The sequence below is a fragment of the Petromyzon marinus genome, unplaced genomic scaffold, assembly GCF_048934315.1.
Source record: "Petromyzon marinus isolate PM22_M1 ecotype Great Lakes invasive population unplaced genomic scaffold, UKy_Petmar_22M1.pri1.0 PM_G_Scaffold_53, whole genome shotgun sequence".
In the NCBI taxonomy this organism is placed as follows: domain Eukaryota; kingdom Metazoa; phylum Chordata; class Hyperoartia; order Petromyzontiformes; family Petromyzontidae; genus Petromyzon; species Petromyzon marinus.
Window position 1 is genome coordinate 276269 of NW_027423006.1, and position 72089 is coordinate 348357.

Sequence of the window (72089 nt, forward strand, 5' to 3'; positions counted from 1 at the left end):
TCGGGTAACGGACCTTTATCGCACGGTGCACGACCGGCGAGAATCGATATCCGGTGAGCGTCTGTGGCATCGATTAAACGGGAATAGGCCGATTCTAAAGGAATCTACAACCTTCGATTCCTTTACTCTCGATTTAAAGAGTCGATTCTTGGCGCGCGAGCGTCACTATTCTACTCACGCAGCGCGGCTTGGTGGTGGAGGTTTTTATTTTTAAAAGTTTTAACTTTCACGTCTCGTTAAGTTGCTTTAGGAGTCTGTAGTTGTACGAAGTATACCGCAAGGCGTACAGGCCGCAACAATCGAGGCGACTCCTGCGCCTACAATCGCCGGCGGATCAAAGCATCGCGAAGGTTGATTTGGGCCTAACTCTATCATCATCTGTGCCAGACGTCACGATCATCATCATCATTACAGAGAGATTGTTCACGATCATCATTACAGAGAGAGATTGTTCACGATCATCATCATTACAGAGAGAGATTGTTCACGATCATCATCATTACAGAGAGAGATTGTTCACGATCATCATCATCATTACAGAGAGAGATTGTTCACGATCATCATCATTACAGAGAGAGATTGTTCACGATCATCATTACAGAGAGAGAGATTGTTCACGATCATCATCATTATGGAGAGAGAGATTGTTCACGATCAGCATTATTACAGAGAGAGATTGTTCACGATCATCATCATTACAGAGAGACATTGTTCACGATCATCATCATCATTACAGAGAGAGATTGTTCACGATCATCATCATCATTACAGAGAGACATTGTTCACGATCATCATCATCATCATTACAGAGAGAGATTGTTGAGTGATTCACTTGGGGCCTTGACAATGCGTCTAGCTTAATGGTCTAATCACCACACCTTGGTGTTGTTGTTGAGTGATTCACTTGGGGCCTTGACAATGCGTCTAGCTTAGTGGTCTAATCACCACACCTTGGTGTTGTTGTTGAGTGATTCACTTGGGGCCTTGACAATGTGTCTAGCTTAGTGGTCTAATCACCACACCGTGGTGTTGTTGTTGTTGAGTGATTCACTTGGGGCCTTGACAATGCGTCTAGCTTAGTGGTCTAATCACCACACCGTGTTGGTGTTGTTGTTGAGTGATTCACTTGGGGCCTTGACAATGTGTCTAGCTTAGTGGTCTAATCACCACACCTTGGTGTTGTTGTTGAGTGATTCACTTGGGGCCTTGACAATGTGTCTAGCTTAGTGGTCTAATCACCACACCTTGGTGTTGTTGTTGTTGAGTGATTCACTTGGGGCCTTGACAATGTGTCTAGCTTAGTGGTCTAATCACCACACCGTGTTGTTGTTGAGTGATTCACTTGGGGCCTTGACAATGTGTCTAGCTTAGTGTTCTAATCACCACACTGTGTTGTTGTTGTTGTTGAGTGATTCACTTGGGGCCTTGACAATGTGTCTAGCTTAGTGGTCTAATCACCACACCTTGGTGTTGTTGTTGTTGAGTGATTCACTTGGGGCCTTGACAATGTGTCTAGCTTAGTGGTCTAATCACCACACCGTGGTGTTGTTGTTGTTGAGTGATTCACTTGGGGCCTTGACAATGCGTCTAGCTTAGTGGTCTAATCACCACACCGTGGTGTTGTTGTTGTTGAGTGATTCACTTGGGGCCTTGACAATGCGTCTAGCTTAATGGTCTAATCACCACACCTTGGTGTTGTTGTTGAGTGATTCACTTGGGGCCTTGACAATGCGTCTAGCTTAGTGGTCTAATCACCACACCTTGGTGTTGTTGTTGAGTGATTCACTTGGGGCCTTGACAATGTGTCTAGCTTAGTGGTCTAATCACCACACCTTGGTGTTGTTGTTGTTGTTGAGTGATTCACTTGGGGCCTTGACAATGTGTCTAGCTTAGTGGTCTAATCACCACACCTTGGTGTTGTTGTTGTTGAGTGATTCACTTGGGGCCTTGACAATGTGTCTAGCTTAGTGGTCTAATCACCACACAGTGTTGTTGTTGTTGTTGAGTGATTCACTTGGGGCCTTGACAATGTGTCTAGCTTAGTGGTCTAATCACCACACAGTGTTGTTGTTGTTGTTGAGTGATTCACTTGGGGCCTTGACAATGCGTCTAGCTTAGTGGTCTAATCACCACACCGTGGTGTTGTTGTTGTTGTTGGTGAGTAATTCACTTGGGGCCTTGACAATGTGTCTAGCTTAGTGGTCTAATCACCACACCGTGTTGTTGAGTGATTCACTTGGGGCCTTGACAATGTGTCTAGCTTAGTGGCCTAATCACCACACAGTGTTGTTGTTGTTGAGTGATTCACTTGGGGCCTTGACAATGTGTCTAGCTTAGTGGTCTAATCACCACACCTTGTTGTTGTTGAGTGATTCACTTGGGGCCTTGACAATGTGTCTAGCTTAGTGGTCTAATCACCACACCGTGGTGTTGTTGTTGAGTGATTCACTTGGGGCCTTGACAATGTGTCTAGCTTAGTGGTCTAATCACCACACAGTGTTGTTGTTGTTGAGTGATCCACTTGGGGCCTTGACAATGTGTCTAGCTTAGTGGTCTAATCACCACACCGTGGTGTTGTTGTTGTTGAGTGATTCACTTGGGGCCTTGACAATGTGACTAGCTTAGTGGTCTAATCACCACACCGTGTAGTTGTTGTTGAGTGATTCACTTGGGGCCTTGACAATGTGTCTAGCTTAGTGGTCTAATCACCACACCATGTTGTTGTTGAGTGATTCACTTGGGGCCTTGACAATGTGTCTAGCTTAGTGGTCTAATCACCACACCATGTTGTTGAGTGATTCACTTGGGGCCTTGACAATGTGTCTAGCTTAGTGGTCTAATCACCACACAGTGTTGTTGTTGTTGAGTGATTCACTTGGGGCCTTGACAATGTGTCTAGCTTAGTGGTCTAATCACCACACCGTGTTGTTGTTGTTGTTGAGTGATTCACTTGGGGCCTTGACAATGTGTCTAGCTTAGTGGTCTAATCACCACACTGTGTAGTTGTTGTTGAGTGATTCACTTGGGGCCTTGACAATGTGTCTAGCTTAGTGGTCTAATCACCACACCATGTTGTTGTTGAGTGATTCACTTGGGACCTTGACAATGTGTCTAGCTTAGTGGTCTAATCACCACACCGTGGTGTTGTTGTTGTTGAGTGATTCACTTGGGGCCTTGACAATGTGTCTAGCTTAGTGGTCTAATCACCAGACCGTGTTGTTGTTGTTGATTGATTCACTTGGGGCCTTGACAATGCGTCTAGCTTAGTGGTCTAATCACCACACCGTGGTGTTCTTGTTGTTGTTGAGTGATTCACTTGGGGCCTTGACAATGTGTCTAGCTTAGTGGTCTAATCACCACACCGTGGTGTTGTTGTTGAGTGATTCACTTGGGGCCTTGACAAGGTGTCTAGCTTAGTGGTCTAATCACCACACCGTGTTGTTTTGTTGTTGTTGAGTGATTCACTTGGGGCCTTGACAATGCGTCTAGCTTAGTGGTCTAATCACCACACCTTGGTGTTGTTGTTGTTGAGTGATTCACTAGGGGCCTTGACAATGCGTCTAGCTTAGTGGTCTAATCACCACACCTTGGTGTTGTTGTTGAGTGATTCACTTGGGGCCTTGACAATGTGTCTAGCTTAGTGGTTTAATCACCACACCTTGGTGTTGTTGTTGTTGAGTGATTCACTTGGGGCCTTGACAATGTGTCTAGCTTAGTGGTCTAATCACCACACCTTGGTGTTGTTGTTGTTGAGTGATTCACTTGGGGCCTTGACAATGCGTCTAGCTTAGTGGTCTAATCACCACACCGTGGTGTTGTTGTTGTTGGTGAGTAATTCACTTGGGGCCTTGACAATGTGTCTAGCTTAGTGGTCTAATCACCACACCGTGTTGTTGAGTGATTCACTTGGGGCCTTGACAATGTGTCTAGCTTAGTGGTCTAATCACCACACCTTGGTGTTGTTGTTGTTGAGTGATTCACTTGGGGCCTTGACAATGTGTCTAGCTTAGTGGTCTAATCACCACACCGTGTTGTTGTTGAGTGATTCACTTGGGGCCTTGACAATGTGTCTAGCTTAGTGTTCTAATCACCACACTGTGTTGTTGTTGTTGAGTGATTCACTTGGGGCCTTGACAATGTGTCTAGCTTAGTGGTCTAATCACCACACCTTGGTGTTGTTGTTGTTGAGTGATTCACTTGGGGCCTTGACAATGTGTCTAGCTTAGTGGTCTAATCACCACACCGTGGTGTTGTTGTTGTTGAGTGATTCACTTGGGGCCTTGACAATGCGTCTAGCTTAGTGGTCTAATCACCACACCGTGGTGTTGTTGTTGTTGAGTGATTCACTTGGGGCCTTGACAATGCGTCTAGCTTAATGGTCTAATCACCACACCTTGGTGTTGTTGTTGTTGAGTGATTCACTTGGGGCCTTGACAATGCGTCTAGCTTAGTGGTCTAATCACCACACCTTGGTGTTGTTGTTGAGTGATTCACTTGGGGCCTTGACAATGTGTCTAGCTTAGTGGTCTAATCACCACACCTTGGTGTTGTTGTTGTTGAGTGATTCACTTGGGGCCTTGACAATGTGTCTAGCTTAGTGGTCTAATCACCACACCTTGGTGTTGTTGTTGAGTGATTCACTTGGGGCCTTGACAATGTGTCTAGCTTAGTGGTCTAATCACCACACCTTGGTGTTGTTGTTGTTGAGTGATTCACTTGGGGCCTTGACAATGTGTCTAGCTTAGTGGTCTAATCACCACACAGTGTTGTTGTTGTTGAGTGATTCACTTGGGGCCTTGACAATGTGTCTAGCTTAGTGGTCTAATCACCACACAGTGTTGTTGTTGTTGTTGAGTGATTCACTTGGGGCCTTGACAATGCGTCTAGCTTAGTGGTCTAATCACCACACCGTGGTGTTGTTGTTGTTGGTGAGTTATTCACTTGGGGCCTTGACAATGTGTCTAGCTTAGTGGTCTAATCACCACACCGTGTTGTTGAGTGATTCACTTGGGGCCTTGACAATGTGTCTAGCTTAGTGGCCTAATCACCACACAGTGTTGTTGTTGTTGAGTGATTCACTTGGGGCCTTGACAATGTGTCTAGCTTAGTGGTCTAATCACCACACCTTGTTGTTGTTGAGTGATTCACTTGGGGCCTTGACAATGTGTCTAGCTTAGTGGTCTAATCACCACACCGTGGTGTTGTTGTTGAGTGATTCACTTGGGGCCTTGACAATGTGTCTAGCTTAGTGGTCTAATCACCACACAGTGTTGTTGTTGTTGAGTGATCCACTTGGGGCCTTGACAATGTGTCTAGCTTAGTGGTCTAATCACCACACCGTGGTGTTGTTGTTGTTGAGTGATTCACTTGGGGCCTTGACAATGTGACTAGCTTAGTGGTCTAATCACCACACCGTGTAGTTGTTGTTGAGTGATTCACTTGGGGCCTTGACAATGTGTCTAGCTTAGTGGTCTAATCACCACACCATGTTGTTGTTGAGTGATTCACTTGGGGCCTTGACAATGTGTCTAGCTTAGTGGTCTAATCACCACACCGTGTTGTTGAGTGATTCACTTGGGGCCTTGACAATGTGTCTAGCTTAGTGGTCTAATCACCACACAGTGTTGTTGTTGTTGAGTGATTCACTTGGGGCCTTGACAATGTGTCTAGCTTAGTGGTCTAATCACCACACCGTGTTGTTGTTGTTGAGTGATTCACTTGGGGCCTTGACAATGTGTCTAGCTTAGTGGTCTAATCACCACACTGTGTAGTTGTTGTTGAGTGATTCACTTGGTGCCTTGACAATGTGTCTAGCTTAGTGGTCTAATCACCACACCATGTTGTTGTTGAGTGATTCACTTGTGGCCTTGACAATGTGTCTAGCTTAGTGGTCTAATCACCACACTGTGTTGTTGTTGTTGAGTGATTCACTTGGGACCTTGACAATGTGTCTAGCTTAGTGGTCTAATCACCACACCATGGTGTTGTTGTTGTTGAGTGATTCACTTGGGGCCTTGACAATGTGTCTAGCTTAGTGGTCTAATCACCACACCTTGTTGTTTTGTTGTTGTTGAGTGATTCACTTGGGGCCTTGACAATGTGTCTAGCTTAGTGGTCTAATCACCACACCGTGGTGTTGTTGTTGTTGAGTGATTCACTTGGGGCCTTGACAATGTGTCTAGCTTAGTGGTCTAATCACCAGACCGTGTTGTTGTTGTTGATTGATTCACTTGGGGCCTTGACAATGCGTCTAGCTTAGTGGTCTAATCACCACACCGTGGTGTTCTTGTTGTTGTTGAGTGATTCACTTGGTGCCTTGACAATGTGTCTAGCTTAGTGGTCTAATCACCACACCGTGGTGTTGTTGTTGAGTGATTCACTTGGGGCCTTGACAATGTGTCTAGCTTAGTGGTCTAATCACCAATATTTAACAGGCGACGTTTCGGGTAACGGACCTTTATCGCACGGTGCACGACCGGCGAGAATCGATATCCGGTGAGCGTCTGTGGCATCGATTAAACGGGAATAGGCCGATTCTAAAGGAATCTACAACCTTCGATTCCTTTACTCTCGATTTAAAGAGTCGATTCTTGGCGCGCGAGCGTCACTATTCTACTCACGCAGCGCGGCTTGGTGGTGGAGGTTTTTATTTTTAAAAGTTTTAACTTTCACGTCTCGTTAAGTTGCTTTAGGAGTCTGTAGTTGTACGAAGTATACCGCAAGGCGTACAGGCCGCAACAATCGAGGCGACTCCTGCGCCTACAATCGCCGGCGGATCAAAGCATCGCGAAGGTTGATTTGGGCCTAACTCTATCATCATCTGTGCCAGACGTCACGATCATCATCATCATTACAGAGAGATTGTTCACGATCATCATTACAGAGAGAGATTGTTCACGATCATCATCATTACAGAGAGAGATTGTTCACGATCATCATCATTACAGAGAGAGATTGTTCACGATCATCATCATCATTACAGAGAGAGATTGTTCACGATCATCATCATTACAGAGAGAGATTGTTCACGATCATCATTACAGAGAGAGAGATTGTTCACGATCATCATCATTATGGAGAGAGAGATTGTTCACGATCAGCATTATTACAGAGAGAGATTGTTCACGATCATCATCATTACAGAGAGACATTGTTCACGATCATCATCATCATTACAGAGAGAGATTGTTCACGATCATCATCATCATTACAGAGAGACATTGTTCACGATCATCATCATCATCATTACAGAGAGAGATTGTTGAGTGATTCACTTGGGGCCTTGACAATGCGTCTAGCTTAATGGTCTAATCACCACACCTTGGTGTTGTTGTTGAGTGATTCACTTGGGGCCTTGACAATGCGTCTAGCTTAGTGGTCTAATCACCACACCTTGGTGTTGTTGTTGAGTGATTCACTTGGGGCCTTGACAATGTGTCTAGCTTAGTGGTCTAATCACCACACCGTGGTGTTGTTGTTGTTGAGTGATTCACTTGGGGCCTTGACAATGCGTCTAGCTTAGTGGTCTAATCACCACACCGTGTTGGTGTTGTTGTTGAGTGATTCACTTGGGGCCTTGACAATGTGTCTAGCTTAGTGGTCTAATCACCACACCTTGGTGTTGTTGTTGAGTGATTCACTTGGGGCCTTGACAATGTGTCTAGCTTAGTGGTCTAATCACCACACCTTGGTGTTGTTGTTGTTGAGTGATTCACTTGGGGCCTTGACAATGTGTCTAGCTTAGTGGTCTAATCACCACACCGTGTTGTTGTTGAGTGATTCACTTGGGGCCTTGACAATGTGTCTAGCTTAGTGTTCTAATCACCACACTGTGTTGTTGTTGTTGTTGAGTGATTCACTTGGGGCCTTGACAATGTGTCTAGCTTAGTGGTCTAATCACCACACCTTGGTGTTGTTGTTGTTGAGTGATTCACTTGGGGCCTTGACAATGTGTCTAGCTTAGTGGTCTAATCACCACACCGTGGTGTTGTTGTTGTTGAGTGATTCACTTGGGGCCTTGACAATGCGTCTAGCTTAGTGGTCTAATCACCACACCGTGGTGTTGTTGTTGTTGAGTGATTCACTTGGGGCCTTGACAATGCGTCTAGCTTAATGGTCTAATCACCACACCTTGGTGTTGTTGTTGAGTGATTCACTTGGGGCCTTGACAATGCGTCTAGCTTAGTGGTCTAATCACCACACCTTGGTGTTGTTGTTGAGTGATTCACTTGGGGCCTTGACAATGTGTCTAGCTTAGTGGTCTAATCACCACACCTTGGTGTTGTTGTTGTTGTTGAGTGATTCACTTGGGGCCTTGACAATGTGTCTAGCTTAGTGGTCTAATCACCACACCTTGGTGTTGTTGTTGTTGAGTGATTCACTTGGGGCCTTGACAATGTGTCTAGCTTAGTGGTCTAATCACCACACAGTGTTGTTGTTGTTGTTGAGTGATTCACTTGGGGCCTTGACAATGTGTCTAGCTTAGTGGTCTAATCACCACACAGTGTTGTTGTTGTTGTTGAGTGATTCACTTGGGGCCTTGACAATGCGTCTAGCTTAGTGGTCTAATCACCACACCGTGGTGTTGTTGTTGTTGTTGGTGAGTAATTCACTTGGGGCCTTGACAATGTGTCTAGCTTAGTGGTCTAATCACCACACCGTGTTGTTGAGTGATTCACTTGGGGCCTTGACAATGTGTCTAGCTTAGTGGCCTAATCACCACACAGTGTTGTTGTTGTTGAGTGATTCACTTGGGGCCTTGACAATGTGTCTAGCTTAGTGGTCTAATCACCACACCTTGTTGTTGTTGAGTGATTCACTTGGGGCCTTGACAATGTGTCTAGCTTAGTGGTCTAATCACCACACCGTGGTGTTGTTGTTGAGTGATTCACTTGGGGCCTTGACAATGTGTCTAGCTTAGTGGTCTAATCACCACACAGTGTTGTTGTTGTTGAGTGATCCACTTGGGGCCTTGACAATGTGTCTAGCTTAGTGGTCTAATCACCACACCGTGGTGTTGTTGTTGTTGAGTGATTCACTTGGGGCCTTGACAATGTGACTAGCTTAGTGGTCTAATCACCACACCGTGTAGTTGTTGTTGAGTGATTCACTTGGGGCCTTGACAATGTGTCTAGCTTAGTGGTCTAATCACCACACCATGTTGTTGTTGAGTGATTCACTTGGGGCCTTGACAATGTGTCTAGCTTAGTGGTCTAATCACCACACCATGTTGTTGAGTGATTCACTTGGGGCCTTGACAATGTGTCTAGCTTAGTGGTCTAATCACCACACAGTGTTGTTGTTGTTGAGTGATTCACTTGGGGCCTTGACAATGTGTCTAGCTTAGTGGTCTAATCACCACACCGTGTTGTTGTTGTTGTTGAGTGATTCACTTGGGGCCTTGACAATGTGTCTAGCTTAGTGGTCTAATCACCACACTGTGTAGTTGTTGTTGAGTGATTCACTTGGGGCCTTGACAATGTGTCTAGCTTAGTGGTCTAATCACCACACCATGTTGTTGTTGAGTGATTCACTTGGGACCTTGACAATGTGTCTAGCTTAGTGGTCTAATCACCACACCGTGGTGTTGTTGTTGTTGAGTGATTCACTTGGGGCCTTGACAATGTGTCTAGCTTAGTGGTCTAATCACCAGACCGTGTTGTTGTTGTTGATTGATTCACTTGGGGCCTTGACAATGCGTCTAGCTTAGTGGTCTAATCACCACACCGTGGTGTTCTTGTTGTTGTTGAGTGATTCACTTGGGGCCTTGACAATGTGTCTAGCTTAGTGGTCTAATCACCACACCGTGGTGTTGTTGTTGAGTGATTCACTTGGGGCCTTGACAAGGTGTCTAGCTTAGTGGTCTAATCACCACACCGTGTTGTTTTGTTGTTGTTGAGTGATTCACTTGGGGCCTTGACAATGCGTCTAGCTTAGTGGTCTAATCACCACACCTTGGTGTTGTTGTTGTTGAGTGATTCACTAGGGGCCTTGACAATGCGTCTAGCTTAGTGGTCTAATCACCACACCTTGGTGTTGTTGTTGAGTGATTCACTTGGGGCCTTGACAATGTGTCTAGCTTAGTGGTTTAATCACCACACCTTGGTGTTGTTGTTGTTGAGTGATTCACTTGGGGCCTTGACAATGTGTCTAGCTTAGTGGTCTAATCACCACACCTTGGTGTTGTTGTTGTTGAGTGATTCACTTGGGGCCTTGACAATGCGTCTAGCTTAGTGGTCTAATCACCACACCGTGGTGTTGTTGTTGTTGGTGAGTAATTCACTTGGGGCCTTGACAATGTGTCTAGCTTAGTGGTCTAATCACCACACCGTGTTGTTGAGTGATTCACTTGGGGCCTTGACAATGTGTCTAGCTTAGTGGCCTAATCACCACACAGTGTTGTTGTTGTTGTTGAGTGATTCACTTGGGGCCTTGACAATGTGTCTAGCTTAGTGGTCTAATCACCACACCTTGTTGTTGTTGAGTGATTCACTTGGGGCCTTGACAATGTGTCTAGCTTAGTGGTCTAATCACCACACCGTGGTGTTGTTGTTGAGTGATTCACTTGGGGCCTTGACAATGTGTCTAGCTTAGTGGTCTAATCACCACACAGTGTTGTTGTTGTTGAGTGATCCACTTGGGGCCTTGACAATGTGTCTAGCTTAGTGGTCTAATCACCACACCGTGGTGTTGTTGTTGTTGAGTGATTCACTTGGGGCCTTGACAATGTGTCTAGCTTAGTGGTCTAATCACCACACCGTGTAGTTGTTGTTGAGTGATTCACTTGGGGCCTTGACAATGTGTCTAGCTTAGTGGTCTAATCACCACACCATGTTGTTGTTGAGTGATTCACTTGGGGCCTTGACAATGTGTCTAGCTTAGTGGTCTAATCACCACACCGTGTTGTTGAGTGATTCACTTGGGGCCTTGACAATGTGTCTAGCTTAGTGGTCTAATCACCACACAGTGTTGTTGTTGTTGAGTGATTCACTTGGGGCCTTGACAATGTGTCTAGCTTAGTGGTCTAATCACCACACTGTGTTGTTGTTGTTGAGTGATTCACTTGGGGCCTTGACAATGTGTCTAGCTTAGTGGTCTAATCACCACACCATGTTGTTGTTGAGTGATTCACTTGGGACCTTGACAATGTGTCTAGCTTAGTGGTCTAATCACCACACCGTGGTGTTGTTGTTGTTGAGTGATTCACTTGGGGCCTTGACAATGTGTCTAGCTTAGTGGTCGAATCACCAGACCGTGTTGTTGTTGTTGATTGATTCACTTGGGGCCTTGACAATGCGTCTAGCTTAGTGGTCTAATCACCACACCGTGGTGTTCTTGTTGTTGTTGAGTGATTCACTTGGGGCCTTGACAATGTGTCTAGCTTAGTGGTCTAATCACCACACCGTGGTGTTGTTGTTGAGTGATTCACTTGGGGCCTTGACAATGTGTCTAGCTTAGTGGTCTAATCACCACACCGTGTTGTTTTGTTGTTGTTGAGTGATTCACTTGGGGCCTTGACAATGCGTCTAGCTTAGTGGTCTAATCACCACACCTTGGTGTTGTTGTTGTTGAGTGATTCACTAGGGGCCTTGACAATGCGTCTAGCTTAGTGGTCTAATCACCACACCTTGGTGTTGTTGTTGAGTGATTCACTTGGGGCCTTGACAATGTGTCTAGCTTAGTGGTTTAATCACCACACCTTGGTGTTGTTGTTGTTGAGTGATTCACTTGGGGCCTTGACAATGTGTCTAGCTTAGTGGTCTAATCACCACACCTTGGTGTTGTTGTTGTTGAGTGATTCACTTGGGGCCTTGACAATGCGTCTAGCTTAGTGGTCTAATCACCACACCGTGGTGTTGTTGTTGTTGGTGAGTAATTCACTTGGGGCCTTGACAATGTGTCTAGCTTAGTGGTCTAATCACCACACCGTGTTGTTGAGTGATTCACTTGGGGCCTTGACAATGTGTCTAGCTTAGTGGCCTAATCACCACACAGTGTTGTTGTTGTTGTTGAGTGATTCACTTGGGGCCTTGACAATGTGTCTAGCTTAGTGGTCTAATCACCACACCTTGTTGTTGTTGAGTGATTCACTTGGAGCCTTGACAATGTGTCTAGCTTAGTGGTCTAATCACCACACCGTGGTGTTGTTGTTGAGTGATTCACTTGGGGCCTTGACAATGTGTCTAGCTTAGTGGTCTAATCACCACACCTTGGTGTTGTTGTTGAGTGATTCACTTGGGGCCTTGACAATGTGTCTAGCTTAGTGGTTTAATCACCACACCTTGGTGTTGTTGTTGTTGAGTGATTCACTTGGGGCCTTGACAATGTGTCTAGCTTAGTGGTCTAATCACCACACCTTGGTGTTGTTGTTGTTGAGTGATTCACTTGGGGCCTTGACAATGCGTCTAGCTTAGTGGTCTAATCACCACACCGTGGTGTTGTTGTTGTTGGTGAGTAATTCACTTGGGGCCTTGACAATGTGTCTAGCTTAGTGGTCTAATCACCACACCGTGTTGTTGAGTGATTCACTTGGGGCCTTGACAATGTGTCTAGCTTAGTGGCCTAATCACCACACAGTGTTGTTGTTGTTGTTGAGTGATTCACTTGGGGCCTTGACAATGTGTCTAGCTTAGTGGTCTAATCACCACACCTTGTTGTTGTTGAGTGATTCACTTGGGGCCTTGACAATGTGTCTAGCTTAGTGGTCTAATCACCACACCGTGGTGTTGTTGTTGAGTGATTCACTTGGGGCCTTGACAATGTGTCTAGCTTAGTGGTCTAATCACCACACAGTGTTGTTGTTGTTGAGTGATCCACTTGGGGCCTTGACAATGTGTCTAGCTTAGTGGTCTAATCACCACACCGTGGTGTTGTTGTTGTTGAGTGATTCACTTGGGGCCTTGACAATGTGTCTAGCTTAGTGGTCTAATCACCACACCGTGTAGTTGTTGTTGAGTGATTCACTTGGGGCCTTGACAATGTGTCTAGCTTAGTGGTCTAATCACCACACCATGTTGTTGTTGAGTGATTCACTTGGGGCCTTGACAATGTGTCTAGCTTAGTGGTCTAATCACCACACCGTGTTGTTGAGTGATTCACTTGGGGCCTTGACAATGTGTCTAGCTTAGTGGTCTAATCACCACACAGTGTTGTTGTTGTTGAGTGATTCACTTGGGGCCTTGACAATGTGTCTAGCTTAGTGGTCTAATCACCACACTGTGTTGTTGTTGTTGAGTGATTCACTTGGGGCCTTGACAATGTGTCTAGCTTAGTGGTCTAATCACCACACCATGTTGTTGTTGAGTGATTCACTTGGGACCTTGACAATGTGTCTAGCTTAGTGGTCTAATCACCACACCGTGGTGTTGTTGTTGTTGAGTGATTCACTTGGGGCCTTGACAATGTGTCTAGCTTAGTGGTCTAATCACCAGACCGTGTTGTTGTTGTTGATTGATTCACTTGGGGCCTTGACAATGCGTCTAGCTTAGTGGTCTAATCACCACACCGTGGTGTTCTTGTTGTTGTTGAGTGATTCACTTGGGGCCTTGACAATGTGTCTAGCTTAGTGGTCTAATCACCACACCGTGGTGTTGTTGTTGAGTGATTCACTTGGGGCCTTGACAATGTGTCTAGCTTAGTGGTCTAATCACCACACCGTGTTGTTTTGTTGTTGTTGAGTGATTCACTTGGGGCCTTGACAATGCGTCTAGCTTAGTGGTCTAATCACCACACCTTGGTGTTGTTGTTGTTGAGTGATTCACTAGGGGCCTTGACAATGCGTCTAGCTTAGTGGTCTAATCACCACACCTTGGTGTTGTTGTTGAGTGATTCACTTGGGGCCTTGACAATGTGTCTAGCTTAGTGGTTTAATCACCACACCTTGGTGTTGTTGTTGTTGAGTGATTCACTTGGGGCCTTGACAATGTGTCTAGCTTAGTGGTCTAATCACCACACCTTGGTGTTGTTGTTGTTGAGTGATTCACTTGGGGCCTTGACAATGCGTCTAGCTTAGTGGTCTAATCACCACACCGTGGTGTTGTTGTTGTTGGTGAGTAATTCACTTGGGGCCTTGACAATGTGTCTAGCTTAGTGGTCTAATCACCACACCGTGTTGTTGAGTGATTCACTTGGGGCCTTGACAATGTGTCTAGCTTAGTGGCCTAATCACCACACAGTGTTGTTGTTGTTGAGTGATTCACTTGGGGCCTTGACAATGTGTCTAGCTTAGTGGTCTAATCACCACACCTTGTTGTTGTTGAGTGATTCACTTGGGGCCTTGACAATGTGTCTAGCTTAGTGGTCTAATCACCACACCGTGGTGTTGTTGTTGTTGAGTGATTCACTTGGGGCCTTGACAATGTGTCTAGCTTAGTGGTCTAATCACCACACCGTGTAGTTGTTGTTGAGTGATTCACTTGGGGCCTTGACAATGTGTCTAGCTTAGTGGTCTAATCACCACACCATGTTGTTGTTGAGTGATTCACTTGGGGCCTTGACAATGTGTCTAGCTTAGTGGTCTAATCACCACACCGTGTTGTTGAGTGATTCACTTGGGGCCTTGACAATGTGTCTAGCTTAGTGGTCTAATCACCACACAGTGTTGTTGTTGTTGAGTGATTCACTTGGGGCCTTGACAATGTGTCTAGCTTAGTGGTCTAATCACCACACCGTGTTGTTGTTGTTGTTGAGTGATTCACTTGGGGCCTTGACAATGTGTCTAGCTTAGTGGTCTAATCACCACACCGTGTAGTTGTTGTTGAGTGATTCACTTGGGGCCTTGACAATGTGTCTAGCTTAGTGGTCTAATCACCACACCATGTTGTTGTTGAGTGATTCACTTGTGGCCTTGACAATGTGTCTAGCTTAGTGGTCTAATCACCACACTGTGTTGTTGTTGTTGAGTGATTCACTTGGGACCTTGACAATGTGTCTAGCTTAGTGGTCTAATCACCACACCATGGTGTTGTTGTTGTTGAGTGATTCACTTGGGGCCTTGACAATGTGTCTAGCTTAGTGGTCTAATCACCACACCGTGTTGTTTTGTTGTTGTTGAGTGATTCACTTGGGGCCTTGACAATGTGTCTAGCTTAGTGGTCTAATCACCACACCGTGGTGTTGTTGTTGTTGTTGAGTGATTCACTTGGGGCCTTGACAATGTGTCTAGCTTAGTGGTCTAATCACCAGACCGTGTTGTTGTTGTTGATTGATTCACTTGGGGCCTTGACAATGCGTCTAGCTTAGTGGTCTAATCACCACACCGTGGTGTTCTTGTTGTTGTTGAGTGATTCACTTGGGGCCTTGACAATGTGTCTAGCTTAGTGGTCTAATCACCACACCGTGGTGTTGTTGTTGAGTGATTCACTTGGGGCCTTGACAATGTGTCTAGCTTAGTGGTCTAATCACCACACCGTGTTGTTGTTGTTGAGTGATTCACTTCGGGCCTTCCAACACCGCCGGCGATGATTATCTCAACCGGTTCTGGGACTCCCCTAGGTCGACTCAGCCTCAAATGAGTAGCTGGTGTAGCGGTGTGTAGTAGTAAAACATCGCTAGCACTGGGGAGACAAAGGCGGCCGGGCGTGGTGCTGGCCACCCACCCCCCTCGTGTGCCACAGTGCCGGTAGCCTTCATAGCTGCTGCTCGCTAACAGCACTTGCCCCTACAGCCTGTTACAGGCTACACGGTGTGGGATCTTTGTGTTATTGTTTGGTGTAAACATGTCAACATGTTGTGAAATTCTATTCCCGTGGGCGTCGAGGGGATGGCCATACCCTGGGCACGCCAGGTAAAGGCAGTGGCAGCAAGTATTCAAATCGCCATCACTTTCCATCTCTTTGGGGGGGGTTTGAGTGTTTCCCCCTCGCACGCCACGTGGAGTTTTCTCCCGGTGCTGCGATTTCCTCCCACACGTGTATAATAACAATAATAAGCACAACTGTTATTACATCTTAAAATAAAATAAAAACTAAATGCAGGACACTTAAGAAAAAAAAATTCACTCGATGTGGCTCTTGGATCAATAGGCACGTGTCAGCTAATTATAGCATTGTGTGGTCACAATGATCAGGAGCACGGGGTAGGCCTTACGTTGAGGGAACTCCATTTGAAGAACTTTGATGTTAAGCTAGATTCATCTTCTTTGGTTCTTTCGGTAAAGTCACCACCACGTAGAATGAGAATAAAATAATAAATTAATAAAATAAAATAACACGATAAAATTCTCACGACGTTTCGGCCACAACACAAGTGGCCTTCATCAGGTGAAGGGACAGCGCTCGCTCCAGCGCTGTCCTCTAGACAGTCTCGTCCCTTCATCTGATGAAGGCCACTTGTGTTGTGGCCGAAACGTCGTGAGAATTTTATTGTGTTATTTTATTTTATCAATTTATTATTTTATTCTCTTTCTATGTGATGGTGACTTTACCGAAAGAACCAAAGAAGATGAATCCTTGCAGTCACGAAAGCTTTAAATCGACAAATGAATCTAGATTCTCATTGTCAGTGCAGCAAAGCACAAAATCAATACAGTAACACCATGAAAATACAATTACCGATTGACGTATTGGGAAACTTGTTGCATTCGTATTTTTGAAAAATGTAAAAATTGCAGCAACAACGCTGTTTGCCCCCACCTCCATTAACGCTACAGCGTTAACAGACGGGCGGTGGCAATTAAAAAAAAAATGATTCCCATTTAAACTTGTAAGTTGCTTTGCCGAGAGATCTCGCTGGTGCCATCTGGATTGCTCTGCAGCAGTGGCGCTGTCTTAATAAATTCCACATTTGTTTTTTTTTCTTGCGTGCACGTACACGGTGTCTGTGCGTCATGCAGGAAGACGGCTATCGGAGGAGTGTGCAAAGAATACAACATGGAGGGGAACGACAATGAAACCTTCAGCCGAAATTTGGGCAGCAGTTTTTCCACGCTCCCCGACTTCAAAATACGGTGCATCTTGGGCAGTGTTTCAGAGAATGAACGAGGTCACCGTCAATCTAGGCAGGTCCGGGAGCCATCGAGCCGTGGCCAGAGTCAGCTAGGGCAAGGTCGCGGTCAAACGGGGCCATTCCAGGTGATGTTGGGTCACGGGTGGTGTCAGATGGGACAAGGTGAAGGTCAATCTGGTGGGCAAATCCAGGGGCCATCGGTTCAAGGTTGGGGTAATAAAGGGCAGGGTCAGCCGGGGGAAGGCGACGGAGTGGCAATTCAAGGCCACAATCAGCCAGGGCAGGGGCCTTCGATTCAAGGTTGGGGTAATAAAGGGCAGGGTCAGCCGGGGGAATGCGACGGAGTGGCAATTCAAGGCCACAATCAGCCAGGGCAGGGGCCATCGACTCAAGGTTGGGGTAATAAAGGGCAGGGTCAGCCGGGGGAAGGCGACGGAGTGGCAATTCAAGGCCACAATCAGCCAGGGCAGAGCCAATATCACGACGGGAAAAAAAAACCCCAATTGGGCCGAGGTCAGACTCAGCCAAAACAGGGTCAGCGTCAACCCGAGCAGGGCCAGGGACTGTCAGGGCACGCCCATGGTCTGCTGGGGCAAGGCCGAGGTCAACCTAATCAGGGCCTGAGTCAGCCAAGGCAATCTCATTGTCCACTGGGCCAAGTCCAGGAGCCATTGGGTCACGCTTGGGGTCAACTTGGACAAGGTCAAGTGGGTCGTGGTGAAACTGGACAGGTTCAACAAGGTCAAGCACAGAGGATGCTATTGCAAGGTCAGTCAACTTGGTCATGGTCAAGTGACACCGCCAAGGTCAAGGTATTCCTTTCAGCTGTAGATCATGGCCCCGTGTATCGCCTGGCTCCAATCTGTAAACCAATCGCGCCGCTTATTTTACTTAAAACGATCTCAATCCTCCGATGTCCACATTGATCGCCGAGCACGAATTCCGCTTGCGCTTTTCAACCGGCGTTTGACGTCAGAAGTACGGTGCGGTGCTCTGCTTAGTCATTGACGATAACGATGGTTAGGCAGCGCTTGCCCCAGGAACGCAAGAGGCGGTACGTCCGTCACGCCGCGATGAAAAGCGGCTCGGCCTAGGTGTGCGTGCCTAGGGCAGGTGGACCGCGTTGGCTAGGAGACGTTAACTACCTCGCCTGGTACGCAGGAGGGTCGTGGGTTCGATCCCGACCCCTGACGCCTGTTGCTGTGTATTTGGAGTTTGCGTGTCTCTCATCATCATCATCACGGTGGCTAGGAGACGTTAACTACCTCGCCCGGTACGCAGGAGGTCGTGGGTTCGATCCCGACCCCTGACGCCTGTTGCTGTGTATTTGGAGTTTGCGTGTCTCTCTCTCATCATCATCATCACGGTGGCTAGGAGATGTTAACTACCTCGCCCGGTACGCAGGAGGGTCGTGGGTTCGATCCCAACCCTGACGCCTGTTGCTGTGTATTTGGAGTTTGCGTGTCTCTCTCTCATCATCATCATCATCACGGTGGCTAGGAGATGTTAACTACCTCGCCCGGTACGCAGGAGGGGCATGGGTTCGATCCCGACCCCTGACGCCCGTGCGTTTGAAAGTTTGCGCGTTCTCCCCACGGCGGTGTTGATGTTGCTCCATGCCCTGCGTTGTTTCCCCGCGCATTTAGAAAAACGTGACGTTTAAGAGTAATGCGGCTGATATACATTGACACGTGGTGATGAACCACTTTGTTGAGCTTATCAACTGTGGCCAGGTCGCTTCTGAACAAGAGCTACGTATCCGAGCGGGCTCTTACGTGGTAAAATAACAAGTTTAGTTTCGTTTAGTTGATGGGTTCCTTTAATGCTGGCTTTTGTCTCCAAAGTTTTTTTGGGAAAAAACTTTTGGTCAGTTCGCCGATTTTTCTACAGGGCAAGCACTTTATATCAGAACGCAATTTTACTGAAGATTTATTCATATTTATGATGCTCATCATAACCTCTCATTGCCGACAGACACCCCGACTGAGCTGAGCACTAAACCTCAGTTGGAAAGTTCTAAAAAGCGATACGTGTGTCAACGTGTACCAATGTACATCTCGTGCGGTGCTATTATGAACGATGTACTTTAATACTCTTTGGTTCTATTGGGTAAAGTCACGTAGGTGAAAATAAACCCAATAGAACCAATAGAACCAAAGAGTATGGATCCTAGCAGTCACGAAAGCTTTAAATCTAGGATGTACTTTAACTTAATTGTGCGCAATTTTTGTTCGCAGCTCAAGCAAACATCACTGAGCAGCATCAACCTCGGCAGAGCACGCCACCGCCGCCGCCGCTGCCGCTTGATGGGCAAGAGGCAAGATGACTCGCTGATCACATTGAAACGTGTCCACAGATGTGCATCGTTATTTCACATTAATAATACGGTCATTCTAAGAAAATACCGATTCATCTAGTTTCATATTCTCGGTTCTTTCGGTAAAGTCACCACGTAGAAGGGAAACGATACAATAATAAAAATATAAAACAATAAAATTCTCGCGACGTTTCAAACATCTGAACAAGCTGCCAAATCGCTCTCCGTGGTACTGACGTTTAAAAAAAACTTTTTTCAAATTTTCTTGCTGTGGTTTTCACACCTGACGATGATCGCTGCTTGTGTTGCAGTCGAAACGTCGTGATAATTTTATTGTTTCCCTTTCTACGTGGCGGTGACTTTACCGAAAGAACCGAGAATGTGAATCACTGCAGTCGTGAAAGCTTCAAGTGTAAATTTATTTAGTTTCACGAAGCTTGGGGCTGCTGCCACGGTGCGCAATGGTTCAGCACGCTGCACTTGCGGTCCACAAGGTCGTGATGTCCAGGCGTGCCAGGTTTAATAGGCACGTGTCTACAATGTCCCACCTCTGTCCACTCTGCAGTATATATTGGTACACCGCAGTTGAATGGCAGGCCGCATGTGGTGGGGTAAAGTGTGGGTACTACCATCACTTCCAAGACGTCTCCCCAGCGTGGAGGAGTTCAGCCCCTAGTGAGGGTTTCTCTACCAAGACGTCTTGAACAGCGTGGAAGAGTTCAGCCCCTAGTGAGGGTGTCTTTACCAAGACGTCTTGAACAGCGTGGAAGAGTTCAGCCCCTAGTGAGGGCTTCTCTACCAAGACATCTTGAACAGCGTGGAAGAGTTCAGTCTCTAGTGAGGGTTTCTCTTCCAAGACATCTTGAACAGCGTGGAAGAGTTCAGCCCCTAGTGAGGGTTTCTCTTCCAAGACGTCTTGAACAGCGTGGAAGAGTTCAGCCCCTAGTGAGGGTTTCTCTTCCAAGACGTCTTGAACAGCGTGGAAGAGTTCAGCCCCTAGTGAGGGTTTCTCTTCCAAGATGTCTTGAACAGCGTGGAAGAGTTCATCCCCTAGTGAGGGTTTCTCTACCAAGACGTCTTGAACAGCGTGGAAGAGTTCAGCCCCTAGTGAGGGTTCCTCTACCAAGACGTCTTGAACGGCGTGGAAGAGTTCAGCCCCTAGTGAGGGTTTCACTTCCAAGACGTCTTGAACAGCGTGGAAGAGTTCAGCCCCTAGTGAGGGTTTCTCTACCAAGACGTCTTGAACGGCGTGGAAGAGTTCAGCCCCTAGTGAGGGTTCCTCTACCAAGACGTCTTGAACAGCGTGGAAGAGTTCAGCCCCTAGTGAGGGTTTCTCTTCCTTTAAGACGTCTTGAACAGCGTGGAAGAGTTCAGCCCCTAGTGAGGGTTTCTCTTCCAAGACGTCTTGAACAGCGTGGAAGAGTTCAGCCCCTAGTGAGGGTTTCTCTACCAAGACATCTTGAACAGCGTGGAAGAGTTCAGCCCCTAGTGAGGGTTTCTCTTCCAAGACGTCTTGAACAGCGTGGAAGAGTTCAGCCCCTAGTGAGGGTTCCTCTACCAAGACGTCTTGAACAGCGTGGAAGAGTTCAGCCCCTAGTGAGGGTTTCTCTACCAAGACGTCTTGAACAGCGTGGAAGAGTTCAGCCCCTAGTGAGGGTTTCTCTTCCAAGACGTCTTGAACAGCGTGGAAGAGTTCAGCCCCTAGTGAGGGTTTCTCTTCCAAGATGTCTTGAACAGCGTGGAAGAGTTCAGCCCCTAGTGAAGGTTTCTCTACCAAGACGTCTTGAACAGCGTGGAAGAGTTCAGCCCCTAGTGAGGGTTCCTCTACCAAGACGTCTTGAACGGCGTGGAAGAGTTCAGCCCCTAGTGAGGGTTTCACTTCCAAGGCGTCTTGAACAGCGTGGAAGAGTTCAGCCCCTAGTGAGGGTTTCTCTACCAAGACGTCTTGAACGGCGTGGAAGAGTTCAGCTCCTAGTGAGGGTTCCTCTACCAAGACGTCTTGAACAGCGTGGAAGAGTTCAGCCCCTAGTGAGGGTTTCTCTTCCTTTAAGACGTCTTGAACAGCGTGGAAGAGTTCAGCCCCTAGTGAGGGTTTCTCTTCCAAGACGTCTTGAACAGCGTGGAAGAGTTCAGCCCCTAGTGAGGGTTTCTCTACGAAGACGTCTTGAACAGCGTGGAAGAGTTCAGCCCCTAGTGAAGGTTTCTCTTCCAAGACGTCTTGAACAGCGTGGAAGAGTTCAGCCCCTAGTGAGGGCTTCTCTACCAAGACATCTTGAACAGCGTGGAAGAGTTCAGTCTCTAGTGAGGGTTTCTCTACCAAGACATCTTGAACAGCGTGGAAGAGTTCAGCCCCTAGTGAGGGTTTCTCTTCCAAGACGTCTTGAACAGCGTGGAAGAGTTCAGCCCCTAGTGAGGGTTCCTCTACCAAGACGTCTTGAACAGCGTGGAAGAGTTCAGCCACTAGTGAGGGTTCCTCTACCAAGACGTCTTGAACAGCGTGGAAGAGTTCAGCCCCTAGTGAGGGTTTCTCTACCAAGAGGTCTTGAACAGCGTGGAAGAGTTCAGCCCCTAGTGAGGGTTTCTCTTCCAAGACGTCTTGAACAGCGTGGAAGAGTTCAGCCCCTAGTGAGGGTTTCTCTTCCAAGATGTCTTGAACAGCGTGGAAGAGTTCAGCCCCTAGTGAGGGTTTCTCTACCAAGACGTCTTGAACAGCGTGGAAGAGTTCAGCCCCTAGTGAGGGTTCCTCTACCAAGACGTCTTGAACGGCGTGGAAGAGTTCAGCCCCTAGTGAGGGTTTCACTTCCAAGACGTCTTGAACAGCGTGGAAGAGTTCAGCCCCTAGTGAGGGTTTCTCTACCAAGACGTCTTGAACGGCGTGGAAGAGTTCAGCCCCTAGTGAGGGTTCCTCTACCAAGACGTCTTGAACAGCGTGGAAGAGTTCAGCCCCTAGTGAGGGTTTCTCTTCCAAGACGTCTTGAACAGCGTGGAAGAGTTCAGCCCCTAGTGAGGGTTTCTCTTCCAAGACGTCTTGAACAGCGTGGAAGAGTTTAGCCCTTAGTGAGGGTTTCTCTTCCACGACGTCTTGAACAGCGTGGAAGAGTTTAGCCCCTAGTGAGGGTTTCTCTTCCAAGATGTCTTGAACAGCGTGGAAGAGTTCATCCCCTAGTGAGGGTTTCTCTACCAAGACGTCTTGAACAGCGTGGAAGAGTTCAGCCCCTAGTGAGGGTTCCTCTACCAAGACGTCTTGAACGGCGTGGAAGAGTTCAGCCCCTAGTGAGGGTTTCTCTACCAAGACGTCTTGAACGGCGTGGAAGAGTTCAGCCCCTAGTGAGGGTTCCTCTACCAAGACGTCTTGAACAGCGTGGAAGAGTTCAGCCCCTAGTGAGGGTTTCTCTTCCTTTAAGACGTCTTGAACAGCGTGGAAGAGTTCAGCCCCTAGTGAGGGTTTCTCTTCCAAGACGTCTTGAACAGCGTGGAAGAGTTCAGCCCCTAGTGAGGGTTTCTCTACCAAGACATCTTGAACAGCGTGGAAGAGTTCAGCCCCTAGTGAGGGTTTCTCTTCCAAGACGTCTTGAACAGCGTGGAAGAGTTCAGCCCCTAGTGAGGGTTCCTCTACCAAGACGTCTTGAACAGCGTGGAAGAGTTCAGCCCCTAGTGAGGGTTTCTCTACCAAGACGTCTTGAACAGCGTGGAAGAGTTCAGCCCCTAGTGAGGGTTTCTCTTCCAAGACGTCTTGAACAGCGTGGAAGAGTTCAGCCCCTAGTGAGGGTTTCTCTTCCAAGATGTCTTGAACAGCGTGGAAGAGTTCAGCCCCTAGTGAAGGTTTCTCTACCAAGACGTCTTGAACAGCGTGGAAGAGTTCAGCCCCTAGTGAGGGTTCCTCTACCAAGACGTCTTGAACGGCGTGGAAGAGTTCAGCCCCTAGTGAGGGTTTCACTTCCAAGGCGTCTTGAACAGCGTGGAAGAGTTCAGCCCCTAGTGAGGGTTTCTCTACCAAGACGTCTTGAACGGCGTGGAAGAGTTCAGCCCCTAGTGAGGGTTCCTCTACCAAGACGTCTTGAACAGCGTGGAAGAGTTCAGCCCCTAGTGAGGGTTTCTCTTCCTTTAAGACGTCTTGAACAGCGTGGAAGAGTTCAGCCCCTAGTGAGGGTTTCTCTTCCAAGACGTCTTGAACAGCGTGGAAGAGTTCAGCCCCTAGTGAGGGTTTCTCTACGAAGACGTCTTGAACAGCGTGGAAGAGTTCAGCCCCTAGTGAGGGTTTCTCTTCCAAGACGTCTTGAACAGCGTGGAAGAGTTCAGCCCCTAGTGAGGGCTTCTCTACCAAGACATCTTGAACAGCGTGGAAGAGTTCAGTCTCTAGTGAGGGTTTCTCTACCAAGACATCTTGAACAGCGTGGAAGAGTTCAGCCCCTAGTGAGGGTTTCTCTTCCAAGACGTCTTGAACAGCGTGGAAGAGTTCAGCCCCTAGTGAGGGTTCCTCTACCAAGACGTCTTGAACAGCGTGGAAGAGTTCAGCCACTAGTGAGGGTTCCTCTACCAAGACGTCTTGAACAGCGTGGAAGAGTTCAGCCCCTAGTGAGGGTTTCTCTACCAAGAGGTCTTGAACAGCGTGGAAGAGTTCAGCCCCTAGTGAGGGTTTCTCTTCCAAGACGTCTTGAACAGCGTGGAAGAGTTCAGCCCCTAGTGAGGGTTTCTCTTCCAAGATGTCTTGAACAGCGTGGAAGAGTTCAGCCCCTAGTGAGGGTTTCTCTACCAAGACGTCTTGAACAGCGTGGAAGAGTTCAGCCCCTAGTGAGGGTTCCTCTACCAAGACGTCTTGAACGGCGTGGAAGAGTTCAGCCCCTAGTGAGGGTTTCACTTCCAAGACGTCTTGAACAGCGTGGAAGAGTTCAGCCCCTAGTGAGGGTTTCTCTACCAAGACGTCTTGAACGGCGTGGAAGAGTTCAGCCCCTAGTGAGGGTTCCTCTACCAAGACGTCTTGAACAGCGTGGAAGAGTTCAGCCCCTAGTGAGGGTTTCTCTTCCAAGACGTCTTGAACAGCGTGGAAGAGTTCAGCCCCTAGTGAGGGTTTCTCTTCCAAGACGTCTTGAACAGCGTGGAAGAGTTTAGCCCTTAGTGAGGGTTTCTCTTCCACGACGTCTTGAACAGCGCGGAAGAGTTCAGCCCCTAGTGAGGGTTTCTCTACCAAGACGTCTTGAACAGCGTGGAAGAGTTCAGCCCCTAGTGAGGGTTTCTCTACCAAGACGTCTTGAACAGCGTGGAAGAGTTCAGCCCCTAGTGAGGGTTCCTCTACCAAGACGTCTTGAACAGCGTGGAAGAGTTCAGCCCCTAGTGAGGGTTTCTCTTCCAAGACGTCTTGAACAGCGTGGAAGAGTTCAGCCCCTAGTGAGGGTTTCTCTTCCAAGACGTCTCCCCAGCGTGGAAGAGTTCAGCCCCTAGTGAGGGTTTCTCTACCAAGACGTCTTGAACAGCGTGGAAGAGTTCAGCCCCTAGTGAGGGTTTCTCTTCCAAGACGTCTTGAACAGCGTGGAAGAGTTCAGCCCCTAGTGAGGGTTTCTCTACCAAGACGTCTTGAACAGCATGGAAGAGTTCAGCCCCTAGTGAGGGTTTCTCTAACCAAGACGTCTTGAACAGCGTGGAAGAGTTCAGCCCCTAGTGAGGGTTTCTCTTCCTTTAAGACGTCTTGAACAGCGTGGAAGAGTTCAGCCCCTAGTGAGGGTTTCTCTACGAAGACGTCTTGAACTGCGTGGAAGAGTTCAGCCCTTAGTGAGGGTTTCTCTTCCAATACGTCTTGAACAGCGTGGAAGAGTTCAGCCCCTAGTGAGGGTTTCTCTACCAAGACGTCTTGAACAGCGTGGAAGAGTTCAGCCCCTAGTGAGGGTTTCACTTCCAAGACGTCTTGAACAGCGTGGAAGAGTTCAGCTCCTAGTGAGGGTTTCTCTACCAAGACGTCTCCCCAGCGTGGAAGAGTTCAGCCCCTAGGGAGGGTTTCTCTTCCAAGACGTCTTGAACAGCGTGGAAGAGTTCAGCCCCTAGTGAGGGTTTCTCTACCAAGACGTCTCCCCAGCGTGGAAGAGTTCAGCCCCTAGTGAGGGTTTCTCTACCAAGACGTCTCCCCAGCGTGGAAGAGTTCAGCCCCTAGTGAGGGTTTCTCTTCCTTTAAGACGTCTTGAACAGCGTGGAAGAGTTCAGCCCCTAGTGAGGGTTTCTCTACGAAGACGTCTTGAACTGCGTGGAAGAGTTCAGCCCTTAGTGAGGGTTTCTCTTCCAATACGTCTTGAACAGCGTGGAAGAGTTCAGCCCCTAGTGAGGGTTTCTCTACCAAGACGTCTTGAACAGCGTGGAAGAGTTCAGCCCCTAGTGAGGGTTTCACTTCCAAGACGTCTTGAACAGCGTGGAAGAGTTCAGCCCCTAGTGAGGGTTTCTCTACCAAGACGTCTCCCCAGCGTGGAAGAGTTCAGCCCCTAGGGAGGGTTTCTCTTCCAAGACGTCTTGAACAGCGTGGAAGAGTTCAGCCCCTAGTGAGGGTTTCTCTACCAAGACGTCTCCCCAGCGTGGAAGAGTTCAGCCCCTAGGGAGGGTTTCTCTTCCAAGACGTCTTGAACAGCGTGGAAGAGTTCAGCCCCTAGTGAGGGTTTCTCTACCAAGACGTCTCCCCAGCGTGGAAGAGTTCAGCCCCTAGTGAGGGTTTCTCTTCCAAGACGTCTTGAACAGCGTGGAAGAGTTCAGCCTCTACTGAGCGCCCTCTAGTGGAGGCCCTTTTGCCAGCAGTGATTACGATCAAACAATTTCAGATCTGCGCCTTAAACATTTTTACGTTCATAGCACTTGGCAAAGACGTTTTAAGGGAAAGTTAATTTAAAAAATAAAAAAACCGTGTATTTGTGCTTGTACATGACTTGATCGAGTTTTCGGTTGAAATGGAGTAATAATAATTAGTTCAACACGTAGGCTTTCACGACCAATTATATTCGTATAATAAATGTTTTTTGGGTTATATCGCGTAAAGTATGAATGTGTAAATGTTGTGGATTTACTCTCCGACACACCGGTGGGCCGAAGTAGTAATTCACTGGCGCGTTTTGTTTACGTGACAAACCTCACTGGCTGGGTCGGGTGGTGGAGGGTAACGACACACACTTACGCGAGCCAACCCAAGAACGTTTATCGCGAATGATCGGTCATCGGGCAGCGGAAAATCTTGATGTGTTCACGACACTACGGCTTGGGAAGCTGCTGACACACGCTCCTCATGCCGTGTGTTGTGTTTGGTTGTTTTTTTTTCTTCGCAGAATAAAGATCACGTGTCAAGGACGTACAATTCTTTGCGCTGTGAAATGAACAAGTTGAACATGTGGAAGGTCAGAGTTCACTCTGAGCTCAGCAAAAAGGAGGAAGCTGTCAGAATGGCCCAGGAGACGGCCGACGCTCTGCAGAAATCAACTCGACAAACACAGGTGGGTAGCAGCAGCAGTAAGTGGTCTCATTTCTCTAAAGCAGTGCTTCTCAGTGTGGTCACTCACCCCCGGTATCACCGGTGGTCCACCACGCTCCTCCGGGTGGTCCTCAGGGCTGTGAGTAACACAGGTGGGCAACAGCAGCAGCAGTAAGTGGTCTTATTTCTCTAAAGCAGTGCTTCTCACAGTGTGGTCACCCTCCCTCCCTCCCCCGTACCACCGGTGGTCCTCCATGCTCCTCCGGGTGGTCGCGGGGTTGTGATGCAGGCTGATCCGGAGAGTAATTACAATGTACGTCATTATTATTATTAAATTAAACTCGTGATATTTAAAAATTAGGTGAGGAAAAACGACCTTAACCCTCGGGTCTAAATGCGCCCCCCCTAAAAAAAAACCTCGTAGCTGCGTTTAAAAAAATAAAGCGTTTGTATTCCCGTAATATGAGTGATTTAGTGTTACTGCTATTTAGAGAAACAAGCGAATGGCTGAGTTGGTTTGCGGGCCGACGACTTGTCGAGTTTCCGCGGAGTATTTGTGCATTGCGCGCGGTCATTCTCTTGGCCTTTAATCTTTGGTTACTTCGGTAAAGTCACGTGGTAGGTATAAAGATGATAAAATGTCCACGACGTTTCGATCGCAACACCTCAAGCGCTTTGTCCTAGGGCGGTAAAAAAAGTAATCCCTGCAGTGGAACTGCTGAACCAGCGAGAGAGTCCTGTCACAACAACAACAACAACAGCAGCAGCAGCAAGAGGTTTAATTTTTATTTTCGCCTGAGGACGACCGCCGCCTGTGGTGTCGCGATGGAAACGTCGTGATTTGATTTATTATTTTGTGTTGTATTTTTATACGCGCTACGCGACTTTACTTGAATGAAAGCAAAGACTGTGGATTCCTGCGGTGACGAAAAACTTCAAATCTCTTAGTCTTATTAAATTTTTATTTAAATATTTCGTGACTGCAGGGATTCATATTCTTGGTTCTTTCGGTAAAGTCACCGCCACGTAGAAGGGAATCAATAAAATAATAAAAATTTAAAACGATCAAATTATCATGACGTTTCGACTGCAACGCAAGCGATCATCGTCAGGTGTGAAAACCACAGCAAGAAAACAATTTTCACCGCCGCTCTTTAAAAAAAAATTCTTGCTGTGGTTTTCACACCTGATGATGATTGCTTGTGTTGCAGTCGAAACGTCGTGAGACTTTTATTGTTTGATATTTTTTATTATTTTATTGTTTCCCTTCTACGTGGTGGTGAGTTTACCGAATGAACCAAAGATTATGGATTCCTGCAGTGACGTAAACTTCAAATCTCTTCTTCGTCTTCTTCTTGATTCTTTCGGTAAAGTCGCCACGTAGAAGGGAAAAAATAAAATAATAAAAATTTAAAACAATAAAATTCTCACGACGTTTTGACTGCAACGCAAGCGATCATCATCAGGTGTGAAAACCACCGCAAGAAAAAAATGTCACCGCCACTTTTTTAAAATTTTCTTGCTGTGGTTTTCACACCTGACGATGATTGCTTGTGTTGCCGTCGAAACGTCGTGAGAATTATATTGTTTTATATTTTTATTACTTTATTGTTTCCCTTCTACGTGGTGACTTTACCGAAAGAACCAAAAATAAATCTCTTAGTCTTGTCGACTAAAGCAGTGAAACGCTTTCATTCAATGTTGGTGTGAGTGGCTCCTCATTTCTCCAAACCCAAACATTTATTGTCAGCTAATCGGTAAACTTCATCAATCTTTTGACGTAGACACGTAGCCAATGATCAGGTTTGGTTTTCCTCAGTGCACTGTGTGTATGTTGAACTTCTTTCACACCGTACGTAGCCAACCGTGCTGTGTGTGTATATTGAACATCTTTCACACCGTACGTAGCCAACCGTGCTACGTGTGTGTATGTTGAACATCTTTCACACCGTGCGTAGCCAACCATGCTACGTGTGTGTATGTTGAACTTCTTTCACACCGTACGTAGCCAACCGTGCTACGTGTGTGTATGTTGAACATCTTTCACACCGTACGTAGCCAACCGTGCTATGTGTGTGTATGTTGAACTTCTTTCACACCGTACGTAGCCAACCGTGCTATGTGTGTGTGTGTATGTTGAACTTCTTTCACACCGTACGTAGCCAACCGTGCTATGTGTGTGTATGTTGAACATCTTTCACACCGTACGTAGCCAACCGTGCTACGTGTGTGTATGTTGAACTTCTTTCACACCGTACGTAGCCAACCGTGCTACGTGTGTGTGTATGTTGAACTTCTTTCACACCGTACGTAGCCAACCGTGCTATGTGTGTGTTTGTTGAACTTCTTTCACACCGTACGTAGCCACCTGTGCTATGTGTGTGTATGTTGAACTTCTTTCACACCGTACGTAGCCAACCGTGCTACGTGTGTGTATGTTGAACTTCTTTCACACCGTACGTAGCCAACCGTGCTATGTGTGTGTGTATGTTGAACATCTTTCACACCGTACGTAGCCAACCGTGCTACGTGTGTGTATGTGGAACATCTTTCACACCGTACGTAGCCAACCGTGCTGTGTGTGTGTTTGTTGAACTTCTTTCACACCGTACGTAGCCAACCATGCTATGTGTGTGTATGTTGAACATCTTTCACACAGTACGTAGCCAACCGTGCTACGTGTGTGTATGTTGAACTTCTTTCACACCGTACGTAGCCAACCATGCTCAATGGGAGATGCAGTGGCATCTCAAATAACGTTGCTACATTTGCATATTGTTTCAGACTCATTAATTTCGTCTGGTTATAATCACGATTAGGTTGTTTTTGTGGATTCCCCATAGTCATCATTATGATTGGTAATTGTGTCCACTCATCATTCGTCATTGTTAACTAAAATAGAGAAACACTTGGTTTGCCAAGACAATAATTTAAAGGTACTTCTAATCTGTTTGTAGCTTCAACTGGACAGCAATAAGATTCGTGTCTGTGGTTCCTCAGCGATCGCTTTGTCTGCATGATTGACGATGCTTTATGAAACCCGAACGTCATTATCAGTGCTGTGTGTCAGATAACAATTATCAGACAACTGTGTTGAAGCGGTATGCGTCACCTCAGCGAAGTGTGTGTGTCGTGTTTCCTTTCAGCTTGAAAATGTTAACCTCAGCGCGCAACTTCAAGACGTGATTGACATCAAAGGAGATTTAATGGAGAAGTAAGAAGTTATTCATTTCCCTCGAATTTCATCTTTGTCCTCTGTTTAGGTTCCTAAACTTACTGGAGAAACCCGAAGAGCAATGAAGCTCTTTTTTTTGTAACAAATGTCCGGTAGATTTCAGAGATGTCCGGTGGACTCAGGGGCGAGGAGCCAGGATTTTGACTTTGGGGGGGTTGCTGACTTCAACATTCTGAGATATCTCAGTGTGTTTGTGTTTTCCAATGGGCACCACAAATGTATAAAACTAATTATTGGATTTGAGCTGCGGAGTTTATTAATAGGTCGGAGCCGCCAACGTGGCCAGTAAGTTCGATAAGTTCGCAAGGCTGCCGCTCAAGCAGCCTGCAGGGCAGCACGCAAGGTGGCAGCCTGCAGGGCAGCACACAAGGTGGCAGCCTGCAGGGCAGCACGAGGTGACATCACAAGGTGACATCACAAGGTGGCAGCACAAGGTGGTAGCCTGCAGGGCAGCACAAGGTGACAGCCTGCAGGGCAGCACACAAGGTGGCAGCCTGCAGGGCAGCACAAGGTGGCAGCCTACAGGGCAGCACGAGGTGGCAGCACACAAGGTGACATCACAAGGTGGCAGCTGGCAGGGCAGCAGCACAAGGTGGCAGTCTGCAGGGCAGCACAAGGTGACATCACAAGGTGGTAGCCTGCAGGGCAGCACACGGGGTGGTAGCCTGCAGGGCAGCACACAAGGTGGTAGCCTGCAGGGCAGCACACGAGGTGGCAGCCTGCAGGGCAGCACAAGGTGACAGCCTGCAGGGCAGCACACAAGGTGGCATCACAAGGTGGCAGCCTGCGGCATTTTGCAGCAGCCGGATATCCGGTTATCCCGATTGCCGACTTCCCCAAATTTTCAGGGGGGGGGGCTGACCCCCCCCATCCCCCCCTGTTGCTCCGCCCCTGAGTGGACTACTGGGTGGAGGTCAGAGGTCACGCCGGCAGAACAAACGAGCGACTTGTTGATGACACCAACATCCTCTCTGCATTTTCATTTTAAAAACTTTCGCGACTGCAGGAATTCACGTTCTTTGGTTCTTTCTGTAAAGTCACAGAAAACAACAAAATCACGGTGAGTTTTTATTTTGTTGTTTCCCTTCTACGTGACTTCACCGAAAGAACCAAGAATATCTTCATCTGCAATGCGCTTTGCCTTAAAATGGCGGATACGTTCCTACGAAGGTTTTCTGACCCGCCGTCCTTGCAATGTGCCCGTGTCCGTAAGGATCCGTGCCACCAGGCAGATGTGTGACGATCTGAAGGGCCAGTCCTCTTCAGTGCAACAAACATTAACCAGAGGTACATTCTCAACATTCGCCGACCATTGGACGTTGCCGGTGTTACACGTTTAGTGATTAAACTTGCTTGTCGTTGACTCACGTGGGTCACGTGCGTACGGTGATAATGGACGTTGACGGTGTAACACGTTTAGTGATTAAACTTGATTGTCGTTGACTCACGTGGGTCACATGCGTACGGTGATAATGACATTGACGGTGTAACACGTTTAGTGATTAAACTTGATTGTCGTTGACTCACGTGGGTCACGTGCGTACGGTGATAATGGACGTTGACGGTGTAACACGTTTAGTGATTAAACTTGCTTGTCGTTGACTCACGTGGGTCACGTCCGCACGGTGATAATGGCAGCTGAAACAGAACAAGAAGAAGTGGAAGCTGTTCATTCGTCGCTGAAAGCAGAACTGAAGGTAAAATGTGTGATGCTTTTTAAATTTTGTTTTCATTTAATTGTATTTCTTGAGAAACGTGTAACGGTATAAACGTACGCACGTGCACATTTAACATTAATGCTGGATCCCCGCTGTCATCCTCTCTTAAAGACGTTTGCGGTGACTTTCAGCGAATTGAATTTAAAGTCTCAAAATGACAAGAATATTGCGTTGTGCAAAGGTGAGTCTCGTGCCGGGTGACGCAATGCACGGCTGCTCAGTGATACGCAGAGCACTGTCGATGATGATCAATGACCGTTGTGGTTTTTACTGGATGAATATTGACGCGCTCAGCCACTTTGTCGAACGTGCGACGCGCGTGTGTCGTACGCAGTGGAAGCAGCCGTGGAAGCGACGGGGAGAGCGCGGTGGGACTTTGTAAACAAGTTGACGATTAAAGAAAGCCAGGTTCGCGCGAATTCATGAGCTCATCGCTTTTGCTCACATTTTAAATGCATGACGCGTGTGTCGTACGCAGTGGAAGCAGCTGTGGAAGAAATGGAAAGAGCGCGGTGGGACTTTGTAAACAAGTTGACGATTAAAGAAAGCCAGGTTCGGGCGAATCCACGAGCTGATCGCTTTTGCTCACATTTTAAATGCACGTTGGGATAAAAAAAAAATTGGATTAAATGACCATGCATTACCTTTTACAAACCAGTGTGTATATATATAGCTCAAACCCCAAGGGTCTGTTATAATTCAGGCTCATTAATTTTTGTTGATTTCAAATGTAAGAAATGCAGCTCCTAAAGGCATGCCTGTCTCAATCATAAAATATCCTTTGAAGATCAAGATCACCTTCAAATAAAAACTGATATATTAATGTTCCTATCCCAAACTATTGCCTTTAACGACTACTATTGCCATTGTGTACAGTGTTCATACATTGCTTTTACAATTTACAAACGTCTGTATAACAATATAATGCTTAAAATGTGAATTATTTCCACTTTAGAACGTATTCAGTGCCCTAAACGCATTTGTTCAACGAAATATATGGGATCTGCACATTTCGACCTCTTTGTCTTGATTTCTCAAGTTCATTTCAGTCTGGTAAACACAACTTATCTGACTTCAATGATGACTTTCAAACCAGAAAACTCGCCTTGCCCAGCAGTAGGTCATTTCATAGATCCGTGCGTAAAGTCGTATTATTATCTTTGTCGTTCAGTAGTTAGCAAACAGAGAGTTCCGTCTTTTCGCTCTTAGGCCAAAGAAATGTCCGAGCTGTTGGAGTTAAAAAATGAAGAGCTCAAAATGGCCTCGCAAAAGCTGCAAGATTCCATTGAAAGCTGCGCTCGACTCGAAGAAACAGAGCGTGAGAGCACACTTCAAGTTGCCCGCTTTTTATTGCCAACGAGCCCGGATGTGTTTGTGCGTGTGCGCGGTGGGCAAATGTCTGCACGTCCCGACCGTGAAAGTCGATCCCGATTTCATTTGTTTTGCGTGAATTAACAGGCAACTTTCAAGCACGGCTTGAGCAAATGCAGAAAGAAAGTGGTACCCTGAAACTCGAAGTAAATCGCCGTCGGGAAATTGAAAGCACGCTGCAGGTGACCTATCCGTTCATTTTTTTTATTTAAAGCTTTCGTGACTGCAGCGATTCATATTCTTAGCTGTTTCGGTAAAGTCACCACGTTGAAGGGAAACAAAATAATAAAATATATTTAAAACAATAAAAATTCTCACGACGTTTCGACCATAACACAAACGGTCGTCATCAGGTGTGTCGGTTTGCATTAATTAATTTATTTTTAAACGGTGTTTAAACGGTGTTTTAAAAATAAATACATTAATGCAAACCGACACACCTGATGATGACCGTTTGTGTTATGGTCGAAACGTCGTGAGAATTTTTATTGTTTTATATATATTTTATTATTTTTATTGTTTCCCTTCAACGTGACTTTACCGAAAGAGCTAAGAATATGTATCCGTTCATATTTATTACATCGCTAATATTGTCTGCATTCCTTAACTGGATATTTTTAACGGAATGGTTTTCTTTTTGATTTAAAGCTTTTGTCACTGCAGGGATTCATATTCTTGGTTCTTTCGGGTAAAGTCGCCACGTAGAAAGGAAACAATAAAATAATAAAAATATACAACAATAAAATTCTCACGACGTTTCGACGGCAACTCAAGCAATCATCATCAGGTGTGAACACCACAGCAAGAAACATTTTTCACCGCCACTTATTCCAAATGTTCTTGCTGTGGTTTTCACACCTGATGATGATTGCTTGTGTTGCCGTCGAAACGTCGTGAGAATTTAATTGTTTGATATTTTAATCATTTTATAGTTTCCCTTCTACGTGGCGACTTTACCGAAAGAATCAAGAATAAGGAATGGTTTTCTCTTAGCCTTTTTGGAAAAGTCTCAAGCTTTTTTAACTGTATCTGAACAAATGCAGCGGGTCACCCGCCTCATCGATTTCATCATCGTACGGTCTGAATGCAGGCTGGGATGCAAAACGCGGAGAAGGAGCGAGAGTTCACCGCAAGCACCGCGGGGCAGCGGCTGTCGTGCGACAAGCTGCAGCACGAACGTCGGGACCTGAACGTGATTGTGCAAAACCTGGAGAAGGCAAACGAAGAGTTGACAGCAGCAGCCAGCCAGAGGCAAGTGGTGAACTTTTACAACACGGAACGTGGCGCGTGCCGAGACATTAATCATCGATTTAAAGCGTTCGTGACTGCAAGGATTAATTGTATTAAATAATAAATTAATAAAATTTAATAACACGATAAAATTCTCACGACGTTTCGGCCACAACACAAGCGGCCTTCATCAGGTGAAGGGACGAGACTGCCTCAGCGCTCCAGCGCTGTCCTCCAGACATTCTCGTCCCTTCACCTGATGAAGGCCGCTTGTGTCGTGGCCCGAAATGTGAGAATTTTATCGTGTCATTTTATCAATTTATTATTTTATTCTCAATCTACGTGATGGTGACTTTACCGAAAGAACCAAAGAAGATGTTAATTATCGTTGCGTCGCTATTGTCACGTACTACGCTGGTTGACGCAGGAAAGCACCACGGTGGTGTTCTTCACTCATTTTCAGAGGTGGCGGAGGGCGAGGGCGGGTCGGGGGGGGTGGGGCACGTCCGCCGATAAGACACGGTACAGCGTGAGGGCCGCCACACGTTTTAACACTGCTGGGTTTGACAGCAGCACACGAGGACGACGACGACGACGACGATGGGGAGGTGATTTCAGATCTGGGTATTGTCAGGGGCCGCACAAGAGGCCACCAGGGGCCGCTCGTGGCCCGCCGGCCTTGCAGTGAAGGACACTGCCCCGCAGTGTTCACGTTTAGAAGGGGGTCTGCAATTGTTTTGCAGTAGGGGGCGACAATTGCTTCGTGTTTCCCCCAATTAAGTTATTAGCGAGTTTTCAAGTTTGTGAATTTCAGACGTTGGGAGCTACTAAGGAGAAGGCGCTGCATTGCGTAGAACATCTCTGACTGTTGTGGTATCTGTAAAGCAAAACAAATACAGTACAGTTTAAATTTCCATTTAAAGCTTTCGTGACTGCAGGGATTCATATTCTTGGTTCTTTCGGTAAAGTCACCACCACGTAGAATGGAAATAAAATAATAAAAATAAAACATAAAATAAAATTCTCACGACGTTTCGGCCACAACACAAGTAGCCTTCCTCAGGTGAAGAAACAGAACTGTCGGGAAGACGGCGCTCGAGTGAACACTGCTAAGCTTGGCAGCGTCTTTTAAGCTGGGTGGGAGGAGCAGAGCCCCTTGACTTAGGAGTTTACATATCAACAGAAGGATTTAGCATTGAAGTAGCTAAGTTAATGTGTTGGATTAGCATGATGTTAATGTGAGGAATTAGCATGTAACTGGGAGATTAGCATGATGTTGATGTGAGGAATTAGCATGTAACTGGGAGATTAGCAGGATGTTAATGTGAGGAATTAGCATGTAACTGGGAGATTAGCATGATGTTGATGTGAGGAATTAGCATGTAACTGGGAGATTAGCAGAATGTTAACGTGAGGGATCAGCATGTGACTGGTCACGGAAGTAGCTATGTTAAAGTCCGAGTTTACATATCAACATAAGGATTTAGCATTGATGTAGCTGTGTTAATGTGTTGGATTAGCAGGATGTTAAAGTCAGAAATTAGCATGTAACTGGGAGATTAGCATGATGTTAGTGTGAGGGATCAGCATGTGACTGGTCACGGAAGTAGCTATGTTAAAGTCAGAGTTTACATATCAACAGAAGGATTTAGCATTGAAGTAGCTAAGTTAATGTGTTGGATTAGCATGATGTTGATGTGAGGAATTAGCATGTAACTGGGAGATTAGCAGGATGTTAATGTGAGGAATTAGCATGTAACTGGGAGATTAGCATGATGTTGATGTGAGGAATTAGCATGTAACTGGGAGATTAGCAGAATGTTAACGTGAGGGATCAGCATGTGACTGGTCACGGAAGTAGCTATGTTAAAGTCCGAGTTTACATATCAACATAAGGATTTAGCATTGATGTAGCTGTGTTAATGTGTTGGATTAGCAGGATGTTAAAGTCAACAAATTAGAATGTAACTGGGAGATTAGCATGATGTTAGTGTGAGGGATCAGCATGTGACTGGTCACGGAAGTAGCTATGTTAAAGTCAGAGTTTACATATCAACAGAAGGATTTAGCATTGAAGTAGCTGTGTTAATGTGTTGGATTAGCAGGGTGTTAAAGTCCGAGTTTACATATCAACAGAATAATTTAGCATTGAAATAGCTGTGTTAATGTGTTGGATTAGCAGGATGTTAAAGGCAGAATGTTAGTGTGAGGGATTAGCATGCCGGTTTATTTTTTCCTTGTTTCAACGTTAGCACCACGGAAAGCGACGAGCTTTGTTCAGACGGACGAGTCTATCATTGTTCGGAACGGAGGAGGGGGGAGAGGGAGAAGCAGCCACGATGCGCTGGGTCTGCAATTATTTTGCAGTAGGGGGCGACAGTTGCTTCGTGTTTCCCCCAATTAAGTTATTAGCGAGTTTTCAAGTTTGTGAATTTCAGACGTTGGGAGCTATTAAGGAGAAGGCGCTGCATTGCGTAGAACATCTCTGACTGTTGTTGTATCTGTAAAGCAAAACAAATACAGTACAGTTTAAATTTTTATTTAAAGCTTTCGTGACTGCAGCGATTTATATTCTTGGTTCTTTCGGTAAAGTCACCACGTAGAAGGGAAACACTAAAATAATAAAAATATAAAACAATTAAATTCTCACGACGTTTCGACTGCAACGCAAGCAATCATCGTCAGGTGTGAAAACCACTGCAAGAAAATTTTCTTGATATGTGGTTTTCACACGTGAGAATTTTATCGTTTTATATTTTTATTATTTTATTGTTTCCCTTCTACGTGGTGACTTTACCGAAAGAACCAATAATAGAGTACAGTTTGTTTACCGATGCAGTTTTCTGCATCGTTTAATCTGGCTTCTGCCGCACATCACGAACACAACGTCCGCGTGACGATTATCCGAACCGGTCCCGGGCCTCCACTCAACTCGGCCTCAAATGAGTACCCTGGTGCGGTGTGTGAACATTGCCACTGGGGAGACAAAGGCGGCCGGGCGTGGTGCTGGCCACCCACCCCCTCGTGTACCGTGCCGGCCTTAACAATGATGCTCGCGAGCAGCACTTGACCCAACAGTCTGTTAAGGCTACACGGGGACGATTTTCGTCTTGCATTGATTGTGTGCTGCGTTGCGTATGACATTTTTTTTAACAATTAAATGAGGCAGATGTCTTGTTATGTTTTTTTTTTTTATCAGGCGCAGCGAAGAAGCTGAGATTCGTAGCAGGCTTGAAAGAAATATTCGTGAAAAAAATACAGAAATAGGTAGGCAACGTTTTGAGAGTGTCAGTGACCATTGCGAGTGTTAATTATTTATCGCACGTGTGACATTTGACCTCTATCAGGAGTGTACATTGTTAACGTCTGTTTAATATATTTTCATCGTTGTCCAACGTTTATTGGTAATCCTTAATTAATATTATCACTCGATTAATATTTTTAGGTAATTTGAAGATTGCAAGCGACAATAACGACATGAAACATCGCGAAACGCTGGTGAGCACATTTCAATGTCGTCTATCGCAATATCAGCCAGAAGAGCGGACGACGTTCAACGTCGCGATTGTAGTTCACAAGTTCATTAGCCAAGTAAAGCCCAATGAGCCAAAAAAGCTCTTTGTCAATGGTGGCTCAGCAAATCATTCTATTTGAACAATTACACAGGTTCACATTTTTAAAATAAATCAATTAGATTGTACTATTTACATTCACATTTGAAACTTTTGTGATCTTAACAGTCGGTTTAGGTGAGGACAGAGATGACAGAGTGAAGGTGCTAAGAGACGATGCTAGATGGTTCCAAAGCTTTGTAGCAGCTACATTAAATGATTTCGATTTATCTTCCCACCCGCCCCACTTCTCTGAAATGGTTCAATTGCGTTGGGATTGTTTTCCGCCAGCGAAGTCACCTGCTTGAGCAAGCTATGCAGCGTTGCCGTATTGGGGCTCGCACTTTGTTACCCAAAAAAAAACACAATCGCTTTTCGATTTATAATAATAGGGTTTTTCCCCTTTTTTCTGGCAATAAAACTGAAACCTTTTTACGAGGATTCACGTCACTGCAATAACCACAATACCTGCAGTCAAAATGCAAACAAAAAACCTACTATGATAATATATATGTGGCATTGTCCTTGAAACTGATTGGTCCACACCAAGGGACGGCTTTCTTTTGAGCCTCGACCCAATTGGTGCTCGACAAGATGACGCCAAAAGGCGTACATTGTCTTTGAGCTGTGTGACGCCTTTTGGCGTGGACCAATCAGTTTCAAGGACAATGCCACATATATTATCATAGTAGGTTTTTTGTTTGAATTTTGACTGCAGGTATATTGTGGTCAATGCAGCGACGTGACTCCTCGTAAAAAAAGGTTTCAGTTTTGTTGCCAAAAAAAGGGGGAAAACCCCTCTATTATTATATTTTGGCACTGGCAAAGGAGGTCCAATGATGTAGATGCTCACCCCGAGCCCTCATTACCTGGATAGTGCATTGTCTTTGAGCTGTGTGACGCCTTTTGGCGTCATGTGGTCTAGCACCAATTGGGTCGAGGCTCAAAAGAAAGCCGTCCCTAGGTGTGGACCAATCAGTTTCAAGGACAATGCCACATATATATTATCATAGTAGGTTTTTTTGTTTGCGTTTTGACTGCAGGTATTGTGGTCGATGCAGCGACATGAATCCTTGTATAAAAAGGTTTCAGTTTTGTTGCCAGAAAAAAGGGGGAAAACCCCTATTATATTATTATATTTTGGCACTGGCAAAGGAGGTCTAACGGTGCTTTTCGATTTTATCAAACACGGAACGCCGGCCACTGCGTCGGTCTCCGTCGCTGTGCTCGCAACGGCCTTTGGGTCGCGTCCCAATATTTTTTGTTTTGCTTGGCAAGGCGTTTCACGTTGAGCTCCTGAGAGGCTCGGGGAGCACGTGGGGGGGGGGAGGGGGGAGAGAAAGGGAACGTTCAGACGGCATCCGAGAGCATTTACATTATGAGACCTCCTTTGCCAGTAACAAGATATAGTAATAGGTTCTACCCTTTTAAACTGGCACGAAAAACTGACACCTTTATTCAAGGCATCATGTCTGCAATAACCACAACACAAGCAGTCAAAATGCAAACAAAAGAGACAACTCTGATAATAATATTGGCACTGTCCTTGAATTTGAGTTTTTTGTGCCAGTTAAAAGGGTAAAAACCTATTCCTATATCTTGTTACTGGCAAAGGAGGTCTCATAATGTAAATGCTCACCCCGAGCCCTCAATACTCTGATAGTGCGTTGTTTTTGAGTTGTACGCCTTTTGGCATCTTCTGGTCCAACACCAGTGGAGACTAGGCTCTAAGAAAAGCCGTCTCGGGTGTGGACCAATCAAATTCAAGGACAGTGCCAATATCGTTATCAGAGTTGTCTTTTTGCTTGCATTTTGACTGCTTGTGTTGCGGTTATTGCAGACATGATGCCTTGAATAAAGGTGTCAGTTTTTGGTGCCAGTTAAAAGGGTAAAAACCTATTCCTATATCTTGTTACTGGCAAAGGAGGTCTCATAATGTAAATGCTCACCCCGAGCCCTCAATACTCTGATAGTGCGCTGTTTTTGAGTTGTACGCCTTTTGGCGTCTTCTGGTCCAACACCAGTGGAGACTAGGCTCTAAGAAAAGCCGTCTCGGGTGTGGACCAATCAAATTCAAGGACAGTGCCAATATCATTATCAGAGTTGTCTCTTTTTTGCTTGCATTTTGACTGCTTGTGTTGCGGTTATTGCAGACATGATGCCTTGAATAAAGGTGTCAGTTTTTGGTGCCAGTTAAAAGGGTAAAACCTATCGCTACGGCATCCGAGAGCTTACGCCCACCGTGGTGCAATAAACACATCTTGGGGTATCGTAGGAAGTGTTGGTCTCGTGTCGTGTCTTGCGTGAAGGAATCCTTAGACGCGTTCAAACGAGAGAGAGCTTCACTCCAAGAAGCCGTCTGTCAAATGGAACAGCGGATAGCCGCCATGGAAACGCTGAAAAACGAAAGCAAGGTATTTCGAACGTTTCTTAAATCTACGGGTAAAATAATAACCCGCGCAACACTTCCCTGTGAGCGTTATCGTTTGCAAACGCGTGTTAGAATTGCGTCAATTGTCGTCGCTGCGGATGCTCTTTTTTGCGCGCACAAATGTGGCAATTCGCGTCGCCCGGCGCCGCATCTTGGGGCGTCGTTTACCTTCCAGAGCGAACTCAACGGAGCGAAAGCAAAAGAGTGCGTCTTGGAGAATGACCTCAGAGACGCCTTGAACGCGGTGAACGTCCTGGAATCAGAGCTGTCTCAGGAGAGGTAAATGTTGGAGCGTTATTTTTCAGCTCGCTCATTCGGGCGCATTTAGGCGTTCCCCTCCTCCTCCCCCTTCGCCCTCTCTCCCTTTTATCGTTTCAACCCCCGGCCGTCCTTCCCCCGAGAGCGGTGTCTCTTCACCTTGACCGCAGCCTGCCACCCCTTGTGGCTCTCAGCCGTTAACAACGTCGTACAACGTCGATACGGTAGAAACCGTGGGATCGCGAGCTCGATTCGTTCCAGAAACGTGTTTTGTAATCCAAAGCACTCGCGTATAATCAGAGCACTCGGTACATCAGTTGTGATCACGTGACGCCCGGCAGTACAAAGCGTGTCTACACGTGCGCTGCGCGTATTGCAAGAACCTCGCTCGTTTATCAAGTTAATATTTATTTACAAATGTAGCCCGTCTCGCCAAACACTCGCAGGCCAAGTTACTCGCAATCCAAGGTTTTACTGTACACAGCAACTCCTCTGCACCCCCTGTGGGACGTAAGGCCACAATAAATACACAGGGGTTGATGAAACAAAGTAGTTGTACTAACGTATCCACGCTAAATTTGCGTTTTGTTTTTTCACCTTCTAAAGAAAACAAATCTGGCCGTGTCTCGTACCCCCCCAGAAAGGGAATCTCGCACCCTCAGGTTGTGAAGAGCCACTGCCCTACAGGGTTATCCGAGTTAAGGAAGTAGACACCAGGGAAGTAGAGTTTATTTAAACACATGGCATCGACGGGTTAAAGATATAAAACGCCGGTGAATAATCGGCGTGCTTGACAGGTGTCAAGTCCCAGGCAATGTCGTCTGTCTGTGTGTGTGTGTGTACCTTAAGCGTACACACACACACACAGACAGACGACATTACATACAGACACTTACATACAGACTCTTACATAAAGACACTTACATACGGACAATTACATACAGACACTTACATACAGACACTAAGACACTTACATACAGACACTTACATACAGACACTTACATACAGACACTGAGACACTTACATAGACACTTACATACAGACACTTACATACAGACACTTACATACTGACACAAACAGACACTGAGACACTTGCATACAGACACTTACATAAAGACATTTACATACAGATACTGAGACACTTACATACAAACACTTACATACAGACACTTACATACAGACACTTATATACAGACACTTACATACAGACAGTTACATACAGACACTTACATACAGACACTTACATACAGACACTGAAACACTTAAATAGACACTTACATACAGAAACTTACATACACTTACATACAGACACTGAGACACTTACATACAGACACTTACATACAGACACTTACATACACTTACATACAGACACTGAGACACTTACATACAGACACTTACATACAGACACTTAAATACAGACACTGAGACACTTACATAGACACATACAGACGCTTACATACAGACACTTACATACAGACACTGAGACACTTACATACAGACACTTACATACAGACACTGTGACACTGACATACAGACACTTACATACAGACACTTACATTGAGACACTTACATACAGAAACTTACATACAGACACTGAGACACTTACATAGAGACACTACTTACAGACACTTACATACAGAAGCTTACATACAGACACTTACATACAGACACTGAGACACTTACATACAGACACTTACATACAGACACTGAGACACTTATATACAGACACTTACATACAGGCACTTATATACAGACACTTACATACAGACACTTACAAACAGGCACTTACATACAGACACTTACATACAGACACTTACAAACATACACTTACATACAGAAACTTACATACAGACACTTAGATACAGATACTTACATACAGACACTTACAGACACTTACATACAGCCACTTACATACAGACGCTTACATACAGACACTTACATACAGACACTTACATACAGACACAAACAGACACTTACATACAGACACTTACATACAGACACTAAGACACTTACATACAGACACTTACACACAGACATTTACATACAGATACTTACATACAGACACTTACATACAGACACTTACATATAGACACTTACATACAGACCCTTACATACAGACACTTAGACACTTACATACTGACACTTACATACAGACTCTTACATAGAGACACTTACATACAGACACTTAGACACGTACATACAGACACTTGCATACAGACTCTTACATAAAGACACTTACATACAGACAATTACATACAGACACTTACCTTGAGACACGTACATACAGACACTTACATACAGACACTTACATTGAGACACTTACATACAGACACATACAGACACTGAGACACTTACATAGAGACACTACTTACAGACACTTACATACAGAAGCTTACATACAGACACTTACATACAGACACTTATATACAGACACTTACATACAGACACTTACATACAGACACTTACATACAGACACTTACATACAGACACTGAAACACTTACATAGACACATACAGAAACTTACATACACTTACATACAGACACTTACATACAGACACTTACATACACTTACATACAGACACTGAGACACTTACATACAGACACTTACATACAGACACTTAAATACAGACACTGAGACACTTACATAGACACATACAGACGCTTACATACAGACACTTACATACAGACACTGAGACACTTACATAGACACTTAAATACAGAAACTTACATACACTTACATACAGACACTTACATACAGACACTTATATACAGACACTTACATACAGACAGTTACATACAGACACTTACATACAGACACTTACATACAGACACTGAAACACTTACATAGACACTTACATACAGAAACTTACATACACTTACATACAGACACTGAGACACTTACATACAGACACTTACATACAGACACTTACATACACTTACATACAGACACTTACATACAGTCACTTATATACAGACACTTACATTCAGACAGTTACATACAGACACTTACATACAGACACTGAGACACTTACATAGACACTTACATACAGAAACTTACATACACTTACATACAGACACTTACATACAGACACTTATATACAGACACTTACATACAGACAGTTACATACAGACACTTACATACAGACACTTACATACAGACACTTACATACACTTACATACAGACACTGAGACACTTACATACAGACACTTACATACAGACACTTAAATACAGACACTGAGACACTTACATAGACACATACAGACGCTTACATACAGACACTTACATACAGACACTGAGACACTTACATACAGACACTTACATACAGACACTGTGACACTGACATACAGACACTTACATACAGACACTTACATTGAGACACTTACATACAGAAACTTACATAGAGACACTACTTACAGACACTTACATACAGAAGCTTACATACAGACACTTACATACAGACACTGAGACACTTACATACAGACACTTACATACAGACACTGAGACACTTACATACAGACACTTACATACAGGCACTTATATACAGACACTTACATACAGACACTTACAAACAGGCACTTACATACAGACACTTACATACAGACACTTACAAACATACACTTACATACAGAAACTTACATACAGACACTTACATACAGATACTTACATACAGACACTTACAGACACTTACATACAGCCACTTACATAAAGACACTTACATACAGACACTTACATACAGACACTTACATACACTTACATACAGACACTTACATACAGATACTGAGACACTTACATACAGACACTTACATACAGACACTTACATACAGACACTTACATACAGACACTTACATACAGATACTTACATACAGACACTTACATACAGACACTTACATACAGACACTTACATATAGACACTTACATACAGACCCTTACATACAGACACTTACATAGAGATACTTACATACAGACACTTAGACACGTACATACAGACACTTGCATACAGACTCTTACATAAAGACACTTACATACAGACAATTACATACAGACACTTACCTTGAGACACGTACATACAGACACTTACATACAGACACTTACATTGAGACACTTACATACAGACACTTACATACAGACACTGAAACACTTACATAGAGACACTACTTACAGACACGTACATACAGAAGCTTACATACAGACACTTACATACAGACACTTATATACAGACACTTACATACAGACACTTACATACAGACACTTACATACAGACACTTACATACAGACACTGAAACACTTACATAGACACATACAGAAAGTTACATACACTTACATACAGACACTTACATACAGACACTTACATACACTTACATACAGACACTGAGACACTTACATACAGACACTTACATACAGACACTTAAATACAGACACTGAGACACTTACATAGACACATACAGACGCTTACATACAGACACTTACATACAGACACTTACATACAGACACTGAGACACTTACATACAGACACTTACATACAGACACTGTGACACTGACATACAGACACTTACATACAGACACTTACATTGAGACACTTACATACAGAAACTTACATACAGACACTGAGACACTTACATAGAGACACTACTTACAGACACTTACATACAGAAGCTTACATACAGACACTTACATACAGACACTGAGACACTTACATACAGACACTTACATACAGACACTGAGACACTTACATACAGACACTTACATACAGGCACTTATATACAGACACTTACATACAGACACTTACAAACAGGCACTTACATACAGACACTTACATACAGACACTTACAACCATACACTTACATACAGAAACTTACATACAGACACTTACATACAGATACTTACATACAGACACTTACAGACACTTACATACAGCCACTTACATACAGACACTTACATACAGACACTTACATACAGACACAAACAGACACTTACATACAGACACTTACATACAGACACTAAGACACTTACATACAGACACTTACACACAGACATTTACATACAGATACTTACATACAGACACTTACATACAGACACTTATATACAGACACTTACATACAGACACTTACAGACACTTACATACAGCCACTTACATACAGACGCTTACATACAGACACTTACATACAGACACTTACATACAGACACAAACAGACACTTAGAATCAGAATCAGAAAGGGTTTTATTCGCCATGTAAGTTCACACCGACACGGAATTTACTTTGGCAGGATGGTGCATACATTCAACATATAGGAATCTAAAATCTTAAATAAGTTTTAAACAAGTCTTACTATAATAAGGGTTAAAAGTCTAACACTAAGGGGCTGAAGTATATAAAATTAAATAAATATCGAATATAAAATAGCTTTAAGATATAATTTAAAAATACAAATAGGGAAACATAGTTAATATCAGCAACGTGTCGTTATGTAGATCAAATGTTAAAAACAGTGTTAGCCCTTGGCCTTGTTTAACAGGCCAGCAGCAGATGGGAAGAAACTGTTTTTATGGCGTGAGGTTTTGGTCCTGATGGACCGAAGCCTTCTGCCGGAGGGGAGTAGCTGAAACAGAGAGTGTCCAGGGTGGGAGAAATCGGCCATAATCTTCCTCGCTCGCCTCATAGACCTTGTCGTGTGCAGGTCCTCGAGGGTCGGTAGATTGCAGGCAATTACCTTCTCAGCAGTGTGGATGATACGCTGCAGTCTGCTCTTGTCCTTGGCAGTGGCAGCAGCGTACCAGACGGTTATGGAGGAGGTGAGGATGGATTCAATGATCGCTGTATAGAATTGCACCATCATTGTCTTTGGCAGGTTGAATTTCTTCAGCTGCCGTAGAAAGTACATCCTCTGTTGAGCTTTCTTGGTGAGGGAGCTGATGTTCAATTCCCACTTGAGGTCCCGGGAGAGAATAGTGCCCAGGAAGCGGAAGGACTCTACAATTTTTACTGGGGAGTCTAACAGGGTGATGGGGGTGAGTGGTGCTGTATTCTTCCTGAAGTCCACAACCATCTCAACTGTCTTTAGAGCATTTAGCTCTAAGTTGTTCTGGCTACACCAGGTCACCAGATTGTCAGCTTCCCACCTATAGTCAGACTCATCCCCACCAGAGATCAGCCCAATGAGGGTGGTGTCATCCGCAAACTTCAATAGTTTGACGGACAGATGATTGGAGGTGCAGCTGTTGGTATACAGGGAGAAGAGCAGAGGGGAAAGGACGCAGCCCTGAGGAGTTCCGGTGCTGATGGACCTGGAGCCAGAGACTTGTGTTCCCAGCTTAACGCACTGCTTCCTGTCAGACAGGAAGTCTGTGATCCATTTACAGGTGGTGTATGGCACGTTCAGCTGGAAGAGCTTGTCCTGAAGCAGGGCAGGGATGATGGTGTTGAAGGCAAAGCTGAAGTCCACAAACAGGATCCTGGCGTAGGATGCTGGGGCGTCCAGATGCTGTAGGGTGAAGTGGAGGGCCATGTTAACTGCATCGTCCACAGACCTGTTGGCTCTGTAGGCAAACTGAAGGGGGTCCAGGAGAGGGTCTGTGATGGCTTTGAGGTGTGCCAGGACCAGGCGCTCAAAAGACTTCATTACCACAGATGTAAGGGCGACCGGTCTGTAATCATTTAGTCCTGTTGGCCTTAGCTTTTTGGGCACAGGGATGATGGTGGAGGACTTGAGACAGGCTGGTACATGGCATGTCTCCAGGGAGGTGTTAAAGATGTTGGTGAACACCGGAGACAGCTGGTCAGCGCAGTGCCTGAGGGTGGCTGGAGAGACAGAGTCCGGCCCGGCTGCTTTGCGTGGATTCTGCCTCTTGAAAAGTCTATTAACTTCTCCCTCCTGAAAGGAGATAGTCGTCTCTGTAGTATTGGTGGGGGATGGGGCCTCTTGGGTTGGAAGGGGTGGTTCAGGACAGTCCAATTGTCTTTCAAATCTACAGTAGAACTCGTTCAGGTCGTTGGCTAGGCGGGAGTCGTTAGTGGTGTGGGGGGCTCTGGGTTTGTAGTTGGTGATCTGCCTGAGCCCTCTCCAGACAGAAGCAGCGTCGTTTGTAGAGAACTGGTGTTTTAGTCTCTCTGAGTACAGTCGTTTAGCCTCTCTCACCGCTTTGCTAAACCTGTTCTTCGACTCCTTGAATCTGTCTCTATCTCCACTCCTAAACGCTTCCTCCTTCTCCAACCTCAACCTTCTGAGCTTTGCTGAGAACCAGGGCTTATTGTTGTTAAAGTTCACCCTGGTACGTGTTGGGATACAGCAGTCCTCACAGAAGCTGATGTAGGACGTCACAGCCTCTGTGAGTTCATCCAGACTATTGGTAGCAGTCGTGAACATATCCCAGTCAGTACAGTCTAAGCACGCCCGCAAATCTTCCACAGCCTCACTGGTCCACTGTTTAGATGTCCTCACAGCAGGTTTACAGAGTTTTAGTTTCTGCCTGTATGCAGGAATCAGGTGGACCATGGCATGGTCAGAGTGTCCTAGTGCTGCTCGGGGGACGGCGTGGTAGGCTCTACTGACTGTAGTGTAACAGTGATCCAGAGTGTTCCCTTCTCTGGTTGGGCATTTAATGAATTGTATGTATTTGGGGAGTTCGTGGCTGAGATTACCTTTGTTAAAGTCGCCAAGTACGATAACCAACGAATCTGGATTTGCTCGCTCCACACTCAGAATCTGATCGGCGAGCATGCGTTGGGCCTCTTTAACCTGAGGACAAGGCGGCAAATAAACTCCGACCAAAATGAGCGACGCGAACTCGCGAGGCGAGTAAAACGGTTTACAGGTTATAAAAATTGATTCAAGGAGTGGAGAACAATGTTGCAGAATCACTGTGACATCTACACACCAGCCACTGTTAATGTAAAAACAAATACCACCGCCTTTCGTCTTGCCGGAGAGTGCTATGTCACGATCCGATCTTACAAGATGGAATCCTGCTAGTTGTAGCGAAGTGTCCGGAATCAAATCACACAGCCATGTTTCCGTGAAGCACAATGCAGAAGCTGAAAGAAAGTCTTTGTTTTTTACCATCAGTAGCTGAAGTTCATCCATTTTGTTGTACATTGAACGTACGTTGGAGAGGAAAAAGCTCGGAAGCACTGTTCGGATCCCGCGTCTGCGTAGCCGTACTAGAGCCCCCGACCGTTTACCCCTTGGGCGGCGTTTCGTTGCTTGAGCAAAGCCTAGCGCGGCATTGACTAGAATGCCTACTAATTCTGCCGCTGGAAGCAGAAAAGTAGGAATTAAATCCACAGGAGTTGTTTCCCTGATATTTAAAAGTTCGTCTCTTGTTAGAGAACTCCGAAAATCTTGGCAAAACACTGAATTGACAGACAAAACAAGACAAAACAGGGCGCACCGACCGGCTGAGGCTACCATCATCAGCGCCATCTTCGCACCAGCACGGGTGTGCTGAACAGCAGGACTCTCTCACCAGCACTGGTGTGTTGAACAGTAGGCCCCTCTCACCAGCATGGGAGTGGTGAACAGCAGGCCCCTCTCACCAACACGGGTGTGATGAACAGTAGGCCTCTCTCACCAGCATGGAAGTGAACAGCAGGCCCCTCTCACCAACACGGGGGTGATGAACAGCACGCCCCTCACACCAGCACGGGTGTGATGAATAGTAGGCCTCTCTCACCAGCACGGGTGTGATGAACAGCAGGCCCCTCTCACCAGCACGGGTGTGTTGAACAGCAGGCCCCTCTCACCAGCACGGGTGTGTTGAACAGCAGGCCCCTCTCACCAGCACGGGTGTGTTGAACAGCAGGCCCCTCTCACCAGCACGGGTGTGCTGAACAGTAGGCCCCTCTCACCAGCACGGGTCTGTTGAACAGCAGGCCCCTCTCACCAGCACGGGTGTGCTGAACAGTAGGCCCCTCAACACGGGTGTGCTGAACAGCAGGCCTCTCTCACCAACACGGGTGTGCTGAACAGTAGGCCCCTCAACAGCAGGCCCCTCTCACCAGCACGGGTGTGCTGAACAGCAGGCCCCTCAACACGGGTGTGCTGAACAGCAGGCCTCTCTCACCAGCACCGGTGTGCTGAACAGCAGGCCCCTCTCACCAACACGGATGTGATGAACAGCAGGCCCCTCTCACCAGCACGGGTGTGCTGAACAGCAGGCCCCTCAACACGTGTGAGCTGAACAGCAGGCCTCTCTCACCAGCACGGGTGTGCTGAACAGCAGGCCCCTCTCACCAGCACGGGTGTGCTGAAAAGCAGGCCCCTCTCTCCAGCACGGGTGTGTTGAACAGCAGGCCTCTCTCACCAGCACGGGTGTGCTGAAAAGCAGGCCCCTCTCACCAGCACAGGTGTGTTGAACAGCAGGCCTCTCTCACCAGCAAGGGTGTGCTGAAAAGCAGGCCCCTCTCACCAGCACGGGTGTGTTGAACAGCAGGCCTCTCTCACCAGCAAGGGTGTGCTGAACAGCAGGCCCCTCAACACGGGTGTACTGAACAGCAGGCCTCTCTCACCAGCACGGGTGTGATGAACAGCAGGCCCCAAAACAGCAGGCCTCTCTCACCAGCACGGGTGTGATGAACAGCAGGCCTCTCTCACTAGCACGAGTGTGTTGAACAGCAAGCCCCTCTCAAGACAAAACAAGACAAAACTGGACAAAACAGGGCGCACCAACCGGCCGAGGCTGCCATCATCGGCGCCATCTTGCACATACATACAGACACTTACATACAGACACTAAGACACTTACATACAGACACTTACACACAGACATTTACATACAGATACTTACATACAGACACTTACATACAGACACTTACATATAGACACTTACATACAGACCCTTACATACAGACACTTAGACACTTACATACTGACACTTACATACAGACTCTTACATAGAGACACTTACATACAGACACTTAGACACGTACATACAGACACTTGCATACAGACTCTTACATAAAGACACTTACATACAGACAATTACATACAGACACTTACCTTGAGACACGTACATACAGACACTTACATACAGACACTTACATTGAGACACTTACATACAGACACATACAGACACTGAGACACTTACATAGAGACACTACTTACAGACACTTACATACAGAAGCTTACATACAGACACTTACATACAGACACTTATATACAGACACTTACATACAGACACTTACATACAGACACTTACATACAGACACTTACATACAGACACTGAAACACTTACATAGACACATACAGAAACTTACATGCACTTACATACAGACACTTAAATACAGACACTGAGACACTTACATAGACACATACAGACGCTTACATACAGACACTTACATACAGACACTGAGACACTTACATAGACACTTACATACAGAAACTTACATACACTTACATACAGACACTTACATACAGACACTTATATACAGACACTTACATACAGACACTTACATACAGACACTTACATACAGACACTTGCATACAGACACTGAAACACTTACATAGACACTTACATACAGAAACTTACATACACTTACATACAGACACTGAGACACTTACATACAGACACTTACATACAGACACTTACATACACTTACATACAGACACTTACATACAGACACTTACATACAGACACTTACATTGAGACACTTACATACAGACACATACAGACACTGAGACACTTACATAGAGACACTACTTACAGACACTTACATACAGAAGCTTACATACAGACACTTACATACAGACACTTATATACAGACACTTACATACAGACACTTACATACAGACACTTACATACAGACACTTACATACAGACACTGAAACACTTACATAGACACATACAGAAACTTACATACACTTACATACAGACACTTAAATACAGACACTGAGACACTTACATAGACACATACAGACGCTTACATACAGACACTTACATACAGACACTGAGACACTTACATAGACACTTACATACAGAAACTTACATACACTTACATACAGACACTGAGACACTTACATACAGACACTTACATACAGACACTTACATACACTTACATACAGACACTTACATACAGACACTTACATACAGACACTTGCATACAGACACTGAAACACTTACATAGACACTTACATACAGAAACTTACATACACTTACATACAGACACTGAGACACTTACATACAGACACTTACATACAGACACTTACATACACTTACATACAGACACTTACATACAGACACTTATATACAGACACTTACATTCAGACAGTTACATACAGACACTTACATACAGACACTGAGACACTTACATAGACACTTACATACAGAAACTTACATACACTTACATACAGACACTTACATACAGACACTTATATAAGACACTTACATTGAGACACTTACATACAGAAACTTGCATACAGACACTGAGACACTTACATAGAGAAACTACTTACAGACACTTACATACAGAAGCTTACATACAGACACTTACATACAGACACTGAGACACTTACATACAGACACTTACATACAGACACTGAGACACTTACATACAGACACTTACATACAGGCACTTATATACAGACACTTACATACAGACACTTACAAACAGGCACTTACATACAGACACTTACATACAGACACTTACATACAGACACTTACATACAGAAACTTACATACAGACACTTACATACAGATACTTACATACAGACACTTACAGACACTTACATACAGCCACTTACATACAGACACTTACATACAGACACTTACATACAGACACTTACATACAGACACAAACAGACACTTACATACAGACACTTACATACAGACACTAAGACACTTACATACAGACACTTACACACAGACATTTACATACAGATACTTACATACAGAAACTTACATACAGACACTGAGACACTTACATAGAGACACTACTTACAGACACTTACATACAGAAGCTTACATACAGACACTTACATACAGACACTGAGACACTTACATACAGACACTTACATACAGACACTGAGACACTTACATACAGACACTTACATACAGGCACTTATATACAGACACTTACATACAGACACTTACAAACAGGCACTTACATACAGACACTTACATACAGACACTTACGTACAGACACTTACATACCGAAACTTACATACAGACACTTACATACAGATACTTACATACAGACACTTACAGACACTTACATACAGCCACTTACATACAGACACTTACATACAGACACTTACATACAGACACAAACAGACACTTACATACAGACACTTACATACAGACACTAAGACACTTACATACAGACACTTACACACAGACATTTACATACAGATACTTACATACAGACACTTACATACAGACACTTATATACAGACACTTACATACAGACACTTACATACAGGCACTTATATACAGACACTTACAAACAGGCACTTACATACAGACACTTACATACAGACACTTACAAACATACACTTACATACAGAAACTTACATACAGACACTTAGATACAGATACTTACATACAGACACTTACAGACACTTACATACAGCCACTTACATACAGACACTTACATACAGACACTTACATACAGACACAAACAGACACTTACATACAGACACTTACATACAGACACTAAGACACTTACATACAGACACTTACACACAGACATTTACATACAGATACTTACATACAGACACTTACATACAGACACTTACATACAGACACTTACATACAGACACTTACATATAGACACTTACATACAGACCCTTACATACAGACACTTAGACACTTACATACTGACACTGACATACAGACTCTTACATAGAGACACTTACATACAGACAATTACATACAGACACTTACCTTGAGACACGTACATACAGACACTTACATACAGACACTTACATTGAGACACTTACATACAGACACATACAGACACTGAGACACTTACATAGAGACACTACTTACAGACACTTACATACAGAAGCTTACATACAGACACTTACATACAGACACTTATATACAGACACTTACATACAGACACTTACATACAGACACTTACATACAGACACTTACATACAGACACTGAAACACTTACATAGACACATACAGAAACTTACATACACTTACATACAGACACTTACATACAGACACTTACATACACTTACATACAGACACTGAGACACTTACATACAGACACTTACATACAGACACTTAAATACAGACACTGAGACACTTACATAGACACATACAGACGCTTACATACAGACACTTACATACAGACACTGAGACACATAGACACTTACATACAGACACTTATATACAGACACTTACATACAGACAGTTACATACAGACACTTACATACAGACACTTACATACAGACACTGAAACACTTACATAGACACATACAGAAACTTACATACACTTACATACAGACACTGAGACACATACAGACACTTACATACAGACACTTACATACACTTACATTCAGACAGTTACATACAGACACTTACATACAGACACTGAGACACTTACATAGACACTTACATACAGAAACTTACATGCACTTACATACAGACACTTACATACAGACACTTGTATACAGACACTTACATACAGACAGTTACATACACTTACATACAGACACTTACATACAGACACTGAAACACTTACATAGACACTTACATACAGAAACTTACATACACTTACATACAGACACTGAGACACTTACATACAGACACTTACATACAGACACTTAAATACAGACACTGAGACACTTACATAGACACATACATACACTTACATACAGACACTTACATACAGACACTTATATACAGACACTTACATTCAGACAGTTACATACAGACACTTACATACAGACACTGAGACACTTACATAGACACTTACATACAGAAACTTACATGCACTTACATACAGACACTTACATACAGACACTTATATACAGACACTTACATACAGACAGTTACATACACTTACATACAGACACTTACATACAGACACTGAAACACTTACATAGACACTTACATACAGAAACTTACATACACTTACATACAGACACTGAGACACTTACATACAGACACTTACATACAGACACTTAAATACAGACACTGAGACACTTACATAGACACATACAGACGCTTACATACAGACACTTACATACAGACACTGAGACACTTACATACAGACACTTACATACAGACACTGTGACACTGACATACAGACACTTACATACAGACACTTACATTGAGACACTTACATACAGAAACTTACATAGAGACACTACTTACAGACACTTACATACAGAAGCTTACATACAGACACTTACATACAGACACTGAGACACTTACATACAGACACTTACATACAGACACTGAGACACTTACATACAGACACTTACATACAGGCACTTATATACAGACACTTACATACAGACACTTACAAACATACACTTACATACAGAAACTTACATACAGACACTTAGATACAGATACTTACATACAGACACTTACAGACACTTACATACAGCCACTTACATACAGACGCTTACATACAGATACAAACAGACACTTACATACAGACACTTACATACAGACACTAAGACACTTACATACAGACACTTACATACAGACGCTTACATACAGATACAAACAGACACTTACATATAGACACTTACATACAGACCCTTACATACAGACACTTAGACACTTACATACTGACACTTACATACAGACTCTTACATAGAGACACTTACATACAGACACTTAGACACGTACATACAGACACTTGCATACAGACTCTTACATAAAGACACTTACATACAGACAATTACATACAGACACTTACCTTGAGACACGTACATACAGACACTTACATACAGACACTTACATTGAGACACTTACATACAGACACTGAGACACTTACATAGAGACACTACTTACAGACACTTACATACAGAAGCTTACATACAGACACTTACATACAGACACTTATATACAGACACTTACATACAGACACTTACATACAGACACTTACAAACATACACTTACATACAGAAACTTACATACAGACACTTAGATACAGATACTTACATACAGACACTTACAGACACTTACATACAGCCACTTACATACAGACGCTTACATACAGACACAAACAGACACTTACATACAGACACTTACATACAGACACTAAGACACTTACATACAGACACTTACACACAGACATTTACATACAGATACTTACATACAGACACTTACATACAGACACTTACATACAGACACTTACATACAGACACTTACATACAGACACTGAAACACTTACATAGACACATACAGAAACTTACATACACTTACATACAGACACTGAGACACATACAGACACTTACATACAGACACTTACATACAGAAACTTACATGCACTTACATACAGACACTTACATACAGACACTTATATACAGACACTTACATACAGACAGTTACATACAGACACTTACATACAGACAGTTACATACAGACACTTACATACAGACACTTACATACAGACACTGAAACACTTACATAGACACATACAGAAACTTACATACACTTACATACAGACACTGAGACACATACAGACACTTACATACAGACACTTACATACAGAAACTTACATGCACTTACATACAGACACTTACATACAGACACTTATATACAGACACTTACATACAGACAGTTACATACAGACACTTACATACAGACACTTACATACAGACACTGAAACACTTACATAGACACTTACATACAGAAACTTACATACACTTACATACAGACACTGAGACACTTACATACAGACACTTACATACAGACACTTAAATACAGACACTGAGACACTTACATAGACACATACAGACGCTTACATACAGACACTTACATACAGACACTGAGACACTTACATACAGACACTTACATACAGACTCTTACATAAAGACACTTACATACAGACAATTACATACAGACACTTACCTTGAGACACGTACATACAGACACTTACATACAGACACTTACATTGAGACACTTACATACAGACACTGAGACACTTACATAGAGACACTACTTACAGACACTTACATACAGAAGCTTACATACAGACACTTACATACAGACACTTATATACAGACACTTACATACAGACACTTACATACAGACACTTACAAACATACACTTACATACAGAAACTTACATACAGACACTTAGATACAGATACTTACATACAGACACTTACAGACACTTACATACAGCCACTTACATACAGACGCTTACATACAGACACAAACAGACACTTACATACAGACACTTACATACAGACACTAAGACACTTACATACAGACACTTACACACAGACATTTACATACAGATACTTACATACAGACACTTACATACAGACAGTTACATACAGACACTTACATACAGACACTTATATACAGACACTTACATACAGACAGTTACATACAGACACTTACATACAGACAGTTACATACAGACACTTACATACAGACACTTACATACAGACACTGAAACACTTACATAGACACATACAGAAACTTACATACACTTACATACAGACACTGAGACACATACAGACACTTACATACAGACACTTACATACAGAAACTTACATGCACTTACATACAGACACTTACATACAGACACTTATATACAGACACTTACATACAGACAGTTACATACAGACACTTACATACAGACACTTACATACAGACACTGAAACACTTACATAGACACTTACATACAGAAACTTACATACACTTACATACAGACACTGAGACACTTACATACAGACACTTACATACAGACACTTAAATACAGACACTGAGACACTTACATAGACACATACAGACGCTTACATACAGACACTTACATACAGACACTGAGACACTTACATACAGACACTTACATACAGACACTGTGACACTGACATACAGACACTTACATACAGACACTTACATTGAGACACTTACATACAGAAACTTACATAGAGACACTACTTACAGACACTTACATACAGAAGCTTACATACAGACACTTACATACAGACACTGAGACACTTACATACAGACACTTACATACAGACTCTTACATAAAGACACTTACATACAGACAATTACATACAGACACTTACCTTGAGACACGTACATACAGACACTTACATACAGACACTTACATTGAGACACTTACATACAGACACTGAGACACTTACATAGAGACACTACTTACAGACACTTACATACAGAAGCTTACATACAGACACTTACATACAGACACTGAGACACTTACATACAGACACTTACATACAGACACTGAGACACTTACATACAGACACTTACATACAGGCACTTATATACAGACACTTACATACAGACACTTACAAACATACACTTACATACAGAAACTTACATACAGACACTTAGATACAGATACTTACATACAGACACTTACAGACACTTACATACAGCCACTTACATACAGACGCTTACATACAGACACAAACAGACACTTACATACAGACACTTACATACAGACACTAAGACACTTACATACAGACACTTACACACAGACATTTACATACAGATACTTACATACAGACACTTACATACAGACACTTACATACAGACACTTACATATAGACACTTACATACAGACCCTTACATACAGACACTTAGACACTTACATACTGACACTTACATACAGACTCTTACATACAGACACTTACATACAGACACTTAGACACGTACATACAGACACTTGCATACAGACTCTTACATAAAGACACTTACATACAGACAATTACATACAGACACTTACCTTGAGACACGTACATACAGACACTTACATACAGACACTTACATTGAGACACTTACATACAGACACTGAGACACTTACATAGAGACACTACTTACAGACACTTACATACAGAAGCTTACATACAGACACTTACATACAGACACTTATATACAGACACTTACATACAGACACTTACATACAGACACTTACATACAGACACTTACATACAGACACTGAAACACTTACATAGACACATACAGAAACTTACATACACTTACATACAGACACTTAAATACAGACACTGAGACACTTACATAGACACATACAGACGCTTACATACAGACACTTACATACAGACACTGAGACACTTACATAGACACTTACATACAGAAACTTACATACACTTACATACAGACACTTACATACAGACACTTATATACAGACACTTACATACAGACACTTACATACAGACACTTACATACAGACACTTGCATACAGACACTGAAACACTTACATAGACACTTACATACAGAAACTTACATACACTTACATACAGACACTGAGACACTTACATACAGACACTTACATACAGACACTTACATACACTTACATACAGACACTTACATACAGACACTTACATACAGACACTTACATTGAGACACTTACATACAGACACATACAGACACTGAGACACTTACATAGAGACACTACTTACAGACACTTACATACAGAAGCTTACATACAGACACTTACATACAGACACTTATATACAGACACTTACATACAGACACTTACATACAGACACTTACATACAGACACTTACATACAGACACTGAAACACTTACATAGACACATACAGAAACTTACATACACTTACATACAGACACTTAAATACAGACACTGAGACACTTACATAGACACATACAGACGCTTACATACAGACACTTACATACAGACACTGAGACACTTACATAGACACTTACATACAGAAACTTACATACACTTACATACAGACACTGAGACACTTACATACAGACACTTACATACAGACACTTACATACACTTACATACAGACACTTACATACAGACACTTACATACAGACACTTGCATACAGACACTGAAACACTTACATAGACACTTACATACAGAAACTTACATACACTTACATACAGACACTGAGACACTTACATACAGACACTTACATACAGACACTTACATACACTTACATACAGACACTTACATACAGACACTTATATACAGACACTTACATTCAGACAGTTACATACAGACACTTACATACAGACACTGAGACACTTACATAGACACTTACATACAGAAACTTACATACACTTACATACAGACACTTACATACAGACACTTATATAAGACACTTACATTGAGACACTTACATACAGAAACTTGCATACAGACACTGAGACACTTACATAGAGAAACTACTTACAGACACTTACATACAGAAGCTTACATACAGACACTTACATACAGACACTGAGACACTTACATACAGACACTTACATACAGACACTGAGACACTTACATACAGACACTTACATACAGGCACTTATATACAGACACTTACATACAGACACTTACAAACAGGCACTTACATACAGACACTTACATACAGACACTTACATACAGACACTTACATACAGAAACTTACATACAGACACTTACATACAGATACTTACATACAGACACTTACAGACACTTACATACAGACACTTACATACAGACACTTACATACAGACACTTACATACAGACACAAACAGACACTTACATACAGACACTTACATACAGACACTAAGACACTTACATACAGACACTTACACACAGACATTTACATACAGATACTTACATACAGAAACTTACATACAGACACTGAGACACTTACATAGAGACACTACTTACAGACACTTACATACAGAAGCTTACATACAGACACTTACATACAGACACTGAGACACTTACATACAGACACTTACATACAGACACTGAGACACTTACATACAGACACTTACATACAGGCACTTATATACAGACACTTACATACAGACACTTACAAACAGGCACTTACATACAGACACTTACATACAGACACTTACGTACAGACACTTACATACCGAAACTTACATACAGACACTTACATACAGATACTTACATACAGACACTTACAGACACTTACATACAGCCACTTACATACAGACACTTACATACAGACACTTACATACAGACACAAACAGACACTTACATACAGACACTTACATACAGACACTAAGACACTTACATACAGACACTTACACACAGACATTTACATACAGATACTTACATACAGACACTTACATACAGACACTTATATACAGACACTTACATACAGACACTTACATACAGGCACTTATATACAGACACTTACAAACAGGCACTTACATACAGACACTTACATACAGACACTTACAAACATACACTTACATACAGAAACTTACATACAGACACTTAGATACAGATACTTACATACAGACACTTACAGACACTTACATACAGCCACTTACATACAGACACTTACATACAGACACTTACATACAGACACAAACAGACACTTACATACAGACACTTACATACAGACACTAAGACACTTACATACAGACACTTACACACAGACATTTACATACAGATACTTACATACAGACACTTACATACAGACACTTACATACAGACACTTACATACAGACACTTACATATAGACACTTACATACAGACCCTTACATACAGACACTTAGACACTTACATACTGACACTGACATACAGACTCTTACATAGAGACACTTACATACAGACAATTACATACAGACACTTACCTTGAGACACGTACATACAGACACTTACATACAGACACTTACATTGAGACACTTACATACAGACACATACAGACACTGAGACACTTACATAGAGACACTACTTACAGACACTTACATACAGAAGCTTACATACAGACACTTACATACAGACACTTATATACAGACACTTACATACAGACACTTACATACAGACACTTACATACAGACACTTACATACAGACACTGAAACACTTACATAGACACATACAGAAACTTACATACACTTACATACAGACACTTACATACAGACACTTACATACACTTACATACAGACACTGAGACACTTACATACAGACACTTACATACAGACACTTAAATACAGACACTGAGACACTTACATAGACACATACAGACGCTTACATACAGACACTTACATACAGACACTGAGACACATAGACACTTACATACAGACACTTATATACAGACACTTACATACAGACAGTTACATACAGACACTTACATACAGACACTTACATACAGACACTGAAACACTTACATAGACACATACAGAAACTTACATACACTTACATACAGACACTGAGACACATACAGACACTTACATACAGACACTTACATACACTTACATTCAGACAGTTACATACAGACACTTACATACAGACACTGAGACACTTACATAGACACTTACATACAGAAACTTACATGCACTTACATACAGACACTTACATACAGACACTTGTATACAGACACTTACATACAGACAGTTACATACACTTACATACAGACACTTACATACAGACACTGAAACACTTACATAGACACTTACATACAGAAACTTACATACACTTACATACAGACACTGAGACACTTACATACAGACACTTACATACAGACACTTAAATACAGACACTGAGACACTTACATAGACACATACATACACTTACATACAGACACTTACATACAGACACTTATATACAGACACTTACATTCAGACAGTTACATACAGACACTTACATACAGACACTGAGACACTTACATAGACACTTACATACAGAAACTTACATGCACTTACATACAGACACTTACATACAGACACTTATATACAGACACTTACATACAGACAGTTACATACACTTACATACAGACACTTACATACAGACACTGAAACACTTACATAGACACTTACATACAGAAACTTACATACACTTACATACAGACACTGAGACACTTACATACAGACACTTACATACAGACACTTAAATACAGACACTGAGACACTTACATAGACACATACAGACGCTTACATACAGACACTTACATACAGACACTGAGACACTTACATACAGACACTTACATACAGACACTGTGACACTGACATACAGACACTTACATACAGACACTTACATTGAGACACTTACATACAGAAACTTACATAGAGACACTACTTACAGACACTTACATACAGAAGCTTACATACAGACACTTACATACAGACACTGAGACACTTACATACAGACACTTACATACAGACACTGAGACACTTACATACAGACACTTACATACAGACACTGAGACACTTACATACAGACACTTACATACAGGCACTTATATACAGACACTTACATACAGACACTTACAAACATACACTTACATACAGAAACTTACATACAGACACTTAGATACAGATACTTACATACAGACACTTACAGACACTTACATACAGCCACTTACATACAGACGCTTACATACAGATACAAACAGACACTTACATACAGACACTTACATACAGACACTAAGACACTTACATACAGACACTTACACACAGACATTTACATACAGATACTTACATACATACACTTACATACAGACACTTACATACAGACACTTACATATAGACACTTACATACAGACCCTTACATACAGACACTTAGACACTTACATACTGACACTTACATACAGACTCTTACATAGAGACACTTACATACAGACACTTAGACACGTACATACAGACACTTGCATACAGACTCTTACATAAAGACACTTACATACAGACAATTACATACAGACACTTACCTTGAGACACGTACATACAGACACTTACATACAGACACTTACATTGAGACACTTACATACAGACACTGAGACACTTACATAGAGACACTACTTACAGACACTTACATACAGAAGCTTACATACAGACACTTACATACAGACACTTATATACAGACACTTACATACAGACACTTACATACAGACACTTACAAACATACACTTACATACAGAAACTTACATACAGACACTTAGATACAGATACTTACATACAGACACTTACAGACACTTACATACAGCCACTTACATACAGACGCTTACATACAGACACAAACAGACACTTACATACAGACACTTACATACAGACACTAAGACACTTACATACAGACACTTACACACAGACATTTACATACAGATACTTACATACAGACACTTACATACAGACACTTACATACAGACACTTACATACAGACACTTACATACAGACACTGAAACACTTACATAGACACATACAGAAACTTACATACACTTACATACAGACACTGAGACACATACAGACACTTACATACAGACACTTACATACAGAAACTTACATGCACTTACATACAGACACTTACATACAGACACTTATATACAGACACTTACATACAGACAGTTACATACAGACACTTACATACAGACAGTTACATACAGACACTTACATACAGACACTTACATACAGACACTGAAACACTTACATAGACACATACAGAAACTTACATACACTTACATACAGACACTGAGACACATACAGACACTTACATACAGACACTTACATACAGAAACTTACATGCACTTACATACAGACACTTACATACAGACACTTATATACAGACACTTACATACAGACAGTTACATACAGACACTTACATACAGACACTTACATACAGACACTGAAACACTTACATAGACACTTACATACAGAAACTTACATACACTTACATACAGACACTGAGACACTTACATACAGACACTTACATACAGACACTTAAATACAGACACTGAGACACTTACATAGACACATACAGACGCTTACATACAGACACTTACATACAGACACTGAGACACTTACATACAGACACTTACATACAGACTCTTACATAAAGACACTTACATACAGACAATTACATACAGACACTTACCTTGAGACACGTACATACAGACACTTACATACAGACACTTACATTGAGACACTTACATACAGACACTGAGACACTTACATAGAGACACTACTTACAGACACTTACATACAGAAGCTTACATACAGACACTTACATACAGACACTTATATACAGACACTTACATACAGACACTTACATACAGACACTTACAAACATACACTTACATACAGAAACTTACATACAGACACTTAGATACAGATACTTACATACAGACACTTACAGACACTTACATACAGCCACTTACATACAGACGCTTACATACAGACACAAACAGACACTTACATACAGACACTTACATACAGACACTAAGACACTTACATACAGACACTTACACACAGACATTTACATACAGATACTTACATACAGACACTTACATACAGACAGTTACATACAGACACTTACATACAGACACTTATATACAGCCACTTACATACAGACAGTTACATACAGACACTTACATACAGACAGTTACATACAGACACTTACATACAGACACTTACATACAGACACTGAAACACTTACATAGACACATACAGAAACTTACATACACTTACATACAGACACTGAGACACATACAGACACTTACATACAGACACTTACATACAGAAACTTACATGCACTTACATACAGACACTTACATACAGACACTTATATACAGACACTTACATACAGACAGTTACATACAGACACTTACATACAGACACTTACATACAGACACTGAAACACTTACATAGACACTTACATACAGAAACTTACATACACTTACATACAGACACTGAGACACTTACATACAGACACTTACATACAGACACTTAAATACAGACACTGAGACACTTACATAGACACATACAGACGCTTACATACAGACACTTACATACAGACACTGAGACACTTACATACAGACACTTACATACAGACACTGTGACACTGACATACAGACACTTACATACAGACACTTACATTGAGACACTTACATACAGAAACTTACATAGAGACACTACTTACAGACACTTACATACAGAAGCTTACATACAGACACTTACATACAGACACTGAGACACTTACATACAGACACTTACATACAGACTCTTACATAAAGACACTTACATACAGACAATTACATACAGACACTTACCTTGAGACACGTACATACAGACACTTACATACAGACACTTACATTGAGACACTTACATTCAGACACTGAGACACTTACATAGAGACACTACTTACAGACACTTACATACAGAAGCTTACATACAGACACTTACATACAGACACTGAGACACTTACATACAGACACTTACATACAGACACTGAGACACTTACATACAGACACTTACATACAGGCACTTATATACAGACACTTACATACAGACACTTACAAACATACACTTACATACAGAAACTTACATACAGACACTTAGATACAGATACTTACATACAGACACTTACAGACACTTACATACAGCCACTTACATACAGACGCTTACATACAGACACAAACAGACACTTACATACAGACACTTACATACAGACACTAAGACACTTACATACAGACACTTACACACAGACATTTACATACAGATACTTACATACAGACACTTACATACAGACACTTACATACAGACACTTACATATAGACACTTACATACAGACCCTTACATACAGACACTTAGACACTTACATACAGACACTTAGACACGTACATACAGACACTTGCATACAGACTCTTACATAAAGACACTTACATACAGACAATTACATACAGACACTTACCTTGAGACACGTACATACAGACACTTACATACAGACACTTACATTGAGACACTTACATACAGACACTGAGACACTTACATAGAGACACTACTTACAGACACTTACATACAGAAGCTTACATACAGACACTTACATACAGACACTTATATACAGACACTTACATACAGACACTTACATACAGACACTTACATACAGACACTTACATACAGACACTGAAACACTTACATAGACACATACAGAAACTTACATACACTTACATACAGACACTTAAATACAGACACTGAGACACTTACATAGACACATACAGACGCTTACATACAGACACTTACATACAGACACTGAGACACTTACATAGACACTTACATACAGAAACTTACATACACTTACATACAGACACTTACATACAGACACTTATATACAGACACTTACATACAGACACTTACATACAGACACTTACATACAGACACTTGCATACAGACACTGAAACACTTACATAGACACTTACATACAGAAACTTACATACACTTACATACAGACACTGAGACACTTACATACAGACACTTACATACAGACACTTACATACACTTACATACAGACACTTACATACAGACACTTACATACAGACACTTACATTGAGACACTTACATACAGACACATACAGACACTGAGACACTTACATAGAGACACTACTTACAGACACTTACATACAGAAGCTTACATACAGACACTTACATACAGACACTTATATACAGACACTTACATACAGACACTTACATACAGACACTTACATACAGACACTTACATACAGACACTGAAACACTTACATAGACACATACAGAAACTTACATACACTTACATACAGACACTTAAATACAGACACTGAGACACTTACATAGACACATACAGACGCTTACATACAGACACTTACATACAGACACTGAGACACTTACATAGACACTTACATACAGAAACTTACATACACTTACATACAGACACTGAGACACTTACATACAGACACTTACATACAGACACTTACATACACTTACATACAGACACTTACATACAGACACTTACATACAGACACTTGCATACAGACACTGAAACACTTACATAGACACTTACATACAGAAACTTACATACACTTACATACAGACACTGAGACACTTACATACAGACACTTACATACAGACACTTACATACACTTACATACAGACACTTACATACAGACACTTATATACAGACACTTACATTCAGACAGTTACATACAGACACTTACATACAGACACTGAGACACTTACATAGACACTTACATACAGAAACTTACATACACTTACATACAGACACTTACATACAGACACTTATATAAGACACTTACATTGAGACACTTACATACAGAAACTTGCATACAGACACTGAGACACTTACATAGAGAAACTACTTACAGACACTTACATACAGAAGCTTACATACAGACACTTACATACAGACACTGAGACACTTACATACAGACACTTACATACAGACACTGAGACACTTACATACAGACACTTACATACAGGCACTTATATACAGACACTTACATACAGACACTTACAAACAGGCACTTACATACAGACACTTACATACAGACACTTACATACAGACACTTACATACAGAAACTTACATACAGACACTTACATACAGATACTTACATACAGACACTTACAGACACTTACATACAGCCACTTACATACAGACACTTACATACAGACACTTACATACAGACACTTACATACAGACACAAACAGACACTTACATACAGACACTTACATACAGACACTAAGACACTTACATACAGACACTTACACACAGACATTTACATACAGATACTTACATACAGAAACTTACATACAGACACTGAGACACTTACATAGAGACACTACTTACAGACACTTACATACAGAAGCTTACATACAGACACTTACATACAGACACTGAGACACTTACATACAGACACTTACATACAGACACTGAGACACTTACATACAGACACTTACATACAGGCACTTATATACAGACACTTACATACAGACACTTACAAACAGGCACTTACATACAGACACTTACATACAGACACTTACGTACAGACACTTACATACCGAAACTTACATACAGACACTTACATACAGATACTTACATACAGACACTTACAGACACTTACATACAGCCACTTACATACAGACACTTACATACAGACACTTACATACAGACACAAACAGACACTTACATACAGACACTTACATACAGACACTAAGACACTTACATACAGACACTTACACACAGACATTTACATACAGATACTTACATACAGACACTTACATACAGACACTTATATACAGACACTTACATACAGACACTTACATACAGGCACTTATATACAGACACTTACAAACAGGCACTTACATACAGACACTTACATACAGACACTTACAAACATACACTTACATACAGAAACTTACATACAGACACTTAGATACAGATACTTACATACAGACACTTACAGACACTTACATACAGCCACTTACATACAGACACTTACATACAGACACTTACATACAGACACAAACAGACACTTACATACAGACACTTACATACAGACACTAAGACACTTACATACAGACACTTACACACAGACATTTACATACAGATACTTACATACAGACACTTACATACAGACACTTACATACAGACACTTACATACAGACACTTACATATAGACACTTACATACAGACCCTTACATACAGACACTTAGACACTTACATACTGACACTGACATACAGACTCTTACATAGAGACACTTACATACAGACAATTACATACAGACACTTACCTTGAGACACGTACATACAGACACTTACATACAGACACTTACATTGAGACACTTACATACAGACACATACAGACACTGAGACACTTACATAGAGACACTACTTACAGACACTTACATACAGAAGCTTACATACAGACACTTACATACAGACACTTATATACAGACACTTACATACAGACACTTACATACAGACACTTACATACAGACACTTACATACAGACACTGAAACACTTACATAGACACATACAGAAACTTACATACACTTACATACAGACACTTACATACAGACACTTACATACACTTACATACAGACACTGAGACACTTACATACAGACACTTACATACAGACACTTAAATACAGACACTGAGACACTTACATAGACACATACAGACGCTTACATACAGACACTTACATACAGACACTGAGACACATAGACACTTACATACAGACACTTATATACAGACACTTACATACAGACAGTTACATACAGACACTTACATACAGACACTTACATACAGACACTGAAACACTTACATAGACACATACAGAAACTTACATACACTTACATACAGACACTGAGACACATACAGACACTTACATACACTTACATTCAGACAGTTACATACAGACACTTACATACAGACACTGAGACACTTACATAGACACTTACATACAGAAACTTACATGCACTTACATACAGACACTTACATACAGACACTTGTATACAGACACTTACATACAGACAGTTACATACACTTACATACAGACACTTACATACAGACACTGAAACACTTACATAGACACTTACATACAGAAACTTACATACACTTACATACAGACACTGAGACACTTACATACAGACACTTACATACAGACACTTAAATACAGACACTGAGACACTTACATAGACACATACATACACTTACATACAGACACTTACATACAGACACTTATATACAGACACTTACATTCAGACAGTTACATACAGACACTTACATACAGACACTGAGACACTTACATAGACACTTACATACAGAAACTTACATGCACTTACATACAGACACTTACATACAGACACTTATATACAGACACTTACATACAGACAGTTACATACACTTACATACAGACACTTACATACAGACACTGAAACACTTACATAGACACTTACATACAGAAACTTACATACACTTACATACAGACACTGAGACACTTACATACAGACACTTACATACAGACACTTAAATACAGACACTGAGACACTTACATAGACACATACAGACGCTTACATACAGACACTTACATACAGACACTGAGACACTTACATACAGACACTTACATACAGACACTGTGACACTGACATACAGACACTTACATACAGACACTTACATTGAGACACTTACATACAGAAACTTACATAGAGACACTACTTACAGACACTTACATACAGAAGCTTACATACAGACACTTACATACAGACACTGAGACACTTACATACAGACACTTACATACAGACACTGAGACACTTACATACAGACACTTACATACAGGCACTTATATACAGACACTTACATACAGACACTTACAAACATACACTTACATACAGAAACTTACATACAGACACTTAGATACAGATACTTACATACAGACACTTACAGACACTTACATACAGCCACTTACATACAGACGCTTACATACAGATACAAACAGACACTTACATACAGACACTTACATACAGACACTAAGACACTTACATACAGACACTTACACACAGACATTTACATACAGATACTTACATACAGACACTTACATACAGACACTTACATACAGACACTTACATATAGACACTTACATACAGACCCTTACATACAGACACTTAGACACTTACATACTGACACTTACATACAGACTCTTACATAGAGACACTTACATACAGACACTTAGACACGTACATACAGACACTTGCATACAGACTCTTACATAAAGACACTTACATACAGACAATTACATACAGACACTTACCTTGAGACACGTACATACAGACACTTACATACAGACACTTACATTGAGACACTTACATACAGACACTGAGACACTTACATAGAGACACTACTTACAGACACTTACATACAGAAGCTTACATACAGACACTTACATACAGACACTTATATACAGACACTTACATACAGACACTTACATACAGACACTTACAAACATACACTTACATACAGAAACTTACATACAGACACTTAGATACAGATACTTACATACAGACACTTACAGACACTTACATACAGCCACTTACATACAGACGCTTACATACAGACACAAACAGACACTTACATACAGACACTTACATACAGACACTAAGACACTTACATACAGACACTTACACACAGACATTTACATACAGATACTTACATACAGACACTTACATACAGACACTTACATACAGACACTTACATACAGACACTTACATACAGACACTGAAACACTTACATAGACACATACAGAAACTTACATACACTTACATACAGACACTGAGACACATACAGACACTTACATACAGACACTTACATACAGAAACTTACATGCACTTACATACAGACACTTACATACAGACACTTATATACAGACACTTACATACAGACAGTTACATACAGACACTTACATACAGACAGTTACATACAGACACTTACATACAGACACTTACATACAGACACTGAAACACTTACATAGACACATACAGAAACTTACATACACTTACATACAGACACTGAGACACATACAGACACTTACATACAGACACTTACATACAGAAACTTACATGCACTTACATACAGACACTTACATACAGACACTTATATACAGACACTTACAT

At 42.9% G+C, this 72089-nt stretch overlaps 1 protein-coding gene across 6 annotated transcripts; it reads left to right on the plus strand.

Moving 5' to 3' along the window:
• The first annotated feature begins 6498 nt into the window (after positions 1-6498).
• On the plus strand, positions 6499-41311 carry LOC142905328 (uncharacterized). 6 transcript variants are annotated; one of them, XM_076062171.1, is made up of 16 exons: positions 6550-6792; positions 16832-16945; positions 19182-19261; positions 26554-26718; positions 29843-29910; positions 31145-31218; positions 31570-31628; positions 31761-31830; positions 32128-32201; positions 32859-32967; positions 33108-33202; positions 34111-34271; positions 37450-37517; positions 37696-37748; positions 40171-40275; positions 40468-41304. In XM_076062171.1, exons 2-16 carry the CDS (start codon positions 16885-16887, stop codon positions 40573-40575), a joined length of 1350 nt encoding a protein of 449 aa, XP_075918286.1. In that variant the 5' UTR covers positions 6550-6792; positions 16832-16884; the 3' UTR covers positions 40576-41304. The 6 variants fall into 6 exon arrangements, with proteins under 6 accessions (XP_075918287.1, XP_075918286.1, XP_075918288.1 ...); XM_076062172.1 differs by lacking the exon at positions 16832-16945 and having other exon boundaries at positions 6499-6792; positions 40468-41311; XM_076062173.1 differs by lacking the exon at positions 6550-6792 and having other exon boundaries at positions 40468-41306.
• The last annotated feature ends 30778 nt before the right edge of the window (positions 41312-72089 follow it).

Coding starts and splice junctions, on each gene's coding strand:
- LOC142905328 (XM_076062169.1), top strand. CDS start 16,869: ATGGAGGGGAACGACAATGAAACCTTCAGCCGAAATTTGGGCAGCAGT. Junction 19,262..26,553: donor TGCCGCTTGATGGGCAAGAG/GCAAGATGACTC, acceptor TTTTCTTCGCAG/AATAAAGATCACGTGTCAAG. Junction 31,831..31,983: donor GAATATTGCGTTGTGCAAAG/GTGAGTCTCGTG, acceptor TGTCGTACGCAG/TGGAAGCAGCCGTGGAAGCG.